Below are 67016 nucleotides of genomic sequence, written 5' to 3' on the forward strand. Positions count from 1 at the left end.
GGGAAAAAAAAAGGAAGAGAACGTATGCAGTACTTTCATACACTTTTACGAAACGAAAAGACTATCTTGTACACATATGATAGAATAAGAACACATACACATAAGTATATCTTCGGCCATGCATAAACATATTATGTAGATTCATACTTTTTCTTGATATTGAAAATAATATAATAATGTAAACGTATCTCTTACGACTTACGCCGAACAGTGTGGTTTTTGTTCTCATAGTTACTTATAAATAAGTCACTCATACAGCTTTATATATATAGTTTAGTAGTTACTAATTATTTATATGTCGCTAGTGATACTAATTATATTAATTTTGTGCGAATGTATATAAACAATAAAAGGATCAGAAATATGTTGCGCTATAATAATAATAGCGATCAGCTATACACATATCGCCCTCAAATTGCAGAAACCGGGAAACTTTCTCTAGTAGTTTCGAGATATTTCTTTCAATCACCTATCATTTATAAGAAACAACAATTATCGATTTTATGCAAGTATTTAGCACGAACAACGAAAGAGAATGAAAATCATATTCCTTGGATTGACACTACTTCTGCCTAGAACTTCAATCTTTAATATGTTTAATTATTCATTACATACACATTTGTGTACAAAGCAATGTGTTGCGTAGATTATTCAAAAGTCCTTGTCTTAATTGTCGGTTGAGTTTAATTTTTTTCCGTAATTGCAACAAAAGCATGTTGCAAAAATGTATGTTGAATTAAACGAAGCGAACAAACAATTTTCTGGAAAGATAAAGTTACGCCAAATATTTGACGCCTAGCGTTCCTTACAAATGTGTGTAAAATGCAAAATGTTTGCTTACGTTTAAGCGATTTGTCAATTGTTTGAAGATTTTTAGGTTATGTCAAAGCGTCGATTAGCACTATTTTCGCCCTTTAAGTTGGACAGGCGCGCAATACGCAATGAGAAATCTTGTAAAAGTCTCCGTCAAAAGTCACGTCTCTCAGTTAATCAAGAAATATACCATATATGAAAATGTATGGAGAGCGAGGAATGGACAAACTAACATGGCTAAATTGACCTTACATGCTAATGCCGATCACGAATATAAATCTTTTGCCCCCTCTGAGGCGCAGCCATACATCTGTAGTAGCCCCCTTATTCACTTTTCTACCATCTCTTTGCCTTTAGAACCAACCAATTGCACACACTAACTATATATATATTTATTCTTGATGTTAGGAAAAATTGCTCAAAAAAGATAGATGTGCTGCTTATGTTCTCTTGCGAACAGTATAGCATTCCAATCTTTGACCATGTCCACGCAAATTTTAATCATATTGCTGGGTAAAGATAGTCGATTAAAAAATTAAAGTAATAGCGATTACTTTTTTTGGAATCCTTTTTCCATTTATCTGGCACCAGACGATTCCATATAAGCATATATATTATTTCGTATCGAGAATTATGCAAAATATCCAGTATTTCGTATCCAATCGAGTTATGTCACTTTTCATCTCACTTTTGTAATACATAATTTTTCAACTTTCAAAAAAAAAAAATTCCAATATTTTTCATTGAAAGGATCCAGATCCAGATCCAGGTACAGATCCGTTATATTTATTGTTTTATAAAATATCCAATAATTATTAAATTGTATTACGTTATTGCATTTCTTGGAAGTGCTTAAATACATGTTTTCTTTGACCTTTTAATGCGAAATGAAAAATTTCGAATATTTTTTTCATTTGTTCGATTCATGGCCATTCAAGTGCTGTAGCGGATAACGTGAAGTTATCTTTAGTTCCTTTGACTTTAATTAATAGATTGTCTATCCTGTACTTTTTAACATATTTTCTCTCGTTTGATTTTATTTCATTTCGGTATTGCTCTTGACTGACTGTCTCTTTTGTTCTTAACAACTTTTACGATCATATCAAGAATGATTTTCAATAAATTATAGAAAATAAAATTCCAATAATTAAATAAAACTATATCGAGTTAAAGTTCTTTACATTATTTAATAAACGATTCTAGTTAATATAACATTTTGTCTTTTATCTTAAATTTCATTGAAATGTTTTACGTAATTCATATTATTCATTACACCCCTCACCCAAGAATGAGGAGTATATTCAGTTGGTCGAAACGTTTGCAACGTTTACAGAAAGAAGCATCAGAGACCCCACAAAGTATATATATTCTTGGTCGGCGTCAAAATCTAAATCGATTTAAGCATGTCCATCTGTCCGCCTAAGTAATGTCTGTTATAAATATTCCTCTGGTCGTAAAAATGAAATATGGCAAGAACATTGAAAGTCCTTGCACGCAAGTTGGTATTGAAAATGGGCCCACAGCACTTCGTAAACTGAGAAGACCGCTGCACTTTCGAAGTAAATGAAAAATGAAATTTGTTGCTCATTACTCATAGCTGATAAATGTATAAAAGTTTGAACGCACATTTTATGGGGCAATGCTGTAGCATTCGTGCACAAAAATGGCAAAAATTGACCACGCCTACCTCTCATTATAGTGTATCAAAATTTAATATTTTTTTCAATACATCTATAAGGCGCAGAAACAAACTAAAAAATCCCCATAAAGTATATAAATTCTTGGTATGACTCACATTCGGAATGCACATGCAAACATACCCGTCTGTTCGTCTGTCGCTACTGTTCGCTTGCGCAATTGTGTAGTATTTGCGGTAAACATTCTCGCGTTAGCGAAAGTGAACTTAAACCTTTCCAAGGACATGCCCACCACGCCTACATGCCTATGCGATAAAAACTTTTATTTTGAAAACTCCTTATCACAGAGCATAGAGATCTACTTCTTTTACTTTTCTTGTCTTTACGATAACGGTGATGGGTATAAAAGATTCGGCCACGACCAAATATAATTTTGATACTTGTATTTTTGCCTTTTTTGAAAATTTCAACAACAACAACGACAACATTGACCTTAGATGTTTACATAAAAACACTCGTGCCGTGGTCTGAAAGCCGTAAGTCTAGGCTTTCTTCAATTACCGATGTGCGCTGCATTATGGATTATGAATATTAGGTATTGTTAGTAAAGAATAATGTGCACGTGTTATGCGTCGATTGCGTGGAGTTGTTGTGTCACAATTATGGGGACACTGTGTGTCTCTTCCCTTAAAAAATAGAGTCTCTCAGATGAAAGTCATCTCTATACTTATATTTCATCAACTCCTGGCGATATTGACATGAAATTTGACGCAGATATATGTTAATTAGTCGCCAAGCTAGAAAAATAAAAATAAAAAGAAAAAAAATTGTTTGGGTTAAGCCTGCGCGATTTAGATGGAAAAGTTTCACCAAGATTTTGTTACGAGCTATTTGTGTGTTCGCTAAAAGTGTATACAATTTTTCGGAAGCAATAGTTCGTCTCAAATTCTTTCCTTTTATTTATCGGACATAGCGGAAAGCGAGCACATTTCGTTACTTATGAAATACTATCGGATTCTTTGCACACACACTCACATAATTAATAAGATCGTTTCATTTTTTTGATGATACTAACTAATGTTATTAAATTGTTTAGATTATCTATCTCTGCAACAAGTTTTAAATGCAAAACTGCCCAAAAGCCAAGGAAAACAAAAAAAAAAAAGAGAGAAAGTAAGAACGTCAGTCTAAACCGAATATGTTAGGTGACCTCAAGTTAATCCCATTTTGTCTTTTATATTGAAGAGCGTTTCTAGAGAAGAAAACTGAGTTAACTGAGAACATGTGTTCATTCCTGAAATACAATAAATCGATTATTAATATGTTGCCCTACAATTCCCAGTTTAGTTGTTATATCAAAGACGAAGACGATTCATTCCAATTACCAGGTCTAACAGGTTGCCTGCGAATAGGCGTTCAAAGCCTTGCCAAACGCGAATGGTTCAATTGATAAACACAAACCTTTGCAAAAGTAGAATTTTATGTGCGTCGTGGCTGGCTGGCTACATTTCTACTTTTCATTCGGTTTCTTTTTAAATTGTTTGCATGTTGAAGAATTAAAGTACACTTTGGATGCTTTTAATAATAATGCTATCATTTTAAATTATAGAGTTCATTAGATAAAGTTTTGGTGAAGCAAAACCATTTGATCGAGGCCTTTAACACTACACGTCCATCTCTTAGTGCCATCGATATTGGCAAATATCAAAAAACGTAAGTAAGAAATTTAAAAATAAAGTCATTTTCAATTGTTTACATTTTTACATAATAATCAACCGAATGTCAATAAAGTCTCTCTTTTTCTCCGATTGCCGTTCGCTACTTTTAAGGTTATGTAATAACATTTTAATAGGAATGTCTGCCATTTAAAAATGAAATATCGACAAAATTTGCAATTTCAAAGAATTCAATAAAAATTCGCTTCCGGTAGAGTTTCCGTCCCGCTAAGCTTATGCTAGAGCGTGGACCTGAGCAAAAACAACAGCCGCCTGTATTTGTCGAATAAGCAATGCTCTCGATTGAAGAAAGAGGGGGGGGGAGGGCGTGACATTTGGTTTAACTATTTGGCACGCGGCACAACCGATTCGAACTATTGAAAAGTGTGTAGTGCGATGAGAGAACATTTTGGGTAATGCAATTGAAAATGACGAAATACTTTTTAAGCTTTTTGCTTTTTATAAGTGCATAGATTTCTATTTAACGTATTTTTTTGTTTTTTTTTTTTGTTTTTTCTTATTTATTGCTTTTTTTTATAGTTACGCAAAATTTACAAACAAAGACAAGAGCTCACGAGAATATGTATCGAAACGGACGACACTTGCTTAGTTCGGATGCCTGTACAAGTTTCAATTAAAAGACAAGTCACATAATTTATTTATTTTCTAGCAATCAACTATTTGCAAAGGGGTTAAGGAATATATATATATATATATATATATATTTATTATTATTATTATTATTATTATTTTTATTATTGTTATGCATGTACATTGTTTGAATGCATGCATATTTTCATGCATTCACATACACTTCACTTTTCCAAGCAATATGTTGTTATAATAAAAAAATGCTTGAGTGAATTTTTCAATTTATATAAAATTTATAATTTCAATATTCATTAACAAACACAATTTAAGATATTTTTTTTTTTTTTTTTTTTTTTTTTTTTACTGAATGTAAAAAGGTGTGCGCGCATGTATATGTGTATATGTATTTGTGTGTGAAAGTCATCAACATACAGATGAACTGTGCAGACATGATAAGGCGATCGTATAATCAATGTGTATCCTTTCCGTTCGTGTAATCGAACCCAAGAATATGCATAATTTTAAATCTCTTCTGTCTCCTTCAAATAGTATATGGAATTTCTGTTTCCGACAACTAGTCAACTAGTATTGAAAAGTTGTTCTTTTCACATTTATTTATTTATTTATTTATTTTTTTGCTTTCTTCCTTCTAATGTTGCAAACATTTTAAGAAAGCATCTCTCAATGTTCGATCAGAAAAGTGTTTACTGTAATTGTTTATTTAATGTTAGAGAAAGTGTCTCCGTGAACACGTGAACAGGTGCCAAAGTAATGCAATGCACATCCCTTCAATTTATGATTAAATTGGCCGTGAACAATTCAAAATGAAAATATAATCACAATTTCTGTTTCAATATCACCATCATCAGCAGCTACGACATTGCAACGCAATAGCTGAGCTGAGCTGAGCTGAGCTCTGGTATGGCTGTTAACATAAATTTGTTACAACGGATTCTGAAATGGCTTGTTTTAAATACTACATACAAACAAATTCTGTGAGCACACAAACAAACACCACAAGCACACGACAAACGACATTTACACTACTACTACTACTCACACACTATAACAATGGCATATGGATGAAATATGAAGAATGAAGTAAGAGTAAGGTTTTTACCTTTCGGCATTTTTGTGTGTATGTATGTATTGTGAGGGAATATACAATTTTTTTTTTTGTTTTTGCTACGATGTGCATTTAACCTGGAGGGGTTCAAATACACTTTTATTTATAATGCTTATAATTTCAATCATTCTTGGAAGATAATGAATTTTTATCTACAACCGTAATATACCTTCTTTCATCACATCAATCCAGGTAGTTTCTATTTCAGTTTAACCTTAATGAATAAGTGAATTTAAATTAAATTAGCACATTTTGAAACAAAAAAAAAAATAAATAATAATAATAATAATAATGATCAGACCATAGTAAAAAATTAAAAATTTGAAAAAAAAAAAAAAACTTACACAGACACTTTTTATATTCATCTATCCATTCTTTGTCAGCACGGTATGGGTTTATTATATATTGTATTGCGTTAGAGTAACCCAACGCATAGGGCAGAGCAGAGTTACTGTACGAGCGAATATCATTTTTAAACTGTTGTAATAGCGTAACATACCTAAGGCATAACGCCTACGTATCAGATATAATTTGCCCGAAAAAAATATTGCATTGCGGCAAGTTTCGAAAGCAATGCAATACCGCAACGCAATATGGCAACAAAGATGGACAAAGTCATGTAAAGGCCTCTAGACGTATAGGTGAATTGCATGCATGGACAAAAGGATTCTTTGGAGAATTGAATTTTTATTTGACATTAACGCTGATCATTGCATCGCACGTTGCATCAATCATGAAATCAATCCATGTTGCCGTATTTGTATTAGTAATTATGCAAAAGTTGTACAAAAGTTGTTGCAGCATCTATTTTTTGCATTGCGATGGCTCACAATGCATGGAACGATCAAATAAGAAGTATTTCTTTTTCATTTAAATTAAAAACAAAATGCTAAAATAAAGTGATAAATATAATTTTATGTAAATGACTGCTTTTGGGTGTTTGGTGGGAATGTAAGAATGTAAGAATGTAGTTCTGGAACACAAATTTTCACATATCAACCTGTCCCTTATTTTACCAATAACATGAATAATCTTCGAAAATAAAGTCATTTAAGGTTTGTGGCTTATCGGAGAAAACCCATGACTTTGCATAATTACAAGGAAGAAATATCAATCGCATTATATGCCATACTCTTGGTGGTGAGCTTACATAGAGTCAATGAAGTTTTCTTCATATAATAAATTGGCTGTGGAACGAGACGCTTGGCTTGCTGCACTGATTTGATAAATATCGTCCATAAAGTCCAAGCATTCATCTAATTTATGCCAGAGACGACGACATACATGTAATCATGTTCTGGTAGCCCTCTGCCATTGACAATGACTACAATATGGTAATTCATCCATACTATAGCTTACAGCATCTATGTATTCGGCCGTATGTTTACGTCGTCACAAAGATTCATATCATTTGAGTCTGATTTCTCACGAATGCTAAGCTGTGTAGATCGATTATGTTGACGATAAATTTGTTTATTTAACGGCAAAACGTAAACCGATCGAACACATGGATTATTTGTATAATAAGTGGTATTTTTCCTCGAAGATTTGTCAAATAACATTGAACACAAACGCCAATTTTAACGGGAATCTGAAGAAAAGCATGGACGGTTTGATGTTTAAAGAGAAAAAACTTCTTATTTGACTATCGCTTCTATATGGTTAGAAGCATTTAACGAAGTACAGGAAATTGATTAATAATGCGTAACCTTTTGTTAAGTGAAAAACAAAAAAAAAAAAAAAATAAACAAATTGCGTTACATTTAAGAGAGAATGTAAGCTTCCGTAGTCTAGATCTTTACCGTCTGTAAATGGATAATAATTGTGCGTTAGTACAGTCAGAAGTTTGTTTTGGCAGATAATTATTGAAAGTGATTTTGATGCGTTAAAATTCGACATTGCAGGCACTTCTCTCTTTCTCTCTCTCTCTCTCTCTCTGTCTCTGTCTCTTTATAGGAGAATCCTTGAAAAACTAAAGGATTATTAATATATTATGATATTCGCGGAGGGTTCGTCGATTGTTGCGTATGGGATCTATTAAACTGATTTGTAAATAAAATTAAAAAGAGAAAGAACTGAAAAACGAATTTGAAAAGAGGTCGAAGCTATCCCTAATAAACACGCAAAAGTTTGAGTGAGCTATTTACGTTAATTACGCGTGTGTATGTACGCTTTAAACGCCTTTAAAGGCTTGCTGAAGCGCATTTCTGTGCTGCATTCGTTTTAAAATCTTTTGATAAACTAAACGTATCCTTTGCGGTGGATTTCGAAAATTACGAAAACTTTTACTTATTGAAACTTTTAATTATCGAAACAAGTTACTGCCTGCGCTTCTAAATGTTCTTGTTCATCATACGCGAAATATATTTCCTCTCTGGGTATACATGTACGTATGAATGTAATAAAGATTCGAAAGAAAAAAATTATTAAAAGAAGGTAATGAGTTAATAATAATAAAATTGTTTATCTACTTAATCTTTGAAATCCGAATAAAGTTAATTCTAGCGTAATGAAGTAGTTGCGAAAGTTCTTAGCTATGTATCAGTGTTTTTGTCTTTTTTCTTTTTCTTGCTTTTTTTTTTTTTTCCTTTTTTTTTATTTTTTATTTTTTTTTGCTTTTCTTGGTATGTTTTGTAATTTCGCTTTTACTGCTACAAGAAGTTTAACTATATTTATTCATAATATTCTCATAATTTGCGTTAAAAAACTTTTCGGGATTTAGCTTAGTTTTGTAGCACTAATATATCATTGTGTTGGCGTAGGCGGAAGTGTAGTCGCTGTTTTCATAAGTTTACTGTTTCCGTTCGCTTAGTTTTGCCGTCCCATGAGAACGTTACTCTGCTTAACTTCGAGGTTTCGGCTTTCGGTAAAGTTGCATTTTCCGCTGTTGATTTTAACGCTATAATAGAACTTTAGTTTTTAGAAGTTCACTGTAGTATGTAAATTAGCGTCAAAAACACTTGAATCTTTTAGCAAATGAAATATAAATGAAGTGAATAAAAATTAAATTTGTTATGTTAGCTTGCATGGCTACGCTTGCTCTTACTCTGCTTAAAATGTAGTCAGAGTAAAAATCTTGCTGCTTACGGTTTGTTTCATTACATTTAAAAACTTTTGAAATTAAGATTTTTGGTTTGCGATAATTCTTCACTAAGATTACGAGTAGACATGCATATATATATATATGTATGTGTGTGTTTGTATATATACGTGCATACATTGCACATAGGGGTGTAAGATTTTCATAACATCCTTAAAGCTTACCGTAGATAAATGTTAAATATTGATATGTAAAATTTAAATACGTATTGGTATTAAAAAAAAAAAAGAGAAAAAAAAAAAATAAGAAAAGAAAAGAAAAATGGAAAAGATAATAAAAGAGAGACACGTGAAAAAATCAAATATGGCTATGGTCGAATATTCTTTCTCTTAAAATGGAATATACATATTTTCAGCATATATGAGTTACTCATTCATGAATCGAAGATTTGCCTGATTTGCCTCTGTAAGCAAGCATTTTTCTCAATTTATACTCTTCGAATGCGAAGATGATGTGTTCATTTTTGCGACTAGGAGAATGCTCACTAAGGACATTATGAAGTTAGAAAGACGGACAGACGGACAGGCGGACAGAAGGACATGATTAAATTGGTTCTGAATTAAATGCTGATGAAGAACACATGCGTTGCGTGAAGCATCGTTCTGATTATTGTAAACGTTTTGACAAAATTCTCCGGTGGTGGGTATTTGTATGTTCTAAAGGATACACACAAATATTCAATTGTGTGTTTACATATAAAGCTTCCTTGGATTTTAATCAATTGTTTTGCGAAAATATGTACTCTTTAGCGACAATAAAGTCGTGAAGAAATTCAATAAAATTGAAACTTCAGGCACATTACGAACGTGCTAAGGATAAACAACAATAATAATAATAATATAGAATAAATGCAAGCGAACTGACAATATCCAATCTCAACGAATCTTACATGCCCTTTATCCTAAACATCCTTTTAGTTCATAATTGGTTAAAGTGTTTGGAGCGGGCATTAAGAGCCTTTAGATGAAAATATGATCTCTCACCAGTTCTATGGGTAACGCATATACGATATACATATTCTATGTAGAACATCATTCAATGTTACTCGTCATATTTAAGAATCAAGCAAACCACGGTGGCTACATTTAATAAAATCTTCCATCACATAGTACTACTACACTTTTCAATTACGTGTTTACTTTAGTTAGGTTAACTGCTTGAAACAATTTCCAAAATATTTATTAATTTTTTTTGTATAGAGTACAAGAATTAATCGCAAGTTGCTCTCATTACTCTAAACGGCTTACTAAAATGTGCTTTTTGGAAAAGAAATCTAAAAATTTATCTTAAAAGTGTACCTGTCTTTCCAACAGGGTTGTCTTAAAGAGGTGACGAGCTCGGTTTACTCGCTTGTGAAAAACTCGTAAGACATGTTTCACATTATAAAGATTTTATATCTCTTTAGTTATTTATGTATCTATATTGAAAGGTATGTAAATAACAGGTGCCTCTGGTGATATGTAGTATAAAACAATTCTTTAATGGTTCAAGACTATTTAATGGTTCATTGGTAAGCTTGTAACTTGAAGTTCATTGGACGCCTCGATTATAACGTTTTGCAATTAATAATCTTTATGTTCTTTCTATTCTCTCATAAAGAATAGTACCCTTTCTTATTGTGTGCCAAGGCAGCTTAAAGTTAAGTCAGTGTACGTAAGTTCGTCCGGATTTCTCGTTAACGAGTTGTGTTTTTTAGTTTGGAAGTAAATTATATCACTTCTGTCCATATGCTTTGTCCATTAGCTATATATTTATGATTACATTTGTGTAAGGTATCTGATGGTCAGTGTTAGTCGACTAAAATCTTTTAACTTGTTCCGAATAAATTTATAATTCGCTAAGTTTTTTAACTTGACCCGTGGAAAGTTCACACACAATTAAAGCAATGCAAGGCCAACGCTTCGAGTTAGTAATTGTAAAATTCGAGCGCCTGAGATATTTATATGGCCAAATCAATTTCGCCTTTCACAAGGCTTGATAATATTTACAACTATTGGGGATACAAAGTGCATGCCTATATACACTATAGCTAAACAAAAACGCACCCTATGGGGCATATATTAAAAACGAAAACTAAATTGATTTTAGTGCGGATATTGAATACTCTCCGTACAAGCTTTGCGGTAAGGTATACAACACATAATGTATCAATACATTTTTTGTGCACATGGTTTGCGGTCGAATCCAGTGCGCATATTATGCACATTTGATAAACGAAAAATTGTGAAATCTGCACTCTGCGCCGATTCATTTAACTTTTCATGATATATGAATGAAAAAATGCCTTATGCTTCGGAGAACCCCAATGTGTCGATCGGATCGGATAAAATAAATACCTAATCATACTTAATATGATGAAATGGTAAATATTTTGTTTAAATCCCAGATTAAGAAAAAAATTTTTTTTTTTTTTTTTCTAATGTGCATTTAGTGTAGGTATTTGTGAACGTAACCTGGCGTTTGGATAAGAACGAATGTTTCGTCATTTCATTGCTTATGGCTTTAAGGCAAATCGAATTGTGGCGTCCAGTGGGATGGATAGGGTGAAATCGAGTCAGAACTTACGCTAATCAATAATATTAAATTAATATTTGGGGATGTAGCAAACATCATACTAATGTGGCTTAACACCCATCCTCTGAAAATGAAAATCTTCATACGCTTTCACACCACCTTGAGAAGTGTGTGTATACAAATATTTTCATCAATAGAATATACGGTCTTGTTACCACACGATGAGGTGTTTAGAAAAGGATTATGTGGTTAATAATGCAATCGCTAAAGAATTCGTCGACAATTTATGAAAAGAATACATTTTATTGTAAAAATAAATACTGTGAATTCCAATGTATAAATAAATTCAATACATGTATAGTTAGTTCATTATTCTCGAAGCCTCCATGAGAAAGTCTTTCGAACAATGAATAACATTTTTTTTTTTTTTATGTTCAGCAATCCTTTACAAGGCAAGATATGAGGAATATAAAAGGCGACATTAAAGGCGTCTTAAAGCATAGTCTATTTACAAAAGCGATTACTTATATACAAAAAAAAAAATCTATGTGTTTTGTCTCAGTGAAAATTTCCTAATTCGCAATTGGCAGACGAAAATTTAAGGTTTTTTTTTTCTCATTTTCTTTCAAAGTCTTTCTTTATATATAAATTTTATAAATAATTAAAGTTAGTTTGTTTTAATAAATAGTTCAAGCATTCGTTAAAAGATAACGGTTGCTGCTGCCCAAGTTGGCCTACAAAACGATAAACGTTTGTGCAACCGAGATAAGGAGTCCAGTTTGATTGATGCTCAGTTTCTTTCCATCACTCAATATGAACTTGAAATATATTGACAACCAATGGGCTGAGTATTTTATGACCAAATCACTTTTACTTCCAGCCAAATACTTTTTGTTCAATCGCGAAATGACTTTGCCCTACTACCAACAGATAACAGTTGGCTCAGTCTTACTTGGTTTTATTCATCTATGCATCATGTATATGTATGTCGTGCATCGCCTGTATTGCCTCTATATCGTTGATATAGAGATAAAAAGAATCTTTCAAAGTCTCTTAAAAATGACTGAGGTCAATAGGATGAGAAAACTTAGTGTAGAACTATTTCCGTTTTTATTCGTTTTAATGGTGAAAGCTTCTAGCTTCGTTTTAAAATTTTTCACACATCCAATGTCACAATATCCAATCTCTATATACTGCTACACACGGTTCAGCGCTTCCGACCCTTTAAGTAGATAATGTTAGCAACAAGAGGTCTTTTTGAAACGATTTACTATTTACTCTGCCAATAGACCCTGATTTCAATGCAGCAATGTACTTCTTCAAAATTAGAATACATGGATACCGTACCAGAAAGTTGCTGATGCGTAATCGGATGCGTTGTTTGTCAGTAAAAACGAAATTAAGTGCAGGAAGGTATTGCAATATTTAATAAAACTGCACGACTGTACCACTTTCTAGACCTTACCTAAACTACTACAAATGTTACTCAAAGAAGGCTGAGAAAAATTCGAAGAAATTGTAAAATTCTTGTTCCGTCCATGAAACTGAGTTGAGCTTTTAGGGAAATAGCGAGAGTTGTGATACCATAGACACTCTTTTCTGTTATACATGCTTCTTGCGACTTCTTGCTAATTTTGAAACTCAAAAGGTAATAAAAGATAAAATTCTGGAAGGCATTCAAAGGAACGCAATGCCGGCATTCTTTAAGCTTTTTTTTAAAATGCCCTGAAATATGAAAATTTCCACTAAATACACTTTTCATGTAAATCGAAGACATTTGCTTCTTTTTCATCGCATATATATATGAACAATAATATACATATATAAATATATAAATTTTTTTTTTGTACTCATAATACTCATGCTCATAATACTCGTGCATTAGACAGATCATGGATAAAATTGTTGGATGAAGTTACATTGGTATGTATTCTTAGAACAAGTTCATCGATTAGTCTTAGAATGAATTTAATGCAATTAATTGTATGTCCATAGAAGTTAAAACATTGAAAAGACGTGCGTGCAAACAAATCGGTGGGGGGGAAAAAAAAAAATTAAAAATTTTAATATATTCTCAAGAGTAATAATTCGAAAGCTTGGTTTGAATATCAATTAGAAGCGCCAAAAAAAATCAGCGTAAGTGGGTTAGACATCGCAGCGAACAAGCTCTCTGGCGTTTTACCATTTTTTTTTTTTTTTTTTTTTTTTTTTAAAGCAACATATTCATTGTGCATAGTGAATAAAATTTAAATGAAATACTCTACGTATCTATGTGTTTAACGTTATTATAAAAGAAATCTTAAAGAATGTATCTATCGTCAGCTAAAAATTGTGTTTAATAAAATGTTGAAATGATGTGAAAGAAATGAGAAAATTTTCATTAAAAGATGATAATAAAACAACAAGAAGAAAGTGCAATATTAGCAATGCATATAACGAATGTATCATATTTATTCCAGCCATATATATATATATATATATATAGCTATGAATTGAAGTAAAACGCCTAAACAATTTGTTTTTATATGTTGTATTATTCACGCACTTACCACCCATTTATAGTAAGTAAGGGAGTATGTCTATGGCAATCAGTATAAAATACTTTCAAAAAATTGTTATGTATGCGTGTTGGACGGTCATGGCGTAACAACCACATCATTCTTTTGTTAATTGGAACACAAACCCAATCAGATATAATAGAGTACAAAATTGTGTGAATGTATTTGCGGCCTTTTACAAATAAATTTGATGTCGTTTATAAAAACAGTGGAAATTGCATTAGAAGTTCGTGTGTCGCCGGTCCAAACCTACATTTTGAGTGTAATCACACGCGTTGTTGTTAAAGCATACTGAGCGCATTAGTGTGCATTCAAATTCAAATTACGGTTGAAAACAAACAATTGTCAATCAATTCGCGATTTTTTCCCCTTTTTTTTTTTATTATCGTTATTATTATATCGGCTTTTTTTTCCCGATGTAAAGTATCAAGCTCTTAAGACAAAAAAAAAAAAAAAAAAAAATTAAATAAATAAATAAATAAATAAAAAGAATGAAAGTTACATTTGATTTTGTCCGAATCTTTCGCTGTTCATTGTTTGCATTGTTTTTTCCATTTATTCTTTCCTTTTTTTTTTTTTTTTTTCTTTCTCTCTGGAAAATTCATATACGTGACCTCTCCGGCAATGGTTTATAAAAAGTAATTTAGTTATATTCTTATATGCGTGAGCAGAAATATTCATATACGTTTTTATGTTTTCATAGGATGCAAATTTTGTCGCAAAGAAAACAACAAAATTGAATCGATTTAGATTAGCTATCACAAAAGAATAAAATGCCGAACCATAAGAATAAATTTTAGAATATATAGTATTATGCAACATGTATCAGACATGTTGCAAGGTGTTCTTCGCCATGTCTTTCAATCTTTCTACCGATTGGTAAATACTTGAAGCTCAGCAGTTACCAAATCAATTAGGATTTTCGTAAACTTTTATCTCCCAGATCACAGACTAAATATATTGTCGTTGCTAACTCCCGTCCGTCATATGAATGTGTAATATAAATGATTGATTTGGCTTTTTGCTTTGGGTTAGGAACTAATTGCGTTTAATTTAGCTGAGGCCACAATCATCTGAGTTCGTGAAGTTTCATCTAATAAATTAGATGTGACAGAGTTGATACGATTGGTACGATATTGGGGACGATTGGTTATTTCCGGAGCCACTAAAATGACAAAGCGAAAATCATCAAACAGGAAAACCCCAAGACGGGAAGGTATTATTTGCAAAATAATACGCTAGAGTAGCAAAGGATTGCGCCCAGTGTTAGTGGCTTGATAGATCAAGTTGCGTAATTCCAAAGATCATTTATTGAGAAGGATTCCTTCTTGACAGAATACTCACGGGATTCACTCATAAAATATACTTATTAAGTATGTCCATCTGTCCGCCTGCTTGTCGGCATAATGTCTGTTGTAAACATTCTCCTGGCCGTAGATTCGATTCCAAATTTGCAGAAACTGTTTGGCATTGAAAAAGGGCAAAATCGTTCGAAGGACACGCCTACGCCTATAGTACTACGTAAAGCGAGAAGACCTCTATTTTTCAAAAGGAATTGCTCTTTTCCTGCAGAGTCAGAACCCACGAGTCCGATAGTCACGTAAACCGAGAACACCTTTGTTTCTCAAAAGAAAGGAAAAATCGCTTCTTTTTTTTTGCTCCTTAACCACAAGCTACAACAGATAAATGTATAAAACGTTGAATATCTATTCTATGGGCGATGGTACAAAAATAGGGAAACCCATCATTACCGTATATCGAAATTTGATATTTTTTCCGCTTTTGCAGCGCGCAATGAACACTTTTGCTTTCGCTCTCTTATTGTTCATGAACTACAATAAAAACACAATATGAGCTTTCAGAAAATTATCTTGCAAAACTAGTATAATGCTGATGAGTAGAACAAATTTGGTCACAAGTGAATATAATTTTTTTTACTTATTTATCTTTGACGTCATACAATTACATCGGAATCTGTCACTCTTTAACGCGTTTTTCATAGATGCATTGATGTGCTGCCTTCACCTTCTCCAGTAAAATTTTCTTTTATGCCTTCAGCGAACTCACAACGAGTTGCTTAAAGTAGTAAAGCTAGTGGTGGAAAGGAAATGATCAGAAGAAATGATGCCATTTTAATACGTTATTTATTACATCATATCGGTTGAACTTCGGACTAAGAACTTGACTTGGGGTCACATGTTTCGTGTCGACAATGTCAGTCAAAGTGAATCAATTCTCTATGGTCCATAAGCTGCTAGCTACAGCAGCTTCTTGATTTTTTCAACATTTTTGTCGGTTCGAAAAGATCGGTAAAGATCAATTAGAAAAAGGCTTATCAACCACTAATTCTCGAGGCTCTTTAAGTAATATATATTAGTTGTGGTAAAGGGTGCTGCCAGGCTAAATTTGCCCTAGAACGTCTGCCATGTGTTCAGCAACTTTGTATGCGAAATTTTGTTTACAATACAAAATGTAAGGGAAAGGCTTCATTCAATCAACCATACTCTGTATCACTTGTGTTAAGAGTAGACTAAGTTCGAGTAGAGGCATTTGATATTCAAATTGTGAAGGCTTGAGATAAACTTGCCTTTTATTTATTGCATCAATTGATGCAGGATCGCATCCTTAATTGATTTAGCAGCGATTGTTTGTTGCTGTCGCTGTTGTGTCTTTTTCTTTGCCGTTTGATAAAAGTCGGTAAAATTGGCCGAAATACTATTCGGCATGATAAATGATTATGAAAAATTTGCCTGAGATGGGATCATTTTTCGAAATTCCTACTATAATTGGTAATCTCATCCATGATTAGTCTTTACGCCTATGAAGAATTAATTTTGAGGCTGCTATAATAGAAAGCGACTCATAACAGTTACGTCACCCATTAATTTACCGCGTTAAGTGTGTCCTTTACTTTTCGCATCATTCCCTAAATTCTATAAGGTCTGTGATCAAGAGTAAGTCTACAAATGGCAACAACGTATGTTGTCTGATTTTTTACAACGAAAGCAAATGAAAAATTATATTAGAAGCAATGATGTAGGGTATGTGATAATAAGTTGGATTCTCCGTTTTATGTAACTTTTCAATATAATTTTTATTTAGATAATCGATCGGTTCGCAAAGGTGTTTCTAGAAATTTTCCTACAAATTTTCGAGGCGTTATTCACAAGATCTGGCCATATTAGATTTTCTCAACAATTCAACGAATTAATAATAATTTTAAAGCCGTAATATTTTACGGATTCTAAAGAAAGATGAGTTAAAGAAATAATGTAAGTAAATTGGAATATGCTTACGTAAAATAGATTGCATTTAAGGAGGATTAACCTGAACAGTCAACGTATTTTTACTCGGTTTCTTTACTATTCTATATAGGCTATGGATTATGGTGAACCTTTACGCAAATTTATACACATTTCCTATGAAGATTGGCGATCCAAGGTACCTTTGAAACAAACGTAACAAACTTGTCATCTGTTAGTACATTTTAATTTCATCAATCGATCATATTACACGTTGCTTATCACGTTGATAATCATTATTTACTACTTGATATTTTGATAGTCCCGAAATTTTACATTCATCCGAGAAAAATGCTCCCTGAATATATGACGGAGGATTAACTCCAAATTCGCAGAACTGTGTATTGTGTGTACAAGGCAGCGTATACACTATGAAATTAAGAGCTCGAACTCTTCAATTATATTAAGGATTAAAAAAACATTAATTCATACTAAGACAAGTCGCGATTGTAGTACGGTAAGCATTTCGTTTGTACACACAAAATTAATTAATTCATGACATCGAATAATTTTCATGGTCGTCTTAATAAGAATATCAATATATATATATATTTTTTGATTAGGATAACTCCGTCCATCCTTCTATTATTTAAGATTTAAAATTCGCAAAAACTGATTTAGTAAACGGTAATGTGAGAAAAGCGTTTGTGCTATCATTTTGCAGAATTTCTTTGAAATTGAAAATTGTATGTTGTAGAAATTCAAGAGACAAGTAAGGAAATTGTATTCGCCTGTGACCGAATCTTTTATATCCATCAACTTTATTCTAAAAAAGATTAAAAAGGAGCAAAAAACCTAAATTTCCTTACTCTACAGTATTGGGAGGACGTGATTGATTTTCTTTATTTTTATAGAATAAAAATGGAAATCTATATATGTTGTGTGTGTATTGTAGTTTATAAGAGACAAACAAAAAAAATATGGAAAGCAAAAGTCTTCTCAGGTTTTATTGCAGTGTGAATGTACCCTTTGGCAGGTTTAGGTCATTTTTCAAGTTCTTTTGCAAGTCTTCAGGCGATATTTTTGTTTTTGCGAACAAGGAAACGTGTACCGTAGACACTATACATTTAGGCAGACGGAGAAATGGACAGATGAACAAACGAGCGTGCTTAGGTGCATTACGAATTTGCCACTGGCTAAGAACGTATATGGTCTATCTGACGCGTAGGCGCGTCCTTCAATCGACTTGGCCCAGACCGATACCCAATACATGTACTCGCAATATTTCCGCCAAATTTGCGGCCAAGAAAATGTTTACAACAGATGTGCCTCTCAACTTTCGGTGATAGATATTCAGAAACTTACATTAACTTAAATGCCTTCCATTCCAAATGAATGGAGAAATGTTGAAAAGCGTTTTTATGCTTGTCTTTGAAAATTGTGTTCAGAGTGTTCGTAACACCCAGAAGCATGAGTCGGCGAGCGAGAGACGGCGTCACTCGATTTAAGCGCATACGTTTCGTCTTTTTGAAACCCTTTGTTAATCTTCGTTTAGCCTATGCACCTATGTTAAAATGTAACATTGAATCTCTCTTTTTTTTTTTTTGCGATTATGGAAATTTCGAAAGCGGTTGAGTGAAATTCGAACCGTACTCCTGATATGTATTTCGGCGTCTTTCATATAAAATGAAATGATGTTATGGTAATAAGATGAGATTGTACATGGGTGCAAGATTAATGCAAAGATATATAAAATCCGTTGACTCGTTTGCAACTTTTTGTAGCATTCCTACGACTATTTAAATACTTCTTTCCGTCGATTTGTGATTTCGATAACAAAAAGAAATTTTAACATTTCCATCTGTAAGTTGCTTTCTGCAAAGTTATAATTCCATTACCTGTAGATTTGTTTTGTTGTATATGGAATTGATTTAAAATTTTCGAGAAATACTTCCTACCTCTATAACCTAAATAAATAGGAATGCACATATGATACGGCACGCCCACATTTAAGTATATTCTTCTTTGTAACTTAATTATTTTCAGCGTTTACCTTATCCGTTTTCCATCTCCTATCAAATGGTTTATTTACGCGTAATGCATTAGACCCTAGTAAAGGATGAGTATTTAAGATTCACCCTAAAACAAACACTACACTTTTTCTTCTTAATACACATCCATGTACAATATCTGTTATGATAAGAAATGTATATATATTTATATATATATATATATTTTTTTTTTTCACACTTACATATAAAATAAATATTATATTAATATATATATATATATATATATATTTTTATTTTTTAAATTATATATATATATATATATGTTGTAAGTATTTATATGAATGTTCATTTGCACCCGACATAAAAGCATTTTTAAGGTACGACAAGGTGGTGTTTGTATTTTTTCCTCCATTATGCGCAACATTGTGCAAAGATAAAGAAACGGAAATTAGCACGATGGCTGGATGCTGAACGTGAATAGCAAACAAAAAGGCGTGCGTTTCTTCAAATATACTTCTTTTAATAGTAAACATATACAGAAAGAGAGAAAAAAAAAAAAAAAAAAAAAAACAAGAAAAAACAAGCAAAAAACAAGAAAAAACAGAAAAAACACAAACCCACGTTTAGTATGAATGTATGATATAAAAATCAAGAAAGAAAACCTTAATAATAAAGCGGAAATAAAATACAATACGAAAAGCATTCAAATGTCATCGTCTTTTTCGCAATACCAGTGCGGCGATAATAATACCGTCACCCATGAACCCAAAAATGTTGGTAAAGAACCAACACACATAAAACTAATAATCAGCATCTTTGTCAGCAATGTCATCTGATAGTATTTTATAGGGTTATATTCTTTCGCTATTACTATAATTTATTTTTTTATTTAGCGATTTAAATAAAGTTATTTAAGCCGTTTAAATTGCGGATTATATATGAATTTTTACACGAATCATTTCAAGTCTTCTTTTCTTTTCTTTTTTACACCGCTCTTATGCTGCTTATTTAAAAAGTAAAACCGCGTCACAATAACTTAATTTTTTCTTTTTTCTCTTTATGATGTTATTTTTCTATAAAATGGATATCTGCTGAAATTGAAAATCCCGTTACAAGAGTGTTTGAAAGACAAATAAGAAAACGAAGCCCGCCCATTTGACCATTTGCCGTGCAGTTTGATTAGCCACTACTCCACATAGATCTTTGCCAATTGTCGACCATATGTATTAGAAGGGCAAGCAAAGTGAATATTCGAGTTAAAAAAGTTTCATCCAGCATCTGCGTTAAGTCGCAAGTGTATGAATTTTTCAAACGAGGCTCAAGTTTTTCAATTATTATAAATGTGTTTGTGTTTATGTTTGTGTTTGAATCGCATCCACGTGATCTATGGCATTGATTCAAGAATACGGCCGCAATTTTCTTTGCTTTCACTTTTCTAAAGTCAAGTTTTGCCAATCCCGCAACTGCAGTAGATGTAGATGGGCAGGCGGTTGCGTCGAAATTGACTTAAAATCTTACTCTGGCCAAATTTATTTGATAAACTTGTTAAAGTCACACGCTCAGAGAGGTCGTAATCAGCAAGTTCATTCTTCGATCATGGTAAGAAAAAGTACAAAAATCATTTACATACATTACACGAGTACACATTTCCTATACAGTTTACACACGCATTATTCAATAGTTGTACAAAAAAAAAAAAAAAAAATATATATCTTTATTGGAAAAGATACGATCGGTTTGACTAGTGCGATGCGTTTACTTAATATTATCGGATTTTTAGCAAATGCGGTTTACATAAGAGAAATCTTACCTTAGGGAAAAGTCTATAGTGTTTTCTTCAATAGGATTGCGTAACTTTGATAACACGTGTGCTTGGATTGTGAAAGGGGCTTCATCAAAATGAAAAACGGGCAGCCCTTTGGTCGACCAATCGTTGGTAATGTTAACAAATACTCAGGTTTAATCTTATGATATCGCTGCAGGATCAAATATTACATAAGATAGCACATAAACAACTCCTGGCATTTGAATATCACATCAACTAACATTAAAAAATATAATGGTGTGCATATCCGTTGGCAAATCGCTGCTATAGCCGAAACATATTTGGCCAGTTTTGAGAAGTTTGCACAACTGGTGATGCGCAAATGTGTGTCGCATACGACAATAATGTGGGAAGAGATTATGGATGACGTTGGAATAACGCTGCCAAAGCCCGAATAGGTATCCGCGTAAGATAGCTCTATGCTGGGAAATCGTGCACCATGAGCTACTCTGACCTGACTCGGGGATTGACTCTACTTCCTGCCAATTTAATGGTTCGAATATCCGCTGCTGTAACCGAAACATATTTGGCCAAGTTTTGAGGAGATTGCTGTTCACAACTAATGCAATTAAGGCGGCCAATAGGAGTATAGCGTTCAGAACTGATCACGTTTTCCATCATTGCCATATGAAACCATATGCATATTCAATGAAAGAAACGGCTTTGATAAATCGACCAAATAGTCTGGGTTTGGCCTCGCTTTTCTTCTGTAGAACTCGCTTGCTAGTATGAAGCTGCCTTCGGGAGAGGCTTTTGATAATTATTTGTTTAAATTTTGACATAATGATTTTAATAGAATGACCACTAAAAGTTATCTATGAAAGTTCAATTAAATACGGTAGGTATGTAAAAGAAATGCCAAGTAAAAGAGAGTATACAATATGACTTGAGACGATGGGCATCTCGAAAAGATTCACACGAAGCGAAATCGTAACTATCAACTATTCAGATATTTCTAAATGTCTCTTAGGGGCGTTACGATTGGTAATTAAAAGCTAGACTCGGACATGAAGAAACTAAAGTAAATTTGGTGACGTACGAATGACGATTGTTATCAAAGAAAGTTTTATATGTTGAATACTGTCTAAAATCCCAATAAGAAGCTAACCGGATTTAAAAAATAAAAAACCAAACGATTTTAGGTGTTTTTCCATTAGATAAGATGAAGATAATGAACAGTTTCAAGGTAATAGAAAAAAGCCGATAACTCTGCCTGTTAAAAATTGATTTCATTTACCGGAAAAGCTATGGAGCGTACTTTTTCGTAGTAAATCGCAGTTGAAAAGAATAGGAGCTGCATTTAGGAGTTAGACGATAGCTGAAATTTACGTAGTTAAGGCAAATGCAGTTTAAGCTCTCACGCACTTTAATCTGTCCAGATCAATGTTCTGCAAAGAGCTGTGTTTATAGATTCGTAGGAAAAATTGTTCTAGGATTCCGATGTACCGTAAAGGATCTTCATTGATGTTTTCTATTAAATGAGTACAAAAGCATTCAAAAATTTCTTAACAAAGCAGTTTTTTGTTAAGCGAACGAGTCTTCAAACATTTCAACTTAGAATTCCAGTTTTTATGCTGTAAATGCGCATGTATACATATATACATACATATATATATATATATTTTTTTTTGCCTGAATAGGAAAAAAATGTGGTGGGGGCTGATATGCAAACACTTTATTAATGGAATTAGAGTTTTGTCAACAATAAAAGTTAATAGAGGCTTTTCTTGTCGCGGAATTTAAATTTGTAATTAAAATAAAAAAAAAAAAAAAAAAAAAAGCTAAATTAGCAAGAGAAAGAGTCTGCACAAAACCACAAATTAGCGTTTATAGAAAATGCTGATTATGTTTTTGTTGAAAGTAACGCATTTGGACGCAACGCCGTAACTTTTTCGCCTTTTTTTTGCTTTAGTTTGGTTTTTCCATTTATTTATTTTTATTTTTTTTTTAAATTTTTTTTTGTTTTATTTTTACTTTTGTTTTTTTTTTTTTTTTTTTTTAATTTAGAATTATTATACTTTCTTTTACTTTGACGTTTCACTAATATGCGTAGTCAAGCAAGGGTATGCTTATGAATCACTTTAAGCTGTTTAAGCCAATTAAAACGGAAACAAAAGTGAAATCAAACCGAACACAGCCTTCGCTTTGTTCAGATACTCAGCACATATTGTCGTCGTCTTGAAAGGCGCACTCACATACATTCGTTTACTCGCATATATATATATATATATATATATATCTATATATATGTAATAGTATAACCTATGCTGCACACAATGAAAACTGAGCACATACAAACGGCATTTAGAAATTCGTGCGCTTATCTGAAGAGAACACACATCATATCTTTTGCATTTAAAAGCTTTACTGCTACGCGGTTACCGTTCTTGTATCCTTTCACAGTTAGTTATCTGGATGGCACATAACGATGTTATTTTTGTTATTATTGTTGTTGCTGATGCTCTTGTTATGTGTCTTACTTACAATAAACGAAGTTTACAAGTCACTCATTCCGTTTTAATATTTGGCACATTTGCTTTTATATTTCTATATATTGCCTCAACATTTTGCAACACATTATCACTAAATCGACTGCTAAAAGGACTCAAGTGCCTATTTCCTTAAAACTGTTATATATATATATATATATATAGATACTATTATATTATAACATATTATATTAATAGATTGCGTTTTCTATAACAATTTATACATGATGAGGCATTCGAATAAAACAACTTGCTAGCAAAACCGTATTATTGCATTTAATATATTTGTATGTAGGCAATGTTTCGATCGTAACCAAAAGAAAATGTAATTATCATACAGCTTTTACCTCGCAGGGGAGGATGCAGACTAGGATTCAGCTATGGCTATATGCCCGTTTGCCCATCTCTTTTTGGGACTCACTCTCACAATATTCACAAAAATCGATTTAAAAAGTGACGGAGGTATTGGTTGCATTTATCACGACGTTCGAAAAATTTAGCTAAAAAAAAAAAAGAGAAAGTCATAATCATATGAAATGGTCTTAACTGGGGTCAACTAACATGTGGTCAATTAAACATTTTTTCATATTCGCCTGAACTGATTGATACGCAAGTTTGGCTATACGGCAAATATGTATGTATTTGTTTTTTTTTTTTTTTTTTTTTTATTTGGAACGTAGTAAACGTTCATAATGGGATAAAATCTATCTATCATATACAGCGTGCGAATATTGCTTGCAATGGTAATAACATATAAAAAAGTGAAAAATGTGTTTATTTTTTATTTTTTATTTTTTTCTTTGAAAAACTGTCTTTCAACGTAAAAAACACTCTTTCAAGCCGTTAGTAGTATTTCTTGAATACGATGTTATTTCGTGCAAATTCATTGAGCCAAGTAAAAAATGGTGGACGATTTTCATCTTTATCTATCTTAGGTGGGAGTGTACGCCCCAAAGGCAACGCATCTGTACATTCTTTGGCAAAAAATTCAAATCTACTTGTCTGCTTATTCCACATTGCTGTCTATATGAAGAAGATCCCCTGAACAGTTTTACTTACTGATACGCCCGCAATCAATGGAATGTAAATACACAAGTCCAAATCAATATACGCAATAACTTGAAACCAATTGGTTAAAATTTTTAATATTTTCATCTTTATCTTCATTTATTTATACATTTTTTTTTAAGGTTTTATTTATAAAATTTTTAGTGAGCTTAGTATATAATCTAATTGGCTTCTTCGCTTCAATTTACTAGAAGTCAAATTAAAAGTATATACGTATTGTCTTAGTTTTCTACAGAACAAAAAATATGAAGATATAAGAAGTTTTTACTAAATCGGTGACGATTCTCATCTAATAAATATGAGATTTTGCGATGCGTTGTCCATAGGTTAACATTAACATAGGTTTCATTAACAATGTTATTATTAAGAAATGAATTTTGTATTTGGAAATATTCATTATTGAAAATGGCCGCCTGCTGGATGAAATCAAACAAAAATCACATAACCATTGATTGTCTCGTGGATTAAATCGTTTTGCGAATACCCGGTTAATATGGTTTATGTTATTTCTAATTTTCTTTTTACTAAAAACTTACAATTTTCCAGATCGAGTATCAGATATTTCGAATTGCAATTAATTTACTATATATATTCGATATATATATGATAGTAATAAATAAGCGAATATCATTGAAATCAGCCGAGCGATATTGCGTGCCGTGCTTAGTGGCATTGTTTTTCAAGCGTTTTTTTTTTGCTTATTTTTCAACTATTTGTCTCAGCTCAGTTTTAAACTAATCTCAGCCATAAATTTGTAATTGCACAACTATGTGAAAAGTTTAAGAGACCGCTTTTTTTTTTTTTTTTTTTTTTTTTTTTTTTGTTCAATATATTTTTTCGCGTTAAATTTTTTTTTTTTTTTTTTTTTTTTTTAGTTAGTCGCACAAGTGTCGCTGAATGTGTTGATTTTATTTGCATTGTTTGTCAATACTAAAGAAACAAAATGAATACAAAATGTTCATTCATCCCTTTTTAAAATTGCACGCAATGCACAATTTTTGTTCCCTAATTGCTTCTTTATACCGCCGCATGTTCAACAATTTTTCATTTAATTGCTCTTTTGTACTGCGAGTGCTAAAGAATGTACTAAACTTTTTTTTTTTTTTATTTATTTTGTATTTTTATGATTTACGTAGTTGTCAATACGCTGCATGTTTTTATGCTGCTATGTATTTGATTAATTATAGATTTCGGTGCAATTGCAATTTATATGAATATAAAACCGTATGTACGCGCGTATGGCGAAGGGGGCGCAACATAGTACATGATGGTTTTGTTAACCGATTTCTTGCCACATATGCGACAAGGATGAAACATCCATTGCAAATAGTATGTAGATCTCTGACCAAGAGAGTCTGCTGCGGCTGGTCTGCCTTCAAAAATGTGAAGTCAATTTTTTTTGACAAGTACTTTCCCGAATGTAAAGGGAATTTTTTTTTTTTTTATTGACTCCTTACATAAAGGAAGGAAAGTGCGAGAAGAGCCGAAATGTTTGCAGAACCAAAAAAAAAAAAAATAAAAATAAAAATAAAAAAACAACGCCTTTCATCAAAACAATGCGTCTGCTTGCAAAAGTATATCGGAAAAGACAACAAACAGTAAGGAGCTTGAATGACTTTCTATTCACCAACTCTTCCGTTTTTTGGGGTTTATTTAATTCCAAATTTTTAACATTTTTATAGCTGAAAACAGTTACGCATCCAGTGAAGTGAAAAAGTCTTAGCAGCAGATTTACCTAAGTTTTACATAAGTTTTTTTTTTGATTCCTATTGTAAACATATTCTTGTTCCTATTTATCTAATTTTTTAACATGCAGACACTAGTAATAAAAAATTTCATATCTAACTTAAAACTCTAAGCTAAAATATTTACAATTTTAAGATGTTTACTAAGAAAAAGGGAAAAATGGTCAGCTTTTGGTGATACCGGGCACGTTCGTCGATCAATTTAATTAAGGCCAAGTTTATTCTTCTATAGATTTTTCGGACAGAAGGACAGAAGAGCAGACGTTACTTAAATTTCACGTAGGCATCAGTTCGTGAGAGTATCCAAACTTCAAAATTGTCGGATTGAACATGAGAAGAATATTATATAACTCTTCGCTACCCAGGGGCGCAACGCTTCCCTATTCTAGCGCTAGGCCTTGTTACTCAAAAACAAAAATAACGTACTATTAAGCAGCCTTCGTGTATATACCATCACTTCTGATCAAAGTAAGGCCTATCCAAAATTTGGCTCCCTCTCTTTAGATAAAGCAACTGTTTGCACTGTGCCTCAACTGCATGACGCTTGTCGCATCACAACTCTGTTAAGAGGATATATCATATATTTTCCGATAATCAGAAGAAGAAGATACTGACATCTGTCACGTTTTCATACCCTTCTACAATCTGCGAACTGCCTTACGACTGCAGAGAAAAGCAGACATCTTCCGATGATGTCATAGCTGGCAAGAAGGACTGACTGATTATCAGTAATGACTAAATTGATCACTCTGTTTGTATGTTTGTATGTAGTGCGTGTGTATGTATATTCTAGAGCATATCTATCCATTATTTTCCACGCTAAGTATATATGGCGAATTTAATACGCTCCTGTAGCGGATTTCAAAATTATAAGACATTTTAATGATGCTTAGCTACTCAAGTGAGATAAATGAAAGTCTTAAGGCGTTACAATCACTTTGAAATGGTTATTTCGGGAGATGATGGAATTTGGATTTTTATTTTAAGTAAGATCTACTAGACTCTTTTAACATATTTTGTGTAAGTAACATTCTTAGGGGATGATTTTTTTTTTTTATAATTAAATTTTTGTTTTTTTTTTTTTTATCCAGATGGCCGTATACTAGATCTTCGATCTTTTTCTGTAAGACGTAGAAGTATTTACTCGTGAATAATTTGAGATTTAGAATCGATTGTACTCATGTTTTTCGGTTCGCTAATGCATCCACTTTCGTAATACTCAAAATGTAAAAGTTCGTCATAAAACCCCATAACAATATTCGATTTGAAAAAACTAAGACAACTTTGAGCATTAAAGTGACATTTCAGTGTATATCCGTCAATTATTCACGAATTTTAAGAGTTGTCAGCTCAGTAGCTCTCAGTAAACCTTTAGAAAAGATCCCCCAAAATTTTATCGAAAGTTTCTTTTTCTTTTGCTTCTTCCTCTTCTCCTTCTAGAATATTCAGCGAGTCAATAATAGATGAACCGCTTCACTAATACGACCAGAATTAATGGATAGGATTTCTTTAAGGTGATGATTACTCAAAATTCGTTCTAAGAATTTTCATTTATTTACCTCACTTTACAGCTTTATTTACTATTTTACTGTACTATATTATACTATATACAGTTACGAAGTCGTCAACTTTGTCCTGTGTAATCGCAAAAAATTCGGTTAGATTCTTGTCTTTATTATTTCCTTTTTTCTATTTATTGTATACATTCTTAGTCGTACAGATAAGACAAGTTGAAATACTTCGGAACACGGCGATGGTCGTTTCGAACCCCTAACCAATCTTAAATTGTTTCTTAAACGTCCGTACAAGGCATATTTAGCCATCTTCCAGTCTTCGATTCGACATTGTATACATATATGCATGTAAATGCAAATTTTAATCTCAGGTCATAGATAGTGCAATAAAAAAAAAAAAAAAAATGCTGATAGATATGCGTATTAGTCCGGGCAAACTTTTTCATGATATATCATAACTTTGATGTGAAAATTTATTCCATCAAAGTTTTAATTCGAATATCAGACAATTGATAATAGAAGCGGCTTCCGTAGAAAAGCATTAGTCGCTCGCTTAGCAGTCTCTACTCAATCTCATATGAGAGTAGAGTTTCTCCTAAACTTTTTTCGTATGGCTTTTAAAGAGTTTCTCGTTTACATTCACATTGTTAATCGTAAAGTTGATCGTAATTCCGCAGTTGAGTGCTCACACAAGTGGGCGTTGTAATTGAATTTTCTACGCATAAACGCCTATGTTTATGTTACGAGATGACATTGTCGCGTGTATAACAAGTTTATTTATTCCGTTCGTGGGTTAGTGCTTAAGCAAGCGAGGAAAAACCCATTGCTATATAACTAAATAGTGAACGCATCAAAACACACAATTTCATCCCCTTTAACGAAATATTATTTTTTTTTTTTTTTTGTGTGCATAAAAAAGAAAAAAGAGTGTGACAGTAAACTTATTTTTCTTGTATAAGTTTTCTCCCTCAAACCGAATTACAGGGGAGTTTACAAGTGTCATAATTAATTTGAATTTTGTCTTAAATAAAATCATAACTTAATCCCATTCACACATACATATGTACTTTTCGAAAATGAATTGTGAATAAATTATCAAGACACGTAAAACGATAACAATTATTGCACTCAGAAAATAACTTACACTGAACGAATCCAGGAAAGACGTGTGGTCTCGACCTTCACCTTTCTTATTTTATTACAGCTATTGGATCAAATATATACATATCAAAGTACAATTACATAAATTTTTTAATTTTTGAAATGTAGACAAACATATATAATTTTTATTTATGGAATTTTGTTTTTTTTTTTTGTAATTTTTTCAGCTTTTACTCACCACCTTAAGAGGCAAAATATGGTATGATTTTCATTTACTTTTTAAAAGAATTACGCAAAGATCTCGCGCTTTTCAATATTCAAAATCTTAAACAACTTGACATCCTATTGACTTGACATATGCAAGTTGACAACATTAGAAAAATTTAAATTAGCAATCATGGCCAGATTGCAAACTTCCAAAGTTGCTCCAGTCACTTTCTTATCTCTAAGAAATTTTCATCGCATTCTTTTAGAATAGTAGGAAAGTTGTGCGCTAAGAATTTCAAAGTTTTTATATATATTCTGTGTATTTCAGAAGGGCTTTCTTAAATTCTTACCCTCGGAGGTTTTTATTTCATGATACGAATTCTTTAACCCAGAAATGAGATTCTACGACATCGATATATTAAATGGGTGCAATGCAATGTGCAAAAAGAAAACTGAAGAAGTAGTTCATCTTAGTTTATAAGGTTCGCATGATAACAAATTAAATGTTAATCTTCTCTTTGAGTTGGGATTGCATTTGATTTCCATTTGAGTTTTGATACTCAATGGGTTACCGTAGTTGGCTCTTTACTGTATATTGACTTTTATGAGTCAATCTGAATATGTATACATCTATGTATATATACACACATATATATATATATATATATATGTTAATTGTGGTGAATATTGCACGTTCGATCGGAACCGAACTTATATCTATTATATAGTTATGTGTAACAAAAGAAAAAAAAAAAAATAAAATGATTTTATACTGGCATTCCGACAATTAACTATAGATCAGGAATTCTGATTTACTAAACGGCAGGCTCTCCGTTTCCATATCGTAGAGGAGTGGGTCAAATTATATTTGGCGGTACCTGGGCAGGCATTGTTAAGATAGGCGATGTTTTTGTTGATTTTATACAACCGTATGATGATATACCTGTACCGTTACTGCTTGGTGGAGAAGGCGGTGCTTCGGGACTGATTAGAGGTGTGCAGCCAAAATAGCGCCAAGGATGATATAAGCTGCCCGTATACATAGCTTGAAGACGAGCTTGAAGATCTAAGGCAAATGTCGGATCCAAAGGATAATGGGATAGTGTCGGTGGAAAAGCACTGGGCACTCTTGTTGACATATTTAGTGATAGCTCTACTGGTGAATTAAAACTGTATTTTTGAGCATTTAAAGTAGGCGAAGCTTGAGAATTTCCTGGATATAAACCGTTTTGCTGGTTGCGTTGTTGATGAATTTGTGCACACCCGGAGTTCAATTGTGAAGACTTATGGCTCTGGTTGCAATTTTGATTCGCAGGCACAGGTGATTTGTTTAACGTTTTTGGCTTTCGTCGCGGTCTATATTTATAATCAGGATGCTCTTTCATATGTAAAGCTCTGCAAAATAATTCATAAAGGCACACATTAATGGAATACTACTATGATTCGTTGTTTTACTAAAACGAAATCAAGTTCGCTTCGACACAAAAATTTTGGATCAGAGTACCTATGAATGAAATATCTCTGAACTACTGTCTCAGACAAATGCATGTTTCTTATATCCACCACTGTAACACAGGAGTACACTACTATACACACAAACCTCTTCGGACACCTGTGGACATATATACATACCATCAAGCAGAATTGCGATAATTGGTTTAAAAAAACTGTAATTTTTCGTGTATTCCATCTTTGAGCCCAATATATAAAGTTCTAAAATAGTCATCTCTTTCCTTATACAAGATCTAACAAGTGAAAAATTGTGCGCCGTATCTGAAAGCGAAAATCTTACTAGCTTTTCACTATTACTTAGTACAAGTCTGTATGAGATAATAATCAGATGTATGGATAATATTTAGTAGAAGTTGCGAGCGTCCCCTTCATGCACCCAACATAAAGAGGGAATAATGATTTTCAATAGTTTATCTAAAGCGGATGGCATCTATAGATCGTTGTGGGTATAGGTTTTGGATATAGGTTTTTCAGACGTTCTAATCCGCGCCTGATTCATGTCAACAATATAAAGTCATTAAATAGGTAAGTGATATCTAATTTTTTTTGTTTAATTATCATTGCACTTTCGAAGCGCATATGCTTATTAACTTTTTAAACTTACCTTAAGCGTTTTGCTTCGTCGATAAATGGACGTTTTTGTTCTTCGGTTAGTAGCTTCCATTCAGCTCCTAAACGTTTCGATATCTCTGAATTATGCATTTTCGGATTTTCCTGCGCCATTTTACGTCGTTGTCCTCGCGACCATACCATAAACGCGTTCATTGGTCTTTTTATATGATCGCATTGCGGATGCGTTTGATGATTATTGAATTCAGCGGATTGAGTGGACGTTAATAAAATATTTGAATTATTGTTGGCAGCAGTAGATAAGTTTGAATGTTTCATTGCAGAAGACATATTAGAGCTTGCGATTTTCTAAACAACTAAACAAACTCTCTTTTAATGAATGCTTTTTTTCATTTCATATTGCGTACATAATACGAGATATTATATAATCTGTTAACACATATTTGTAAAAGGGAAATAATTAAAATTATAAACAAATCCTGCAAACACCTGCAATCGATAATAGGCAAAAAAAAAAAAAAAAAAAGGTTCCATAAGGCAAAAGTTACATACTAACTGGAAAAATTTGTGCATATTTTTTACGGCAATTTGTCAATTAGAAGGCAAAAAAGAAATAAATAAACTTTCAATTCTATTCACGCTTCTCACGTTACGTATCTTTTATGGCTTTGGTTTTATTCAAACTTATTGCTCGGGTTTCGGAATTTTATTTTTTTCCTACACATGTAAGAGGCCTTCCAGGGGTAATGCCTAAAAAGCATGTATTTTTTGTCAATTTGTGAGATGGAACGAAAGTAATTACAAGAGTAATTACATACCTATATATATATTTAAGTATAAAAAAAGTTTAGAGAAGAACGTATAGAATGTAAAAAATGTTGACTTGAAAAAAAGTACAATTTTAATATTTTAAATTAAATTTGCCGAAAATCCTTCTACGCACCACTCTTTGAGATGTTATTTGAAAGACATAATAAAAAGTTCGCATGATAAGAAAGAAAATTGTCAAAGTTGTTTTACAGGCAGTTTTGTAATCTTTTGTCATCTTCAAAAGACAAAAAACCTTTCAAGTTGTCAAATACATTGCAAGCGTATTCTCTGATTATAACCTAATCCTATTTTTTACTCTTTACTTAGTTAGCAATGTCGACGCCATAAAAATGTCCTCTCATATTCAAATATCCTTCGCCAGTTTCTTCGCTCCAAGATTTTATTTTAAAACGTCCCGCTTTTATGTTTTACGTGTTTCGAAATGACAGAAAAAATAATAATAGCCCGGGCGGCAGGTTGCACGCATAAGATACACTATTTGCGACGATTCAAAGCGCCTCTTTCTCGCTCACTAATTATCCTATGACGAATAATATGACATTAATGATAGTGCGTCCTTGCGTACATATTTATATCAAGACTTGCACTTGTGGATACTTTAGGTAATTCCCTCCAAGCAGAGACCTGAAAATCATATTTGTTCTGTAACTTTTCCAACAATCAAAACCGAGTCACTCTATAGGCCCAGCCAATTTTACTTACTAATGTTTAGAGGGCTTTCTTATCTAAATTCAGTGAGCATAGTGCTTTCCTAGAAATTCGCTTTCAAAGAAATCTGGCTTAAACTTGACTTTCAACTGTCGGAACTTTTTCCAACAGCTTTCACGTTTCCAGAAATGATAGATTAAATCGAACTAGAGAGATTCCGTTACAGTAATCCTTCCGTTGTACTTATTCGAAATGTTAACTGTTCCTGATATTGAACTCACTCTTGCTCGACTAAAAATTGATAATCAAAAATTTACTTTTATCTTGTTCTTACATTCCCTAATATATTGATGTTTCCGTCCATAATAAATTTGATATTTTAATTCGCGATGTTCTTAATACTTTAAGTGCTACTACTTTTGTCATAGTGTTGGGGACTATTTAACTTACCGCAAGTCTCGTGGTATCCTAGTGATAACTGAGGTTATGGGGCCACTATTACGGTATCTGATAGAGTTAATGTGTTTATCAATGGACTACATTTAATCCGAATCACATTCCGCATTATAATCAGAGCCTAGTGGATCTTAAGTTTGAAAATTGCCCTGAAATGGTTGCAAATCGGTGCCCACTTTTTAGTTTAGTTACCTAAGGGCTCATATCACTCAGCATTGTGTTATGTTATTCCCTTTACAAGCAAGATGGCCCATTGAACCACATCTCACTTATTGACCAAATATTAAGCTTGGCTTGTTCACTGAAAACATAGAGACGCCTAACGCCCTCGCTTATTCTTATCTATTTCCAAATCTGTTCCGATCAGGCAACTCCCTCTTTGAAACGCTTGCCCACCGTGTTTCAAGAATGCACTTAAATACTATAACAATAAAGGGAATAAAGTTGAAAATGAGATGTGGCTCTGGGCAGGACTATTTTAATTACTCTATTCCTAGATATAGAGTTAGTTAGAGTTAGTTTTACCTCAACCACCAAATTTATTGCGTATACCTCTAGAAGATAAAATCTTCACATCTTATTAATCCAAAATATATTTAGAAATATTGAAACTCTAAAGGAGAAGTTTCCACATTTCCTTCCTTTATTGCGGCCTCTTAACAATTTAACTGTGTATGATGAGTATATGCACCCTGATCATTGTTGGATTTGCTCATAAAATATTATCATTACAACCTAATTTGATTACTTCGTATATCCTGTGTTTGGCTTATATATCGCTAAACAGGTTGACGCAACTAACTGGTTAATGCCTCCGGCTCCTTTGATTTATCATCAAATTTCGAAACTTTTCACCGAATAATTTCAACGTAGTTTTACTGCCATGTTTTACTACCTGAGTTAATTGAATTACTGAACATGACAGTTACGCGTCAGGTCATGATCGCGTCCCGTCACATGTACCTAAATCGTGCGCTGAGGAACTATACGATATGATATTAAATGTAGTTAGTTTTTCTCTGAATATTGGGAAGTTTTGGTTGGGGTTGAAGGGTAGTTTTCTCACTTCACTGCCCAACGACATCTCGTTGAGAACTACACAGGCATTGGCTAGTGAAAGATTTCATGCATATAACTACGAGCTTTTCAAACTTCAAACTTTTTAGCAAGAATCTTCGCAAGAATTTTTATGTTATCTCGAACTAGGGTTTTCTCATAACTGCCAAATCAACTTTTCTTAACGAATATATCTCGTCTATGTCGTGCCTAAAGTAAGCTTTAGCCTTTAATGTTTCGTACTATGAACCAATTACACTTAATATGTTTACTACTATCGGTCGCTAAGCTTTGACATGCTATAGCACTCTATAGCTACTTAGCTTCGATGCACACTTGCTGCGAACGTGGCTCTTTCTCTACTAGGTGTGTATATGCTTGTATGTATGTAATACGCAAAAGGAAGCTTCAGACACCCGATCAAGTATCTTAATTAGCGTGAAATTCTGAATCGATTAACCCATGTCTGTCCCTCTGAGGGGTGTTTGTGTTCAGCACTCTCCTGGTCGCATAAGTAAAGACATTGACTGTAAATTTCGTAGAGAATTTAGGGGTTTTTTGCACGCAGGTTGGTATTGAAAACGAGTTAAATTGGTCAAAAGCAGAAGCCCGCAGTGGAGTGTAAACCGAATGCAGCTTCGTTTTCCTTAACAAAAATTTGTGGATTTTTTTCCGTTCCCCTTAAACTGCCAGCAGTTGGAAGGCTGAAATTTTCCACATTTACTTTATAAAACACTCTACCCTTTATGTGCAAAAATTGAAAAAAAAATCGTCCATCTCCATATAAAGTTACAAGTAATTCAATTTTATTTTCTTCACTTTCTTCACTGAAGTGTTTTGCGTATATGTCATAAGGCAAACAAGACATAAGATTTAAAACTATCTTTTACGTTCCTCAAATGAAGATATATTATCTGCCTAAAAATGGGTTAATACGCCAACGAATATGATAGACACCGTGATCTAGTGGATTAATTTTTTATTAATAATATCAGCGATATGGATATCAAATAAAAGAACTTGAAGAGTAGAAGGCGATAAGGTAAGTGCGTTAATTCTAAATTAATTTTTGGTAGATGTCACGACATGCTGCATAAATTTTCTCTTAAAAATACCGTTAAAAGGGGTTTGCTAAGCTAACCCTCGAATGGGTGAAAGGCCAAGTGCGGCAATTCGTTATTAATTATGGTGGACGTCATACGCTTTGGTGAGATAAGAGATGAAAAATAAATTTTATCTCATTCACTTTTTTATGACGAGAAATAGAAGCATGGGGCGTCAAAACTTTTATCGGTGATGGAGATGCGAGCTTTTAACTTTCTTACCTGTTCTTTTTGTTCTCTTACTCTTGTCGATTTTCTTTGTTTTTATTCATTAATTATTTTTCACATTTCACAAAAGTTCGGTCCCAATGTTTAGTGTAAGATTCATTTTTTTTTTTTTTTTTTTTTTTATTATTATCCCTTGTAAATAATTAAATAAAAAAGTGTTGCCATTTTCGCAAAATATTTTCGTCAAGTATTGCTTGCATATTTGTACCGAATTACATGTAATATAGAATGTAATTAAGAAAATGTATTTAAGAATAATTGGGGCGCAGGCGGGTGTAGCGCTGTTGATTGTATTATTATTTATTTCCGAATTCGTTCAATTTTCTTTTCAATGCGTCGGTTCAATTTGCCAAGAAAAAGTGCTAAACTAGTAAGTTATCCAAATCACTTACTCGGTAAACTCGATTCGTTAAGAACACTTTCGTAGACTAGTACAATATCCTTGTCTACTACTTTGATTTCTGTGTCTTATTGATGCGTGAACACTATCGTAGAAACGCGTCAATACGGATCTTTCACGAGATTTTCCATTATTACGCTTAAAGATTGCAAATCGGGGATAACCCCGATATAAACTGTTAATGGCTGAGCGGAAACCCCTTACAACGGGTTATTGATAATTTTTAAAAGTTAATGAAACCTTGTAACTAATAATTAGCAGACTTTAGTTATTCCTTAGGTCACCTCAAACGAAGAAAATAAAAATATGGCACTTTTTCGGAAGACGCTGTGTTTATGTTGTGAGAGGTGGGTATTTCAACGGCTTTCGATTCATAATCAGAATGAAATAATTAATACATCCCCTTTTTCGATCATAATTAAGAATGAAGTATATACATATTCAGGAGCGCCTATCAAAAACTCTAGATAATTTTGATTGCTTGCTTATGAGTCGCAGTGATTTTAGTGGCGTTCCTTTTGCTACTTCTCAAGCAATGAGAAAATCTGAGTTTTGTGTGTTGATAAAAGATTACCTTTTTTTAAGAAGTGATACCGATCAAAGAAGCTATTGCGACTTCTATCCGCCGGGGACAAAAACTTTTTCAATGGTTTGGTTGATTGGATGCGATCGACAGAGTTAACCGCAACGGATGTCCACCAAAAATTTTAATTACAATCGAAAACATTAGAAAAATATTGAAAATTATTTTCGATTATGGAAAGGCAGACTTACAACACATAACTGACATCGTGAAATTATCAAAAGACAGTGTACTCACTATTTTGCACAAGAATTTGATCATGAGGAAATTCTTTTCGAAATGGATACGTGTATCCATCATTAAACAAATTGCATGAATTGCTGCCGCATCCTATTCCCAACATCTGGCCCCCAACGACTATTTGGAAATCTGAAGTGAATGAGTCAAATGTTGCGCTCGCTGAAGTGTACATTGAAAAAATAATTTCATAAATAAGCCACAGAAATGTTTGAAAAGCGTTGGACTGATAGTAGGTTATTGTGTTGATGAAAAAAAGCCCATTTGCATTTAGTCTTGCCAGATCGAAATAGCTTTCGCAGCATATACTTTCCGTAACGTGGCTAATGTCTTTTCATAGAGGTCCGACTTGTCTAAATCCTCCTCTTACTCATAGCGTATCTCACATTACAATGGCATTTAGAAATTAATGAAATTTTTTTATTACTATTATCTTCGAATGATAAACACGTTGATCGTGGCCTCATTGTCAGCGTCGGGGACACGTTTAACTAAATCAACAAAAAAAACATTTATCGCATTTCATTAAGCCACCAGGTTAGAGTTCTATAGGAAATGCAAAAATGCCTACAAAAATGCATTTTTTGGTACGCAATTTATTTTCAACAACCAGTTCCACGTCCTAGCTATTATTGCAGCATGCCATTTCTAGGCAAACTACAGGCAACATTTGATTTGACATAAAAAACTTGGGATCGGTTTTAAAATAAACATTGATTAGCATCCGAAACTTTTCATAAAACTAACATTACAAATTTGTTAATTATTGTTGTTGGCGGCCAACGTTTTACTGAGTAGTCAGACAATTGGCAGTTAATCACTTTTAAACCGATCATAGTTTTTTTAAAAAAATTATGGTATAATTTCAGTTTATAATGGGTTTGAAAACTTTGCTCATTTCATCGCCATGTTTAATAGGATGTTGAGATGCCGCCCTTATTGGAACTTTTCGGTACATTTCTTTAATATTATTTAATGTTTAAACTAACTAGAAGATTATTTGGTAACCGCTATAAATGGAAATACATACATTTCTCAGAGGCGTAAGAAGGACAAGAAGTCACATCTGCCAGAGCAGCTGTTACGAATACGCAAAAACTTGATATAGTTGATCATAGTGACCACACTTCGGTCAATTTTCGAATCAAAACGAAGTTTAAGGTGAATAGTTTATTTAGATATGACATAGGCAGGCAAAGCGAGCGTATTGAGGAGAGTTGATTTGATAAAATTTAAAAAATCCGATAGTGTAATCAAACTGTAGATAGCACGAAGTAATACCGATGAGTCAATCCTACCGTTTCATAACCAAGGATATATTTACATTTCTCAAGTGACGGTAAGAGTAACGAAAGCAATTGACTTGCATAAGGACGCAAAGAACCCAGCGAGTTCCAATCTAAATACGTAAGGACAACGGACAGAAATTGCTTTTGAACGGCTTCTATTGAATCCATAAATCACCAGTACGATGAAGATCGCACAACGCAGGCATATTCAAATATTCGCCTACAAGTGTATTAGGTAGACTTGTTGTAATGTATGTGAATCGATCATCGTTTCATAAAACTTAGCGCCTATCTATCTTTATTTAACTAGAGCTCAATATATATATATATATATATATCAACATGTAGTCTTTGATCGAATAAAATCTCTAAGTTAATGAACGAATCCATAACTATAAATATGGATTGAAAATAAATGAAATAGAAATTTATCAATCTCACATATTATATAACAGCAGGGAAGAAAGTTAAATTCGGTCAGGGCCGAATCTTTTATACCCATCGCCGTTATCCTAAAAAAGATGAAACAAGTAAAAGAATATGGAGGGGGCGTAGCTGATTTCTTCTATTTTCAAAACAAAAATTTTTTTGTAGTATAAACATATGGGCGTGTCCTTTGAAAAGTTTAGGTCAATTCTAAATTCTTTTGCAAATTTGTTGGCGATATTTTCATTTTCGCTTACGTTGGGAGATACTACACATTGGCGCAAATAAACCGATGGACAGACATGCCGAGCGGACATGTTTAGGTGTATTTCAAATTTGAAACTGGCCAACAATTTATATACTTTCTAGAATTTTTAAAGCTTGTTTCCGCGCCTTATAAAGGTATTGAAAAAACAATTCAAATTTGATACACTACTATATAGGAGAGGCGTGATCAATTTTTTCCATTTTTGTGCACGAATCTAACAGCATCGTCCATAGAATATGCGTTTAATTTTTTGTAGATATATTTGCGGACAGGAGACTATTTACAATAGGCATCACACAAAGGGACAGACGGACATGCTTAAATCGATTTAGAATTTGATGTTGATCAAGAATATATATGCGTGTGAGGTATCTGATGCTTCCTTCAGAGACAGAAGGAAGAAGGAAGAAAGGTTTTGACAGAATGAATATACGCCCCGTGATGTGTAGAAAAAGTCGTGCTTATCATTAACAAAAATTCTGTTCTGTTCTGTTCAATTGCGCGCAACCCGTATTTGTCCAAAAAAAAAAAACCCATTAAAATGATATTTTGTAATAAACGTTCAGAACCCTTTATATGCCAACTTTTTTTCACAATAACTCTTAGTCATGTTACCGAACTCTCGTATTTGCTTTTAGATTTCATCTTGAATAAAAATTTCGAAAGGAGAAAAAAGAATTTTACTAAAATTGTCTTCGTCTTCTTCGGTTTTGTATGCGAAATCGCTGGAACCTTGGCTGCAAAAATAACTGAAATTATTAGAAACGAAGTACATAGCGTTTCATCATGAACATGAATGTGCTTTAAGCTCGAATATAAACGGGGAACATGGACGAAATGCATAACTATGGCATAACTATGGAAGAAGATAATGTGATATGTGAGAAGATATCTTACGATGACGATTGCGATTGCATTGCAATTCGCTTCATTGCGAGAAAATCAATTTTCTGCATCATTTTGCAAAACGATGCAAGAATGTCACCGATCAAGCAACGTTTCCATCGGATATGGCTATTTTCTAAAAATCAAAATTTTGCCTTTGTAAAATAATAGATTCACTTGGCGCTATCAGAGTAAAAATTCGTAGAATTCATTTACAGCTATTTTCGCAAGCATCTATTAAAGATGATCCGATCCGTTGGCATCAATCTATTGCCTCAAGTGAAGTCTTATTCGGCGAATAAGAAAGAGTGCAAACATTATAGAACGATAAAAAAAGAATATTTTTTTTTTATTTTGTCCTTTAACAATGCGTTTCGCGAGTAGATTTTCGTACATATAATCTCTTTAAAGTTGAAATTTTAAAATAGAATTTGAAGCAAAATTTTGGGAGTAAAAACACAAAATATTGCAACAATCAGCATTTGAAGTGAAAATGTAAAATATTTTATCGATTTGAATTTATAGATTATATTCACGATCCGATTACTTTGCTTAGTTTAATTTGAACTTTAACTGTTAGTTTGCGAGCAGTAGATTTTTGTGATTACAAATGAACGTAATGCGGAGATATTTGTATTGGAAAGCCGGAGACCATTCTTCAATTTTATTTTCACGATTGAATTCAATAACCCTATGACATTAATCAATGGATCATTAAGAAGTCGTTACATATATTTCGTCTTTTATTTATTTTAATTAGGGCGTACTCGATTTTGAAACACACCATACAATCGTTTACAATCGTCAGAGCATGGAACAATGAAATAATATATTGTAATGACATATAATACTGTTCTTATCTCTGACAGATTGGAAAATTGATATCAAATCGAGTCAATTTATGATCTTTTGCTTCTTGAAAATTGATGTTAATATAATGTTCTGTGTGTCGAAAATTTTTATAAATTGAAAATATTACGGTTTCATAATGCAATTGATGTCTTAAACGAAATTGTTAAGTGACATAACGTTAAATTGGTCCACAAGGATTTACGAATATACCCCATCTTGGCCGATGATTAACAAAATTGTAAATTTTACCTCTTCAAGTAGAAGTAAAAAACTGAATAAAAAAAAAAAAAAAAAAAAAAAAAAACGATATTTGTTGCTTATAAACGTAAGCATCAACGCAACGCAAAATAAGAAATAGAATATTTCTTGGATTGCATGCAACGACTACGAGTCATTCAAATGCGAATCAAATTAAAAATTAAAAAATCAAAAAAAAAAACCAAAAAGAAAAGAAAGAGGGAAAGGAAAAGGAAAAGTCAAATGCAATATATCGAGAACTGCATTAAATTGATCACCTGGTTTATTGCTTAGAGGTTATTCGACTAAATATGCTAATGTTAATGCCGTAAACAAATCCAACTTAAATTTATCTCTTAACGAATAATTTCATTTGATGAGCATATTTATTATTTTTCAAATTGTTTTTGTTATTATTATTGTTGTTGTTGCTTTTTTTTTTTTTTTTTTTTTTTTTTTGGACTGAGTTTATTTATTATTATATATGTTATGCATTACTCCTTTAAGGACCGATATGTACGTTCGTTCATTGTTAACAGTTTCGCTTTTTTTTTAATTCATCCTCTTCGAAATTTCAAACTTTTTTATATTATATGTACAGTAATGGACATTCGTATAACAACAGGCAATTTATCTCTCATCATCAAGTCTCAAGTTATAGTAAAAAAATGTTTTTTCAATTAAATGTTTTATGTTGCATATCGGTTTGTGCTTTGCTGCATTATCTAACCAACGAAAGAAAAAATCCGGAATTTCGAAAATATCGAAAGGTATATATATATATATATATATATGTGTTCTTATAGTAGTTACATTAGAGACAAAAAAATTGCTTTCCACTTGTAATCTTTACTAAAGAAAAACAAAAAAAAAAAATAATAAAAATATATATATTGGACTTATGCTATACAACATTTTGATTTTAATGGAATTTCCCTTTTTTTTTTTTTTTGTTTTTTAACTCGTGTTTCGATTGTTTTTTTTTTTTGTTTTTCATTTTACGGCAAAAAGTAAGAAGAATGATGCCCGTCAGACATTGAGACCGTTACTGCTCACTATCCCAAAATGAAATATAAGAACTACTTACGTGGAACTAAGTTCAAAGCTGGCAAGATCGAGCTATAGCTTCGATCATATTGGCGGAAATTGAAAAATTTGCAAATCAAACTTTATTTCCCTTATTCGATGACATATGCGTTCCGGTTACAGTCACTGCAGTCACGAGTACACTACGATATGTTATGCTAAATTTTTTTTTTTTTTTAGTTTCATATGTCGTAGAGAATGATGGCTTTTGTGCGATGAAAAATTCGTGGTTTACTGAAGTCTGTCATATATTTCACATCAGTGTTATATGCATATATATAAATGCTTAGTCTCACAGACTATGTTACGCTTAAAATGGGTTCAAATATTTTCGAAGGCATACAGAGTCTTTAATTCAGAAATATAAGCCAGGCCGACATCTGTCTATGGCTTAAATTAAGAAAAATGAATTGAAAATATATTTTGAGAGAGAGAGAGAGAACTATGACAATATTTGCGAGACTTTAACTACACTATTACTCGACGACTTTTGAATGCGTCGTTCATTTACAATTAACAAACTAATAAGCGATTTTTATCTATTTAGTTGTCTTTCGATGTTGGAAGAAATCGTAGATATACTTTCTCTTTAAATTGCAATTAATTATCATTTGATGTTAGAATCGTCATGTTTTATTGCTTGCATGATAATTGTTTGCTTAATAATTACTCTTTTTCCCCATTCCATGCAGGTACGGTTAGATCTTAACCTTTTGCTACAAAATATATACTTTTAAAGGTATCTAAACCGTAAGAGCCTGATGTGACAGCAGTGTTTTTTTTTTTTTTTTTTTGCTAAAAATTTCATTGCATTCTCTCCTTTACGCTCTAGCGAAGAATATTGCGATTCTTTTTAATAATTAGCACAAGTAGCATAAATTTAAAGAGTATTCGCCTTAAGTACTTTGAACAAAGTTCGTCTTTTAATATCCTAGCAGTGTGTTTTGCTTTTTATTCAATTACTAAGAACTAATTAATTCATTTTAAGGATTCTTTGCGTTTTTTATATGTGTAGAGAGCATAAAAAAAAAAAAACAAACAACCGTGCAATTGCCTAGAATTGAATTATCTGAGAAATTGTCCCGCTGTCTCGAGTTAGGTAACATCTAAGCGTTCCAAAGTGAAATACGATGCGAGTGTACGAATGTCTATCACTGTATACATGATGCGCTATTGCATGCAGATGATCGATAGATTATAAGTCTTTCTCAAACAGCATATATATATATATATACATATATATATATATATATAAATATATATATATATCTGTGCATGCGTCTATATCGGAATAAATTTTTATATTTATATTTTACACAAATGTGTGCATATGATGAATGATAATGAAATAATGATATTTAGATTTATTTATAATGTTTTTTTCTTTTATTTCTTTTTTTTTACATCACTTTACTAAATTAGTTGAAAATTGTAATTATTTATTTATTTAAAGTTGAATCTTATATATTTATATTTATATGTATAAATAGTGATCTAAAACAACGTATCCGTTAATATAATTTTTTCTTATAGGGTCTTTTTTTATTTAATTGTAAGATGAAAATTAATTTTATTTTAATTTTTATGAATATATTCGGAGTATTTTTTATGTGTTGCTTCTTCTTCTTTTTTTTTTTTTTATTTTTTTATTTTTTATTTTTTAATTTATTTATTTTTTTATTTGAAGAGATACGTTGCGGCTTTCGTTTTTCCGAGCGCGCGTTGTGTGAAACGTAGTACTGAAACACGAAATGAATGTTATTGCCGTTCGAAATGTGTATCAACGTCAATGTCAGCGAAACTAAAAAACAGTAACCAATGTGTTTGCATTTGAGCACTAACACCCTGTTGGGTGGCGTATTTATGCATAAATGCGTTTGTGTGTTAGTGTTTATTGGTGTGGGATAGAGCCTTAGACAATCGTTTGTCTGGCTCAGTTTGTGGTTGGAAGTGCCGCGAAAATCATTTCATATCACTTGCATTGTTGGTTGGATTCTTCTCTTTATAGTAGTAGTTTATCTAACCGTACAGCAATTGTTTCTAAGTTTGTCAATATGTGTATGTGTATGTGTATGTGTTTGTGTTTGTGTATGTGTATGTGTATATGAATAAGGATGAATTACGTATATGTGTGTTTATTGTATATGCTTGAATTTTATATCAATGCATGTGGCTGTGAAGTTGTTCCTTATCTGCCTACTTATCAACGCTGACTGACAAATAGCTTATTTGTTCGCATACCACCCTATAGAATGAATACACACACACAGTTAGTCGTGTACTTTCACAAATGTCTGTTTGTTTGTCCGCTTGCACATAAGTGTACACTTTTAGGTTATTTGTTTGCTTAGCTTAGTATGAATATATCGAGCAACACGTGCTTTATAAGCGTTCAAAAGATAAGTGTATCATATAAACGTTATGTGCGTAACTTACTATTTCGATTTATTGTTTTCTCTATTTAATGATTAACAAAAGAATTATTTTTACTTTTGTTTTCGTAAACGGTTTACGTATACACGTACGTATGTAAGAGTGGATACGTGCGTGCATGCATGCATATTTGTATGAATGTTTGTATGAATATTTGTATGCATATGTAAATATGTAATAATAATCAATTTTGTGTACGAAAACGATTCATATTATATCCTTTATCTTGTGCATGTGTGTACACAGAAAATTTTTATACATGCTCTCAATGAATTTTACTGCCGTGTTGGAATGCACACATATTATGACCTCTATACAGTGAGTTTTCCCGGCAACGAATAGAAACTTTATTATAACATATTTTTCTCACGCTTATCCCTACACGAATTGTCAGCTCTCGGTCAAATTTTCAATAGTTAACCATTAAGCCTGGAAAGACGTTTTCCATATATCTATTTCTTTACTATGCCGAATTTCATCACAGTTTCAAAACTATAAAGATACAAAGCTAAAATTTGGTACATACATTACTTGATCCACCACGTTCGAGCTCAACGTTAAAAAAATAATTATAATCCGCCCACATTTACGCCTAAGCAAAATTAAAAACTGACATAATCTCGAAAAATCATTGACAATTTTTTTTATATATTTGTCTAAACCTTCGGTTCCATAAGCAAACATATATAAAAGGCTGTGGCGCCGAAATGCTGACCAAAACCGTCGGTATGTTCGATTTAAAGATAGCTTGAATCGATTCACTACCATGTGCACAATTAATGATCAAATTTTGATTCAACTTTAGTTCCAATTTGTTTGTAAATCATTCCTAATTAGGTGACGATCGCGTTAATACGCACAAATGCAAAAAATAGGTTGCAGTTATTTACAGATCTTTCCATCACAAATTCTTCGAACTTTGTATGCTATCTTTAAAAATCAAAAATTTGAACTATGTTGAACTAACCAAGGCGTCAAGTCTAATCTTAAACAAAGCGATACATTTTTCCTTCCAATTCTCGAAATCTTCGGTCTTGCTCCTATAGCTTCAGCTTTGGCTTGTACGCACATACATATATGCTTCAATTGATATGCATATGTGTATATAAATTTTTATATTAAGTAAAATGAAGATCTAATGCTTATCTATTATTCCTAATGGCTAGGTCTGAGCAACGAACGAAAATTCTGACGACAATTTTGATTATGTTATTTGGAAATTTCACGGTATTGCATTGTATTCACTAAACACACTGAATTCCCGCCAAAAGTTGCGTTATCTAGAGCGCATGCTTTTCTCTAACCAATTTTTTTTTTTAGTATTAGCTTCTGTGGGAAACCTTCTGCTTCCATCAAAATAATAACATGAAATCTGCACGCAATAAAATTAAAGGAAATCCCATCTACAATAAAACGCCATCAAATAATAAAAATGGCAGTTGTTATGGAATTTGCTTTTGTTAGCACTCCCACACGCTACAATGGCGCTCTTAACTGAACGCGTTTCATTTCGCATTCTTCCCTGAAAATGGCTGTTAAAAACGAAAAATCTTCTAATCCACACAAAGTATCAATCTCTTAATCTTTTTGATCACATATTTTGAATACTTTATCGACATTTAATTTAAGGGCTAATCTTAGCTGATAAATTTTTCTTTGGCATCATTTCTTTATCATGTTAAATTGCCCCGCGAAATATTCAAGAAAAGTCGAGTTATTTATGCGATAAAAATTTCACTTTGAGATGAAGTCAGCAATTTAAATTGGTTTAAGTACTTTCCGAAACTATGTTATTTGAACTGGGAATTGCACTGCCATACCTTAATTCCCAAATCGATTCAATTAACATATAAATTGTGTTATATGATATTATGAGTAAATACTAATAATGAAAAAAAAAATCTTGTCTGTCAATTAACAAATAATGACCTGCCCGATGTTTTCAGTAAATTTAAAAACTTGATTATTATTAAAATAGAAATTATTCAAATATTATTATTATTATTATTATATTTAAAAGTTAAAAAAACTATTTTTCAAAGTTTAAAAGGTTGCTTTTTATTGATTTTTTAATGGAATTTTTGCCCCGGTGGCGTTACTACGTCAGTGCACCCTAATAATTAGTTGCAATGAATGTTTGTTTCATTTCTTAATATATTATTCATTCATCCAACATAGATTAGTTTAATTTGATTTAATTTTTTCAATATTTTGCTTTTGAATATATTTTTATTGCAATAAGTTGATCAATTACAGCTCGCCACTGTACAGTGAGATAATTCCCGTTGCTCTGGTATGCGCATGTACTTATATTTGAAACAATTTAGCCAATAGCGTACACAATGGTACCGAAGCATTTAAATTGGTAAAAATGTCATTGTGCTCTGCTAGCATGGGCAGATATATAATGAAAACTATTATGTCATTACCATAGAATCGGGTATTTCTTTGTGGTTTCGTAAAAACGTACCAATACACGTATAAACTGTGATTTTTGATATTTTTCACTGAGTAAAGTAAATTCATACAAATATAAAAAGAAAAAAAAACAAAAAACACATACAAAAATGTTGTGTATCTACTTCGTCTTGAATAATTGTCCTCTGTTGCGCTTCAATTTGCGTTTTTGTAAAACAATTTCCTCGACTGCCAAAACTTTTCATATTTTCCGTGTGTTTTATACTCAGATACCAACCTTTCTTTATAAAACAATACAAATAAAGAATTGTGCATTTACTGTAGATTGGTAGATAGATAGATAGATAGAACCGACCGACTGCTATTATGAAGGAATGCCTCACTTCAGCTTCAATAATTTCAACGAGCTCATAAAGCTTTTCACAAGTGTTCTACTTTTTCGTATAGAGGAAATCGAAGCTCATTCCAATAACGTGTACGAAACATAAGAGCCATTCTTCTACTTTCTCCCGCTTTTACACAGCCACCGAGCACTATACACAATTTGTACTTACGTTACAAATAACAGTGCAACGTATAATGTAATGGGCATGCCATGTAACGATTGCTTATAATAACGTACACATAATGTCTCATTTCTTCGTGTTAATAAAAAATATTAAAACTATTAAAAGATTAAAACTACGCTTTCAATTCTTTCCTCTTCGACTTTGATGTTTTAAAAACTTTCTATGGTTTAAATAAAATTTTTCTCTATATATTTCTTATACGAATTGTTTAGTTACCTGACGGCCTACTATTCCTTGCACATTACAGAGTGCAGTACAAATTTCACTATGTTGCTACATTTTTCGCATAAACCATTTCCTAAATCAGAAGCATGGAACCCATTCGCATAACGAGACCGTAAAACAAAATTGTCTGAGGTAAGAGCGTTTCTTATTTCTTTGTCAAAACGAATTTTTTCGAAATTCGAATTCGAATTCGAAAATTTGATAAATGAATGTCTGTCTTACCGATTTATTGTTCGGTGTTATAAAAGTTTTTCTGCACTGACCTAAGACCAATAACGTGTTTTTAAATAAATCGAAAAGACAGACCTGTTAGCTGTTATATCTCTTTAGTGCATTAAGAACTCTTTTTATATCGTTCTATATGTAAATTTTTAAATTGCAGTTTAGTTGGACGATAGTTAAAAGTAGTTTGTTAAGAAGCCGCCCTAAAATTGGGATATAAAATCGTTAAATCTTTTTTAATTATTAGTATTATAAATTTAGCCAGAGAATAAATTCTAACACTAAACTCTTAAAGCACTAGCATGTAGTAAGGCTTTCGGCTTTATTAAAAACTCTACCGCACTTGAGATTTGAATCCACGACCATTGAGTTGCTAATCGAGACTCTTGCCTACTCTGCCACTCAGGCGGATTTAATTGGCGGATAAAAATTGGCTAATCGTCTATTTATGGATCGACATGTTCGAGTGTCACTGAGCATCGAGCTATGTGTTGCAATTCTGACAAATGAATGCAGCGCCAATACTAGCTAATCCCAGATAAATTTTATCCGGGTGCCAGAAATTGGTGAAACTATTCGATTTAATAAGTTTAATCATATAGATTCGTGCATTCGCTTAGTGCGCAATTAGTTGATTATTTCTAGAATCACATCCCGAAAATGTTGTTAAGCTAATTACATTCTCGCTACGCTTTACACTCTTAATTATTTCACCTATAACAAGCTGCAAGGTGCCGAGTATTACAATAAAAGTTAAATAATTTTTCATAGGTCGTTATGACAAGAAGTAGATTGGTTTACATTCAAAAAAATTGTCGCGAAACAAAGCGATTTGCGAGAAAAAGGCGGATCAATTGTCGTAATTATCTTAAGCAAGCTAAACATATATGCGCCAAACCACTGAAAGGCACATATATAATCTCGTACTTTTGATAATTGGCTTCCCCGTAAACCCTTCATTTCCTGCAGATACGTTTAACTTTTCTGTTATACTTGATTTATACTCAGATGATACACACCCAAGAATATTTATATAGAAAAAGAAAAAAGTCTCAATTTCTATGAGAAACACCAAGATTCATATATAACACGTTTTGAGGGAAAATGGCCCATAATTTTTACAAAATCTTATTACACAATGAATTCAATTTTTTTAATTTTTTTTTTATTTTTTATATAAAAAATATCGATTTTGCTTCCTGCAAAATTGATTAGAGCACATTTTGCCTTTGCTCCAATTTAAGATATGATATTACAAGTCACGATATGTAAACTCATAGATAATTTCGTTTTAAATGCATTTTTGGCAGAAAAGAAATTCTTTCCGATTGTGATCCGAATAAGAAAAAGACGCCCTCTCATATAAGTGGTAAAAGTAATTATTTTCCTGGAAGATAGCAACAGCTGCGACACCAACAACACCACAACGACAACCGCCAGCAACGTTTTAACTTGCAATCATCAACAACAAAAAAGACAAATTATAGTCCAGTATAACAGCAAAAATTATCAGCCACCCATCGATTACCAAAAAAAAAAAAAAAAAAAATTTAAAAAAATATTTATTAAATATGCGAAAAGTTATTCTATCGAACGATAAGTCGAACGATATTGTTTTGAATTTGACTGATATTTTATGATTTTTTTCATTATAGCCAATATGAAGGCGTCGCTTGTTGTGTTGTGTTTTTTTTTTTTTTTTGTGTTTTTCTTTTTTGGGTTGATTTTTGTATCAAAAATGTACTTGTTACTTGTACTTTACTCTTTGAGGTTCTGACAGTTTATTAATTTTATGATTTAATTTGTAACAATTCCACATAAGTATGTTTGTCTGCTATTGAAGTTTTCTATTTCCAATTCTTCTGTATTTGAAGAGTTAGGGGATAGGAGACTCAGTACTCGCAGTAAGTACACTTCGGGTTAGTTGCTTTTAAAAATAGGCTGAATACGTTTATAAAAAAAAAAAAAAAAAAAAAAAAAAAAAAAAAAAAAAAAAAAAAAAATAGTTAAAGAAGATAATATACAATGTAGCGCAGAACAAAGAAATACTGTTGCAAATCACTTTAGTCACATTTTAGATACATGCTGCTTAAAGTCAGTCATTATAATGGGTCATATTGGAAAGTCTCCTTTCTTAGTCTGCTCTTTTCAAATGATTCGAAATTGCTATGTGCCTTCGCTATTTCCTGACACCGTGCGTATCGGTCTTGCTCCAGCAGTTGTAAAATCGTATCGGCTTTTTGCAGTGACTGCGAGATGCATCTCTGATATCGAAATTGTGGGAAAGGAATTGAGCAAACTACTCCCGGGTCCTACGTTCACTGACAGCATTCTCACCGCACACGTCACATTCTTTTTTTTTTCCAACTTGTTTATAGTGAAAAAGCATCATCTAGCGTATTTCTTTATACATCAACAAAATCCCGCGGAAAAAAACCGCGAAGAGTGTTCAATATGAACTAATAAATCAAATTATAAATCATTCGTATCAATTAGCTAATCGTCATATATCGAATTTAGTTTCCATTTTTGAACCGTGAATATTGTAAACCGGTCCGAAAAAGGGATAAAGGTTTTATATTCACCCTCAAAAACGGGATTAGGATAATTGGAAAAAATTGATGAAATTGATTATTTGCGGTCGGCAAATAAAAAAATTGTCGCACTTTGAGAACAAAAAATTAATTACAATCACAGCAAATATGAAAGTAAAAATTGACACATATACATACTTACAAGAATCATTTAAAAACTGCCCAGTTTAATATGACGAGTTCGTCGAATTTTTCCCGAGCCGAAGGTAACTGTTTTGCTTGGTTTATTCGCCATGTTCACCATCCAACGATTCAAGTGCACCTTAAATTAAATATGTTGTAATAAGTGATTGTCGTAGTGCCCTGTTCTCCTTTTGAATAACGCTTTCGTTAAAGGTTATTATGTAAGCGAGAATAGTGCCATAGCTAAATCGCGGTCGCGAGTTTTTCATTATTCTTCAACTTCTTCATTTTGAATATCTTAAATGAATGTTGATGAGGAAGTTAACGAATTGGTTCGCAATTCCCGGAATCTGAGAAGATCCGAAATTAGAAATAATATATAAATTGTTTTCGCTTGTACCAGTCAACATGGTTCTTTTTTTCTTATTCTCTCATTTGAATAATTTTGAAAATGGCGTGTCCTATGAAGCGCTATAGCTATTCGTAATATTTGTAAGCATACAGAGTTTTGTTGTAGTCCAAAGTGTGTCAGTGAAATTGCAATCTTAAATTATATATGTGTTACTCTAAAGAGTGTACTGTTTATCGATCGCGATATCTGAGTCTATTCATCCAAAGTCATCAGTTTGCTGTCCTATCTTTGGTTGTGAGTTCATATCCGGAAATTTACTACAGTTTAATAATAATAGCTTTGGGAAAAAGTACTAAGAGATATTTTTGCGTCTTTTTTTTTATCATTGAATACATCTTTTCTGTCTTTTATTATTAAAACAAGAGTACTGCAGTAAAAGAATAAATATATCGAATATTATAACTTAACAAACTTAAGAACAATGTTCTTGTATACGATTTGTCTATCAGCAGAAAACGTGGTTCTTATGTAAAAACTTAAAATGCTTAATGGATTTTGTAGTTAACATGGTAGCTATAGTTGCGGTACACTATATATTAAGGGCTTAGGCACAGATAAATTTATTAAGTGTATCATATCGGATTCGATAGTTCTCACGCTTAAAGAAGACAACAATTGTTGAAATATGTTGAAAGACAATGAATTCGTGTGCATCTATCTTCATAATGCGTCTCTTTCTTCTTGGTTCGCATCGTCCTGTTTGCGCGCGACCTGATGTGGATGGTATTGGCGTAGATGGAATTTCTCGATATTGAATTGGTATATAGGGCATTTCTTGAGATCGTTCAAGTTGAATTTTTTCCATTTCATGTTTTCGTGTTTCGGATGGTATCATCTGGATTTAGTGCAATGTAATTTCGTTTCATCATTTTTCATCGATGAACATTGACCATCTAACTGAATTCCATAGTGCAAATTACTTAGACACCTTATCATGATGTCAATTGTCTAAGTTGCTTTACCTTTTTTATACCAACGAGCTTGGACGGACTATTTTTGTTATGCTTTAAAGGTCGAACTGTTGCAATTTTTAAATTCAGTTGATGACTTCGATAGCGAAGCTCTTGATAAATCGTCCTTTTTGAGCTCTTTGTCAATGCAATTGAAGCTTTATTGCAACGAAGCGTGTCTGAATAGTCGCTGTGACGTCAGAGAGGGTGTTTTTGCGTTCGACTGCGACATTCTGCATAGCGACTTTTTGTTGATTATCAAACTAAATTTCTGACCGCAAATGTTCATGTAAACTCTGTTAACATAACATATTGCTTCGATTTTATTGGTGCGATAATTATTTTTGACTTTTTGTCATTTTTCTGGGCGAAGAACTGAACCAAATGATCTTCCAGAGCGCGGAGCAAACAGTCCTTGAATACTATACAGTGGGTGTGTAAAAATTTGCCAACCGAGCTCTCTCTCAATTTTTGCTAAGTCAACAAAGATGTGTGCTTATATTCCGTTGTATTCGAAGAGCGTTTTCGTAGCAAAAGTCCAAAACGTATTGAATTTTTTTAAAAAGTTTTCCTCATTTTTTCATTAACATAGATAGCTCTTCACACAACTGACGAAATGCACAAATATCTGCATAAAAATTGTAAAGTAACATATCGCCCATCAAAGGAGTAAAGGAGCATCACTGTAATAAATCACAAATGTTGCCCGATATCAAAAATCGTGTGTGCGCTATTCAATGAAAAAAATATCTCAATATTTTTTCCCTAGTTCCCTTTTGTAACTTTTTAATAACGAAAATTAATTTTTTTTTTAATTTCAAAGATATGCGCCAGAGTTCTTAACACGCTTGTCGTAAATCTGTATTAAAATTACCTAACAATTAAGGGGAAATTGTTCCAATCGAAAAGTTTGTACATTGATTATTAGAGGACATCGTCTGTCTATCTTTTATTTACACCACGCACCAATGTGGCTACTAAAACATTAGCAAGAGTCATAAATTATTTTCTAATAAATTCTACAAGTCAAGCTTAAGAATATGCGTGACCCAGTAACAATCTCGCCCAGAGTATAATGAAAATTGTAATAGATGCTCATCTCTGGCTAATGATCGACAATGTATTGAAAAGTAATTTGATAATTTAAAATCGGTAGGAGCTTAGCACAGAATACAGCCCATTAACTTGTTCACTGTTTTTTTTTTTTTTTTTTTTTTCGGGAGACTCAAAATTATGTACTCGTTTTGCGCAATAATTTACTCTTCCATATAATTCTTATGAAAAAATACGCATTCAACTCAGACTACAAAACTAATCAAGACAATATCGTTGTCTTATAATAATCCATATTGTCAATATTTCAATGAAAGGGTAAAATTTTAAAACAAAACCGAAAACAATTTAAATAAAAGTGTTCATTTGGTGTAAGTCGTATCGGGCAAGACTTGAAAAAATTAATTGATCGAGGACGTTAGCCAAAGGAGCGTAACTACGTGGAGGCAGGGTGTACGGTGCTGGTTGTCACGTGTTACAGACAGAATGACAAATGTATTATACTCTTAGTTGCTGCCGGTTACCAAAAATTGTCGTCAGAATGTACCTAAATGTGTATTATGTATATACACGCATGACAAGCATAAAAAGCCATTTAGCTAATGCCCAAATTTATTGTACAAAAATAAAAACAATTCCATAATTCAAGCTTACGAAGAATTTTTGGGGAGATAGTAATAAAATTATGCAATAACTGAGCTGGCTGAATAGCCTTTGAAAACGGCTGCATACCACAATAGATGCTAAACATGATAACAAATCTTGTCCCACCAATTAAAAAATTGCCGAGATGCTAAATATATTTAAAAACGCGAGAAAGAACTAATTCTTTACTAACTAATATTTATACAAAAAGCGTATACGGCTTAAAAATCACAAAGAACTCGTACACTAATACAATGCACTAAATATTGCCTGAATGGCAATCAACTAATACAATGATTAAGAAAGTTCATCGATTTTGCGTATCGAAATACTTTGACGACTTGAAAACTACTTTCTCTAAATAGAAGCAAAAGAAATAAATTTCGTTTGATATCAAATTGATTACGTTTTACATCGCTCATGGCAGAAGGTAGTATTAAGATTATGCGGATGTGTGTAATACTTGGAACTTGGTACGGTTTAAGATGGAACCGCCTTTTATTGTACCGATCGATTCAGAATGTTATGTGTTTATGCATTGGCTCGATAACGAATCCTATTGAATGGTTTGAATGGATAGCATTGCACCGCTTTTTCGGTCACCCTTCGCATAACCTCTTATTTTGGGATAGTCATTATACGAAAATAAATTGCAATTTTCAACAAAGACAACAAAGACAAATGGATGTGAAAAAGCAAAAGACAAAGCCCTGCACACCCCTATAAGCTATGTTGCCTGCGAAAATTGAATCTTCATATGGTAAAAAGATATAATTTCCATTATTTTATCCTGATGAGTAATTGATGGCACTAGAAATTCCTGAATTCGTGCCAGGTAGGTAAGGTAGTTATAAGCCTTTATATAGCAATAATATCCGCTTTTTAATATTTTGTGATAAAGATGCGATGATAATTTGAGATAAAACATAAAAGCATCAAAGTCAAAGTGCATGATGTAGATCTGTTGATCGGACATCGCCACATACAAGTGTACTCATGAAAACTGAATCCTTTTATATTTGTTTGATTGTTTTTGATTGATTTTCGTTTGGCATAAAAATTACCCGTAGGAAATATAAGTCTATTTTTTAAACCCAATCATACGTAAGGGTATAGTGACAAGATCTCATTTGCAGTTTTTTGAGACGAAAACAAGTGAACAACGATACAATTTTTAATAAGTGAATTAAGTTTGCTGAAGTCGGGTCACCTTAGTTGACATTTTCGGCACCTTCCAATAGTGTGCAAGTTTTTGGGGTATTATCGCAAAACAGATTAAGTAACTGTATTAGGCGAAGACGATAAAGTGCGTTTAAAGGTCGGCCTCGGTTAGCAATCACAAAGCATTCGAAAGCATAATTGAGATCACTTGAACTTGAATGTAAAACTCGTGCACATATAACTGTTATTGTGTATACACATACGCGTGTATACACAAAAAAAACAGGATGTTATAAAAGTAAAAAAGGAGATTAATAAAGAACAAGGAAGAAACTCTGTCTGTCTAATAAATATTTAGGTGTTTTTGTGTTCAACCCATAGGCCGTAATGTTCGAGATATTTTTATAATGCAGTTTAGTACCTTGAAGCGTTTTGGTTTAGAAGCGAACCTTATTGAAAATGGATTGGATCCGACCATTCCCACAAACACTTCCCATGCTAGACTTGGGTTGCAAGGAATTGCTATATGAAAATGTTTGCTATTTTTAATATCTCCCGGCACAAGGTAGTGAAAATAAATACTTTGGCCTGCTAAGTGAATGTAGAAAATTTGGTTGGGTATAGGACCATTGGACTTCTTCTTACATATGCGCCCTTACAAAGAAACGCTTTCATATGATAATGATGGATATTTTATGATGAAGATAAGTGCAAAATTGTGTTAGACGAGCTAACGGTAATACGGTATTTAATAGAATTTTTTTTTTTTTTTTTAACAAATTTATTTGAGAATCGACCGACAATTATGACATATTTCGAAAAGGCTACAACACGAGCTCTTATATGTTTGCAGACCTCTTCCGAGTTTAATTAGTGTGAACAGGTGGAGTTTATTAGTTTGTATTCTTGATGGTGTTCATTTAGTGCTGTGCTAACAAAGAACTTAATAACAAAGTTAACTGAAAGAAAGAAATTAGGAAAATTCGGTAACTGAAACTTCTGTTAACAGTTCTCAGATATAGAAGCGAAATTCAAAACATTTTTTTTTTTTTTTTGGAGAGTCTTTAATACCTTGCAAGTTAGTGGTCAACATTTCGCCAATGCTATATGGTGTAAAAGACCCAGAAAATTCCCGATTTTCTCCGATCCAAATTCTGTTCTGTGCCTGAAAAAAAAACCTAATAAAATTCCAAAATTTCTGCTATTGGTAGCAAATAACGCTCCTTTAATGGGCAAAAAATTAATCGGGATTACATCTAGAGAAAACTTAATGTCGAAGCGACATCCATTTACAATTAAAAAAGTTTCAAACGGCACTTCCCCACAGATTGCCTTTATTTCCCTTTTACGTGGCAGAAATATATTACTTTATTAGTTAAAAGCCAAATCCATTTCGAATTTATGTCCAAGGTTCAACCCGGTAAACAGCGTTACATACGCCCTGTGCCTAAATCATATTCGGGAAGTTTAAATAATACCTGAGATGAAGTGCTTAGGTATTGTCGACTTCCATAAATCCACCAAATCCAAAGCGAAGGGCAATCGTGTTCTCCAGCCTGTAAAGTAGTTCTCACCTGTGACCTCTTTCGTCTACTGTAGACGGTTTTTGGTATAAACATAAAGTTGAGCAGTACAGCTCATAGATATCCAACATATGCTGTCTAATAGCTACCGCAACAACATCACTCTGGTGAAGATATCTGAGCAAAACCCATTACCCTCTAGCGTCTGAATTCTGACAAAGTAAACAGTAAAGTTTAAATGACCACTCGCCGCACAGTAATGCTGAAAAAACCAACCCACGCTTAACCTTAACAACATCAGCAATCAACCGAACAGAATAGAGCGTCAAACAACAAAACGGCTGATTGCAACATCAACAAGCTCGTCAAGATCTTCAATCAAACTAACACTAAGTGATTTGTCGAAACATCAACTTTAAAATACAATTCTCTTGTCAAAATGTTTTGCTTAGCAAAATTTCCATACATTCAGTCGAAACTAATGCTTTGAAAGACGAGATAGCTCTAGGTCGAGATGGAGCCAATTTGAAAATGCTTGCATGATTTGAAGGGACTTTTGCAGTCAGGTAACTGTTTATGTTATCCACAGGGATGTCAGGCGCCAGTCTTGACACGAATATCGCCTTTCCTGGGACGTACTACTGACAAGCACATGTCATTCCTTCTAGAAACAATAGGATATATAAGTAGAGAGTTTTAAGAGTTTGAGAATATAGAGTGAGTGCCCACACTTGCACGTGCAGCTTGTGCGACTTGCCCAGCATGGTGACTGGCAGGCACTCCCGAACAGCCAAGGGAAGAAGCGGATTTGTTATTTCTATTAATATTTTTGAGATATGTACACAAAGTAGTCTGAATGGCAGCACTGCGCGGGGATATCCTTGCCACTTCCGCTTAGCTAAAATGATGGGGGCTTACCAACCTATTTGGAACTTTTTTATTAGCGACCAACTCAACGATAGCGGAAGTGCTAACGTTTTTTGTAGGCAAGGATGGAACACTCACTCGAGTCGACGAATCAGATTTTGGCGAAGGCTAGAGGAGAAAGTGAGTGCTCTAGATAACGACACTCATTGAACATAGACTTGATTTTTTCAAACTTCCCACAAAAAGCAACGAGATTGTTGCTTAGTTCAGAGAACCTAGTCCTTGTCTCCGTGATTAGTTTATAAAAGTCAATATCCCGCTTCCTACAGTCGGGACATGACCAAGGTAAACCCTTTAAAGGATTAAGGACTGTATCTGCAGCACGGCCATTGATACCTGTATACTTCGCATACCAAAAGCGGTCGCAAAGCCGACAGGTAATGGATCATTCAGATTCAGGGCCCGTTTTTGTTCGACATGATATAAAAAACACTCCAACAAACGAGAGATTGAAGAGAGAAGAGGGAGAGATTGTGAGAAAAAAAAACAAAAAAGTTTATCTCGCACCCAAATATGATCTCACACTACTAAAGACACAGTAAATAAAGAGCGAAAAGAGAGAGAGAGAGAGAGCTGTAAACACCCAAAATAAAAAAAAGGAAAAAAGGGGAAAGACACTTATTACGGAGAGCAGCAAGTGCTGATCCCAAACACCCAAACGAATATCACAACAAAACGGCCAACATAATTCAATTAATTTAAACACTTTTTTACTAAATAATTAATTATTCTTCAAATGCGTATACAGCAATAAGATATATAAAGAAATTGCATATTAGGTGTTTGCATGTATGTTGTTTGATATAATCAAAATATTTTCCATCATTTTCTACAGCATTGTACCATATTTCTGGCAACATGGCAAGGTCGTGTCAGAAGGACTTATATTGGTTTGGCAGCAATCCAATCATCGAGCCTTTTTCGCAATTCTTCAACTTTGCAGGGTCGCGTGCCTGCCAAGACACACAATGTCGATCCGAATAGGTGGTAATCGGAAGGTACATGTGTGGTGAGCAGACTGATTGCGACAGAACTTCCCATTCGAGCTGTGACCACGTACTCTGAACAACTCTTGCAATGTGTGACCAATGAGGGTTGCGTCTGTCCGCCCCTATTGGTCTCTTTTGCAATAATGCATCATTCAATTTGTTCAATTGACATCTGTAAGCATCTCCACTAACAATTTTATTCGGTTTTAGCTATTCCTTATATACCATAATTTACTCAGTCCACCTTATGCACAGCAAACCTCTTTGGCAGGAATATTCCGCTTCGGTGTCGATGTGACCCGCCTGGCGTGACCTACGACTTTCTACGCTTGGGATCGTCGTAGTAGATCCATTTTTCATCACCAGTCGCAATAGGCCACAGAAAACTCTTTGTGTTTCCTTTACTGGCAATGAGATCACGATGTTGAAATGGTTCGAAATGGCATTTTCGGTCAATTCGTATGATAGCCATTTACTCTCTCTTCGAACCATTCCCATCGCATGTAAACGTCTTGGAACAGATGATTCGTCAACTGTTAAGTTGTTCGAAAGTTCTTGGGAAGTTTGAACTGGATTTTGCTCTAGGAAGTCTTGCAATGCACTGCCTTCGGATTTTTTTGATCCTTAAAGCCGTTCTTTGTCGTTGACATCCAAATTACCATTTTTAAGCCGTGGAAATCAAAACCGAAAATTGGGGTATAATGGTACATAAGATTGTAAAATTGTTTGATGGACTTCGGCCGCAGATGTCTTCACATCAAATAACAAAAATAACGAATGTCGAAAATGCAATTTTCAGTGTTCCACGATCCGCGTCCGCATACACCGAATAACTTAAACGGAAAACTATTATTTTATGTAGAGAAGGATCGATCGAACCCATCGAATGTAATCGTTGTTTACATTGATACTTCGCATTATTTTGTTCATTTTCATCAATAGATGTCGCTGATCAAAAAAAAAAAAAAAAAAAAAAAAAAAAAAAAATTCAAGCACCAATAGCTTCTACTGGTCGCATTACCAATTGGTGGAAACTTGCGATGATTGTTCCCATTCCAAATAAACAAAAACCTTTTCTCTCTGCTCTTCTTTCTTTACACTTCTAGATGAACATGGTTTCTTGAATATCAAAATGTAGTTATAAAACAACAGGTTGCATTTAAACCACACATAGAAGCTTTATTGATTCTCTACAACCCATTGATTATTTCGCAAACAGAAGCTATTTGTGAAAGAAATCTTGTTACAATTCTTTCAATCGACTTTGAAAAAGACTTTGACTTTGAATCATCGAGCATTTAAGCTCAATTTTTCAACTAGATTACTACGTTCATGTCACACAAACGATTTAGAGTTTAGAGACCAAAAGTCACTATTCAAAGTTTTTCCTCTGGTAAACGGAATTCGCCAAGAATCTCTTCTACCTGTCACACTTTTTCAAATTGTCTTCAATGAAATAAATAAGTGTTTTTTGTTTGACAATCATATCAAAACAGTTGCACATTTGTACAAATCAAGTCATGTGGTGCTGCGTACAGTTCGCTAATGCATATAAACTACTGACCAGTTTAAACTTACATATGCAAACACGCAACGTTTTGAGTCTTGCCTTTTCATATAAGTGGCATTGCAATGCACACCGTTAAGAGTGCCATTTAAACAATTCCATTCAAAATATGGTTATGGTTCATAGGCTATAGTGCTTGGAAACACTGTTGCTTATCTTAGAAAAATGCTCGTTTTAAGCAAAATCGACTATGCTTAGATAATAAAAGGCAAAGCAAATATAAACATCCCCAAACCGATTTATCACCAAGTGGTTAGAGATAGCAGATACGGTTTCCAAAAGCCGAAACCATCCCGAAACTGCTCAACTTTGGCAATTCGATACTCAGCGAAGATCTTAAAAAAGCTATTATTGTCAAAAAAAAAAAAAAAGAAAGACCAATGGATACCAACCCGCAATCAACATCTGAATATATGAGGCAAAAGATATAACCATCGCCCTGAAACTGGTGACTAGAAAATCTGTATTTAAACCACAGCGGGCTTTAGAAGTAAACTCTTGTTACATTTTACTCTCAACATACAAAAATCAATGTACATCAAATTCATACTCGTGTTCACAAAATAATCGCAGAGAATACTGACTATTTGCACAATAATTATTGGCATTTGTGCTTTTTTTACAGCCTGGTATCCTGGACGAAAGCAAGTTAATATTTGTAACCGAATCGAGAGCTATTTCCCAAGCGACAAGAGTTCACTCGCACAACTAAACGCAGGCAACTTGCGAGTCATAAAAGCTATGCATAACTCTTTAAAATGCAACTGGAACACCATTAACGCACTTTATCAGCTGATACGGCTTTTTCTGCATCATTTACTTTATATACAACTAACTTATCAGTCCGCTTAATAACTTTCTAAGGTCCAGTGTAAGCCTGTTGCAAAGCCTCAATAGGGAATCGTTCCTTAAAAAAACACAGGAACATGTTGTCAACGCTCGAGGAACATACCATAGTGTGTTCGCGTGGCGACTTACTTTGCACGCTTGCGTGTTTTGCATATTCTCGCAAAATGTTTCTATCCAGCCGTTAATTGCCGAATAAGACTATTTAGCTACGAAGTGGGCGTAGGGTTTGAAAAGTTCTACTATAAACTTATCGAGCAGGTACATAACAGTGTCTGAACTGCGTAGGGCAATTAGTACCAATTGCCGGACGTCTATCCATTCTGTAGCATCTGTGCGATATCATCTGTCAATTTGACCGTTATTTTAAAGGTAATATGATGTTGTATGGATGACTTTGGAACCAAACACTTTGAGGAAGTTTCGGAATAGCGAAGACAGGAACCGTCTATCTTCTGGTATACCAAATCTAGAAATCTAGTCGGCAGGTAAAGCGCTAACAACTGACCCACTGTAACTGTAATATCTTATAAAGGTATGGCTTTCGACCATCTTGTAACCGTAATTTTTTGAGGAAACAATGTCGATCCTTATGCTTTTGTTATATGCTGTTCGTCAGGTATCTCCGCGTTACCGATTTTCCGATTTTGATAAATCTCCCAATTCTTGATTTCTGACAGGACATGCAAATATTTTAACCTATTTTGCTAAGTCTGCCCTAATCGATGGCCACACGAACCGTTCAGTAATCATTTTATTTGAAGATTTTGAACCAGGATGTGATATGTTATGCATAATATCAAATATTTGCGTCACGAGCGGACGTATCGAACGTATAGAACTATGCGAAAGAAGTTCTAAATTTGTATTTAGTTTTCTTTCATTTGATTTTCTTCAAGGCAAGGGCTTGTGGTGACGATCCAAATAAATTTTCTAATATTTCATCAGTTTTTTAACCTCTTGCCTACGACTCGTAATCATTACTGTTTGGCATAGCAATGGATTTAATTCGTAATAAAAAGTCCAAGTTGGAGTCCAATTGAAATAGTTGCCTTGGCGAAGCTTTGGTGGAAAAACCAGAGTTTTGTGATCTGCATAGATGTAAATATGTGGCCTTCCACGAAGTACTGAAAATGCTTAAGACCAGAATATATTGCTTGTAGCTCTTTCTCATAAGTACTATAACGGGGTTATGTTTCCGTCAATTTTTTTGAAAGCATTACCTTAGGGTACTGCATTAGGGTATTGTTGTATAGTTGATTCAATACCCAAATCTGAAAAGTCAATCCAATGTAATAGAGGTGATCGATCATCCGTTCGTGTAGGTTAGTAATAAAGAGTCGGTTATTTGTTTTTGCAACAATCGAATGCGTTTCTTAGCTCATGTGTGCAAACAATTTTTCGTTTATCGCTCTTCTTTTGACCTTTTCGTAAATCATGGCGAATGGCCTGTGTCTCGGCTGCTTTCAGGATCGACTTTCGATAAAAATTAATAAGGCCAAGAAAATGGCAAAGACGATGTACGTTTTCTTTCTCGTTTGAGTTTTTCTATTGCCATTACACGGATTGCCGGATTTGGAAACAATCCTTTTGATGTTATTATTAAATATCCTGGTAAAGATAGCTTACTTTTCTCAATTTAGCACTTTGCCAAGCCAGAAAATCTTAATCGACTAACGATTATTTTAAGGTGTTCTTAATGTTCTTCCAAGTTTTTGGAAGAGATACGGATGTCGTCAATGTTGACGTAAGAAAATTCGCCGACTTTTAGTAGAGTTTGTGTGTTGAAATGTTTGTGCGACATTACACAAGTCAAATGTCATCTACGTAAATTCGAAAAGTCCTAGTTACGTGTTAATGGCTACTTTGCATATATCTGCTTGTTTAACAGAGATTTGGAAATAAGTATTCACCAAATCTATTTTAGCAAAGAGCTTCTTGCCATGTATATTAGTTGAAAAATCGTGCAAATGTGGTACAGCCTATCTAACCGAAGCCGTAATTTTATTGAGAAAGGTCCCTTCGTTTCGATGTGATGAGTCACTGAACCTAGTTTAACGTAGAATAAAATGCGTGATATTTGCGGCTTGAAGTTCGAATTGGAAGTGGAATTATCGATATATCGGCTCTTGTATCTATAAAGAATCTACGGTTTGAAGAATCGTGTCGAACAAAAATGCGATATATTTTGCCATTTTTGCTTCGTCAGTCACCTTAAATGAAGCTTGATATTGGTATGGTACTCGGCATTTGTCTGTCTGATTTATTGACAAAATTGTTTCAATCGTTCACGGTGAGCGTTGACACCATAAAGATTTCAGCAGATCATCTCACTCTTTTCCTGAAGATAGTTGACGCATTTCACGTAAAAATGCTGAAAGTTCTTTGTCACAACGATGAACGTTTTCTAACAATTTTTACAGATGCTTTTCCTCGGAATCTTGAAATTCGCTTAATAGTGTTTTTTTTTAGGTTCGGTAGATTTTCAAGGTAATTAATAAATGAAAGCGATTGGCTGTACTGCTGCATACTTTTTAATCTTAGCAAGGTCTGCTTCATTTTCTGTTAGTGCCGACATATTCCTTCTGTTTATTTCACGTTGCATTTCTTACCACAAGCAAAACTTCATATTTACGTCTAGGATAATAACTGGCGGTTACATCTGGTTACCACCAGATGCCACTGTCAAGCATTACTCGCACTCAAGTGATGTACATTTCTTATCGATGCCCTGCAGAAGTGCTGAGAATAAAAATCTTTTCTCAGAGTAAAATGTTACGACAGATTTTACATCAACCACGTTTACTAGTACAAAAAAAACAAAAAAAAAAAACAGATTAACAACACATTGCGAAAAGGTTATTAAACCACTGCATCAAGTCTTTAACAATTTTTTTATTTGATGAAAGAAATAGTGAAAGAATTCTAATATTCTGGGGAATTGTTAGGCGTGTATTTGAATATTAAACCTTTTCTGGGTAAATATTTAAAAATGATACTTTTAATCTAAGGGGCTTCATGTTACGCGATATTCCTATCTCTGGAGAATAAGCTAAGTCCTTTTAGAAATATTTATTTTTGTGTGATTAGCAAGTGTTTGAATGGAAAAAGCGTAATTTTCGACCAAAAAAAAAAATGGATTAACCTATCGAAAATATCATACGTGCTTCCCTAGAAAATGCATTTCACGGGTACTGTTAAGAATTTGAATGAAAAAAAATGAAATTAGTTTGAGTTTTACTGCATGCTATTTCCAGATATTTTATTGCGTGATCAATGCATTTACAGTTTTGGCGGGTGCAACGAACATTTTTCGTTATTATAATAAAATTTGTTTTTCCATTTTTTTCACTAGTCTGCAGTCCCCATTCATGTTCAAATATTCTTTTTCATTTTTTCTTTTCCGCCCCATCTGTCCGAGACAGAACCGCACATACTACTCCACTTATGTAGCAAAATAATGAACCACCCGTTAAGAAAATGTATGGTTCTATACCCCAATACATGAGGAAGCCTAAGAAATTCGTATTTGCTATCACTCTCATATCTACTCAACCTTGTGTCCTTGATAAAGCTATACTAACATTTGTTTTTTTTTTTTTTTTTTTTAGTTTTCCATCAACATTACACACATTATTGGTTTTGAGAAATACTAACTAGTGCAGTAATACTTTCCTGCTCTCTACTAGATGGCGCTGATGTTGCAATTTCTTAGCTAGCAATCGCGGCAGCTGAAGTTATAATTATACAAGAAACTATGTAAGGAATGCACATTTAAATTTGGTAGAAACCGAATTTAGCCAGAGAATAAATTCTAAGAGTAAATAAATTCTTAAAAACACTAGCATCTAAGGCTTTCGGCTTTATTAAAAACTCTACCGCACTTGAGATTTGAACCCACGACCGTTGAGTTGCTAGTCGAGACTCTTGCCTACTCGGCCACTCAGGCGGATGTGCGCCTTGATAGTAGCAAAATTTTCAATAAAATTAACTCTCAAATATTTGATTGGATGTGGTGGAAGAGAACGATGAAATATATGATATTGCCAACATTTATAAACGATATCGTATATATTTGAACAACATAATCTGCTACGAAAACGATTGACTTTAAAATTGAACTTGTATTTCGAAATTGCCTCCTGGCACTGATGTGCAACAGTTTTATACCGCGTCACACTTCATTTATTGCATCCGCCCAAAATGAACTTTTTATTTTACGTTTAAAGGAATGACATGACATTATTGGTTAAGAATATAATATTTGGCTTGGAGAACGTATATAAAGGAGTTAACCTATTATTAACTTTTGTGTTAACATATATGAAAAAGTGTTGGAAAGGGAATGAAAAATACATAGGCATGTACATAGGACAAGTTAAAATCTTTAACATATTTTATAAATTAGACAGAAATCATATGTTCTTGACAACTCGTGTATATGAAGCAAATACAAACTTGAAAGAAAGGGAAGATGTACATGACTGCACTTCAGTGTTGTCGTTCTACTTACTTTTTCCAAGATTTTGTTTACTTTGGTAAAGGATTGTAAAACTTCAAAATAAAATGTTGCTACCTTCTCTTATGCCGACCAATGGGAATATAAAATATGCTAGGCACAGAAAAAGTCAACGGATGTCCTATCAACAATGTATGATCTCGATTGGAATAAATTTAGATGCAAGTGATTGTCTATGCTCTTCGAGAACCAGAGAACTATCACAACACAAAACTTTGTATAATAGAATTTGTTTTTATCAATAAATTTGTAATCAAAATAGATTACCCTTTGGTTGCCATATATGTCTTTAGTTTTTTTTCTCAAAAAAAATTCTCCCCCCCCCCCCCCCCCCCATGATCGAGAATGAGCTGAATTGGATGAAGGGTTCGCCCACAACTCATAAACTAACTACAACTAACAACTAAACAAGATGTTGTAAATGTAGTGAGATGTTTATGATATGTATGAGGTGTATGTGATATAAACCTTCGATGCAGCGTTCAATCGCTTCATCTTGCAATTAAATCTTGAAAACAAGTTAATGAAGAATCTTAGTTAATAAACACTCTTCTCCAAACCGATTGTAAGCTCTTTCTTGTCTTTTATTCAGTTTATTTTGCAAACATGAAAAAATATTTCAAATAATTTTAATTTCTCATTTTAAATATGAAGAAATTTTCAAAGTGTACATGCATCACTTGTACTTCTTCATCTGAAGATGTTGGAGTAGATTAACTTTTTGTTATCATGTAGTGGGCGATAAGCTTAAGTAAAGCTGCTTGTAAACATTCCGATCGCTAGCTATGCCCTTTGGAAACTTTTTTTTAGAATTTCCAACTTCTTTCTTCCAACTCGCTGCAAATCCTGGATTACTGCACATATTTTTTCAAGTCCGTCTTCATTACGCCTTAAGTTATTGATTTGCGGTTTCCTCTTAATCATTTCGATCTGATCATTCTCGCAGAAAATGAAAAATATTCAAATTATTTCACTCAAAGCAAGTACCGCAAAAAAAGGAAAATGATATCCGACTTTGCGAATCTTTTAGATTAAAAAAAAAAGTGAAAAAATTAAATTTTTATTGCGGCTTTTAACGATGAAATAATGAAATCGTCTTCAAGATTTAGACAACGCTCCTAAATCCATTCAATCCACACATTCTCGGCATTGTAGTCGAACAAAGTCATTGCCGAAAATTGTATATGTGACGTAGAACAAGCACCGCATTCAGCTGATGTAGCTTCTGATTTTGTGCGATTTTCGGGAAACTATGAATGACTAACAGATGCTGTATCCGTATTGCAAATGATGGATGAGTAATGAATGAATAATTGTTTTCCCCTTAATTCCGAATACTTCTGCAGTGGGTTCACGTAACCATTTTGTTAATTTGAAATGAAAATAAAGCGATAAAAGATGTCAAAATGATTTCTTTTTTTCTATTTTAGATTTTTCTTCAAAGCATTTTTAGTTAGAAATGATTTCATGTAAATGAGCGCCTCTGGATATCTATAAACATTGAGTTACCGTCTACCACTTTTTAGTCACTTTTCCTATTTCACCAATAACGAGGATAATTTTGGAAAATAAGATCATTGAGCGTTTCTGGATTGATTGCAGTAAACGAATGCCTTGAAATAACTGCAAAGAAAAAACAACAATCGAGTTATGTGCCATAATCTTAGGCATTCTTGGGCATAATACGGCCAATAAACTTTTCTCCAAATTAATTGATTTTGGCACAAGATGCTTACCATGTTACAGTCTTTTGGTGGACATCGTTCGAGTCGTAATCACGTTTCTGCAGCGTTTTGCATTGATGATAGGTCCAATATCGATATCGGGTTCACAGTATCGATATTTTCAGCAGTAGAAATACATTTTTGGAAGAGCTGAGCCCTTAACGTCACAAACATTTGACTCCATTTTTTCAA

General features: G+C 33.1%; 3 protein-coding genes across 3 annotated transcripts in view; 2 read left to right on the plus strand and 1 right to left on the minus strand.

Annotated features, from left to right (window-relative positions):
* Window positions 1-124, plus strand: part of LOC119631531 (fibroblast growth factor receptor homolog 1) — a 3717-nt gene extending 3593 nt beyond the window's left edge. Inside the window, exon 2 of the mRNA XM_038023830.1 lies at window positions 1-124. This exon is cut by the window's left edge and continues 608 nt beyond it. The gene's annotated coding sequence lies outside the window, so the exon portion shown is untranslated.
* LOC119631532 (peroxisome biogenesis factor 1) overlaps window positions 1-5033 on the plus strand; it is a 24181-nt gene extending 19148 nt beyond the window's left edge. Inside the window, 2 exon segments of the mRNA XM_038023831.1 lie at window positions 4060-4163; window positions 4706-5033. Of these exon segments, the coding sequence (XP_037879759.1) occupies window positions 4060-4163; window positions 4706-4775 (174 nt within the window). The 3' untranslated portion in view covers window positions 4776-5033.
* Window positions 5034-29956: 24923 nt separating this feature from the next.
* Window positions 29957-41169, minus strand: LOC119631544 (transcription factor Sox-21-B). The gene is made up of 3 exons (XM_038023857.1): window positions 41117-41169; window positions 31374-31695; window positions 29957-30652 (listed from the first exon to the last, which is right to left on the minus strand). Exons 2-3 carry the CDS (start codon window positions 31667-31669, stop codon window positions 30115-30117), a joined length of 834 nt encoding a protein of 277 aa, XP_037879785.1. The 5' UTR covers window positions 31670-31695; window positions 41117-41169; the 3' UTR covers window positions 29957-30114.
* Between the last annotated feature and the right edge of the window lie 25847 nt (window positions 41170-67016).

This window comes from Glossina fuscipes, unplaced genomic scaffold, assembly GCF_014805625.2.
Source record: "Glossina fuscipes isolate IAEA_lab_2018 unplaced genomic scaffold, Yale_Gfus_2 1, whole genome shotgun sequence".
NCBI classification, from domain to species: Eukaryota; Metazoa; Arthropoda; class Insecta; order Diptera; family Glossinidae; genus Glossina; species Glossina fuscipes.

Coding starts and splice junctions, on each gene's coding strand:
- LOC119631544 (XM_038023857.1), bottom strand. CDS start 31,669: ATGTCTTCTGCAATGAAACATTCAAACTTATCTACTGCTGCCAACAAT. Junction 30,653..31,373: donor GACGAAGCAAAACGCTTAAG/GTAAGTTTAAAA, acceptor ATTATTTTGCAG/AGCTTTACATATGAAAGAGC.